Here is a 72,089-nt window from a genome sequence, read left to right on the forward strand (position 1 = left end):
TTTGGAATATTGGGAATATTTTAGACAATCATATTTCTATCAGTAGGAAATTGGAGTTACACAACAACCCAATAATGAGTTAGATTTTCTGCCCTACTATTAAAGTTATTTATTGTCTCAGTTGATTTCTTTGTGAGTCTCTTGGGTTTTCCATCAGACTGTTTCAGTTTTCTGTAGACCAACCTAATTCAATGGAACTGCATAAGTAGATTGGACAGTGAGTGATGAATTCTTCACCAATCCATGGAATACAGCATAAATCCACAAAAATTACTAGTTTCCCTTTGCTAATCAGCCAGTAGACTCACACTTACTTCTTAAACAAAGGCATTTTACTCAAACGGCATAGCAAAAACAGTAGTTACAAAGCATTTCTCCCAGGAAAGCCTGGAGTACAGTCTCCCACAAATACACACAGAATCTGGAGTGGATGGAGGGAGATTAATCCTGCACGATTTTAAATTTAATTGTAATGGAACACATATGTAGAGAACACATGTAACCAAAGCAACTCATAATCTTGAAACTAGAGGGCCTTGACGTACTTTCTTTCTCCAGAGGGTCCTCCTGATCACTGTGAGGAATGGTTTTGAAAGGTGAGAGTGGCTCTGCTGCTGGAGCTAGGTCAGACCAGGCACTCAAGCACTGGGCAGCTGCTGAGTGAGGCCGGATGGACTGCCCAGATTCCAGGCTATTGCTGATGGACTGGGCTGGGCAAGCTCTGAGGTCTGTCTCCTCTAGTCAAGAAGAGGGAGAAATCCAACCTCTCCTATTGGTCAGTCGTTCAAAGCCAATGCCCTTAGTAAGACACTCACCTTGGCTTATGGTGATCAGTCCCAATTCAGTCAATTACACTTTCCAGACTCCTTTTGGAGTCTCATGCAGACAAGGAGCTAGGTGCAGAGGTAGAAATATAGTCTGTACTCCAGATAGCCTTATTTGTCTTTTTACATTTAAGGCTTCCTAATGTATGGAATATTTACGTTGTACCTAAAGCTTTCCACTTTAGTCAGTCAGTTACATTTCAATGTCTCTGTCTTTTTTTTGCCCATTAAAACCTGAGACTTTTGTTGAAGTCTCAGTAGGGCATCTTATTTCAGAAAGATAACCGTAAAATGATTTTAACTGAAATAAAAAGAATAAAATTAGAGTGAGATTCTATGAACATGGCTAGGCCATGCAAATATAGGAAAGAAAACAATGTATAGATGTAATGTAATACCAATCAAAACAGCAATGGATATTCCATTGACTAGATAAACATCATTGCAAAATTTGTATCAAAGAAAAAACAGTCAAGCAGTGAGAGGAATTAAGAAGAGGGAAAAAATTGAGTGAAAAGGGTACTTGTACTGATAGATTTCAAATTGTACAACAAAACAGTTATTAAATTAACATCAGCTACCAGAAACAAAAGTACCTTGAGTAATTTATATCATTCAAAACTAGAACCAAATACATACAATAGACTTCGTATGATGGGATAGAGGGGAGATTAAAATGAGTGGATTTCTGGGCCTGAAATTTCATTCTTTTAGGAGCTCCAGAGAAGAAATTCCCCTCTACCAATGCAGGTTAATGATTATTCTGCGATTTATAATCTTAGAATGGGGCACAGAGAGAAAGCAACTTGCCTGGGGTCACATGGCCAGAATGTGTCAGAAGGTCTTGGTCCCAGGTCTTTCTAACTCCAAGTCTAGGCTTTATACTCTGGCATTCAATAAATCAAAGATCACAAAGGACTGGTAAAGCAATCTGTCAAATAATAAAAACTATTGGGACTATTGGGTTGGAATAAGGCATTAGATTCAAATTTCACATCATGAAGTATAATGAATTACAAACAGATTCATAGACCTCACTGGGTGCCCCCAGTTCCCAGGTAGAATTCTCTCTTCACGCTTGCCTCAGTTGCTACAGTTTTGTAAGAGGGACAATCAACTGTCTGAGTATTCGGAAGCATCCATAGTTATGCCTCCATGACTGGATTCCCAAGGGACTCCATCAGACTATTGCCTGGGGCCTTCTTCTTAGGCTCATTTAGGGTCTAGCGTTCACTACTCTTCCCATGTCCTTTCTTACTTCCGGGCTAAGTCGTCTATCATGATCAGATCAGCCAAGTAAGATATTAAGACCAATTGAAATCATTCCTGACTGGCCTGATGCTAACTAACAGCCCAGTCAGGGAGTGGCATTGGTGAAAACAGGAAGAAGGAGCATTTTTCATGTATCCCTGAGCCATTTCTGGGGTCCTGTTACTTCATACAAAATTCCTTCATGTGTCCCTGGAGACTGTCTCTTCTAAAAGGAAAGTTTTAAGGAGTTTTGAAACTTAAAGCAAGTTATAAGAAAATTGAGGAAGAAGGAATTGTTTTGGAGACTATAATATTTTAGTAAAACCAGCTCCAGCTTCAGAAAGCAAAAAGCTAAGGAAAGGTCTTGAAGAGGACCATGACATCAGGGAGATGATGACATGACTTGCAATTGACTTTGTTTTGATATGAACTACCCTTTTGAGCTTCCAGGTTCAACAGGGATTTTTGAGGGGTAAGAATTATTCAGCTCATGCTTTCAATTCTTCTGATTCTCTGGCATAGTGGGAAAGAATAACTACTTCAGACTTCAGAGTCCCAGTGGTTGACATTTAGAATATATTGCAATCCATCTCCTAAAGAGTCTTTCCAGAAATTGTTTCAGTTCTAAACAGTCTTGAGAACACTGAAGCTTCTTGCTTCAGGTCTGGAATTCTTAGCATTTGAATGTGATGCCATTGATAGCCGTATTGCTCTATACATTCTCTTTCTATCATCCTTGCTGACCATCACCCAACCTTCTTTCTTTTCCCACTCACCCCCCCCCCACTTAATTTCCTAGGCCCATTGTTTAAACTTCTCTTGTACTAGTATAATGTATCAATCAGAGTCTTTGCTTGGTAACATCACTGTGCTGTGAACTCAACCACAGCCTTCGGGAAATCATAACCCAGAGAATCTCTCCCCATGACGGAGATGTTATTGGCCCTAATCATTGTGGGAAATGAAGTCCTAGTGATATGCTTACAAAATGTGATGTATATTTTAAAACAAATAATAACATCAATGGTAAATTTACTCTGTATCCAAGAAGGGAAAATTTGTAAGTTACCCCCCCCCCAAAAAAAAGGATTTCGTTACAAGAAACATTTGTCCCTGTTGAACCTGGAAGCTCAAAAGGGTAGTTCATATCAAAACAAAGTCAATTGCAAGTCATGTCATCATCTCCCTGATGTCATGGTCCTCTTTGAGAATGAAGGCGAAATACGACAACATAAATAGATTGAATTTTAGGCTTTTATTTAGAAATGTACTCTATATTTGGTGCTTCTTTGGGAGCAACTCCCATAATTGCAGTTTCTAATTTTCTCATGTCTTCTTATATCCTCGTTCCAAATGGTCCCTAAGCAGAAATGCCAAGACCTTATGAGAAAGTCTATTTCTGCGGTATTCTCCTGGCTGCATTGTATACCCGTCTTCAAAACCTTTCCAACCCACTAGATTAGACCCACAAGTTTGGATCAATTCCTAAACTTCTGGGGGCTGGTCCAAACCTCCAAACCACTATCCTCTGGAGCTCCTTTTATGAAGCTCACTTTGCTAGGTTTGGTAGAATGGTCTCTTTGTAGGCAGCCCCTAGACTTGCTTCACCATAAACCCCTTCAACCAGGCTGTCATTTTTGTGGCTACCAGGGCCTGAAAAGTGTTTTCTTCTGAGTGAATTTCTCAGTTCTTCTGAACTTTCCTAGGTCACTCTCTATTTTCACAGGTCTGTTCTAAAATTGCATATGCAAAAGAAACAAAATAAAGCTTTATCTATCTCTATTAATTTTTTCTCCTGTTAAGACATTTTCCACTTCATCAAGTAAAATGTGCAGGGTATTTGAGGAGTTGGAATACAGATTGAACCTACCACTCAGGACCAAGCTTATTGACTAAACCTGGGTCAGTATTCTACCTCTGACACCTCCTAGTTGGGCAAGTCACTTAAACTTTCTGTACCTCAGTTTTCCAATCTGTTAAAAAAAAAAAGAAAGCAATAATAAGACCTATATTACAGGATTATTATGAAGATCAAATGAGATAAGATATGTAAGGGTTTTGCAAACCTTAAAGCAGCCTTATAGCAATCCATCAATAAGCATTTATTAAATACCCATTATGTGCTAGTTAGGATAAGCTAGGTGGCAAAGTGGATAGAGCATTGGGCTTGGAATTAGGAAGACTAATTCATCTTCCTGAGTTCAAATCTGGTCTTAGCCACTTACTAGCTGTGTGACCCTGGACAAGTCATTTTACCTTGTTTACTTCAGTTCCTCACCTGTGAAAATGAGCTGGAGAAGGAAATGGCAAACCACTCTAATATCTTTGCCAAGGAAACCCCAAAATGGGGTCGTGAAGCATTGGACAGGACTGACATGACTGAACAACAACAATAAAACATATACTGGTTACTGTGCTATATGCCAGCGATACAAAGATGAAATCATCCCCCTTCTTGAGGAGCTGAGATTGTATGGGCTGGGAGTGGGGAGACATGTCTATTTCAGTATGTCCAAAATGCATACACGCTAACTGGGGGAAGAGGGCAGTAGCAGCTTAGGGGACAAGAAAAGTCTTCATGAAGTTGAAATTGGTGTTTGAGCTGAATTGTGGACACAATAAGAGATTTTAAGAGGCAGAGAAGAATGCAGAAAGAGTAGTAATATGCAATATGGTTGGAAAGGTAGTTTGGAGCCAGGCTGTGAAAAGCTTTGAAAGCCAAACAGGAGGTTTTTGTTTTGTTTTGTTTTCGTGATTCTAAAAGTATAGAGAGAGAATCATTAGAGGTTTTTGCAAGATAAAGGTCAGTTATTGTCAGTATTCTTATTTGACTGTCTTTTGGTGAAGTATAAGGAGAAACAAGAAGATCTCCTACTCTTAAAAAAATTCTGTACCTCTACTGAAAATTTCCCTTTTACTTAGCTATATTTCCAAAAATGCTACCAAATTAAAGACTCATAAGTGGTATAGTAGTTATGTATACTTTAGTATGAATTAGTTTGAGCAGAACAGAAGCCTAGAGTTTTAGAGGTTGGAGAAACCTTAGAAATAACAGAGTCCAAACCCTTAATTTTACAGGTAGGGAAACTGAGGGTTGGAGACATAAAGTAATAAGCCCAACGTTATACAATGGTCAAGCTGTTACTAGAACTTGAGTCTCGATTTCAAATCTTAACCAAACTTAAGACCTAAAATAATCAATCAATCAAAGAGTATTTATTCATGGCTTTCTACATATTGTCGGCACTGAGCTAAGCTCTAAAAAACAACTATCATAGAGCACTGGTCCTGGAGTCAGGAGGACCTGAGTTCAAATCCGGCCACAGACACATAAAGCTCACTAGCTGTGTGACTCTGGGCAAGTCACTTAATCCCAATTGCCTTACCAAAAAAAAAAAGAACAATCATTCTAAAGCAATTTAGCGAGTATTTACTGAGCACTTACAGGCAAAGCCCTGTAGTAAATACAGAGATAAATAAGATGTCATTATTGCCCCATGAATCTATAGTCTATAAGAAGAAATGAGAGGGGCACAAACAATATGAATGCAAGTTGAAATATGAAGATTCTATATGAGGGGTAGAGAGCACAATAGTGTTCAAAGGTAGAAGACAGGACCTCTGGCTGGACAATCAGAAAAAAATGACCTTTAGATTTTGCCTTGAAGGATGAATGGAGCTGGACAGAAAGAGATGCTTAAAGTTGGATTTCGGGAAGGAGTAGATGACACATACTGTGAGTAAAGACACACAGGCAGGAAAACTAGAATACGGGCGTGGAAAGGCAAGTCATCTGCTCTAGCTAGGGTAAAGGACATCTGGATGAAAGTAATAGGAAATACAGCTGGAAACATATGCAGGGAACCAAATCATAAATGGTCCTGAATGTCAAAGTAAGGAGCTTTCCTTTATCTTGTGAGTAATCTGGAATCACTGGAAATTTTTAAACAGTAGACAATATGACCAGGACTATGATTATTGCTTTGGATGTATTAGAAGTAGAGGAGAGACTGGAGTCAAGGGTATTAATTTGAAAACTAGTGTAATAAAAATTAACAATAATAATATTAATAAATGCCCTTAAGGAATCGACGTTCTTTTGAAGAGATAGAAAATGTATACAAATAAGGAAATATAAGGTGATTTGAGGAGGAAGAAAAGCTTCCTAGAGGAAGAAGCACCAAAACTCAGCATCGAAGGAACTTAAGAACCTTAGGAGGCAAAAGTAAAGGAAATACAAGGTACATTGAGGAAGAAAGACAAAAGCAAGGAAATGCCAAGCAAGCTAAAACACTGCTGCCACCATTTCTCTGACTCTGATGAGGAAGACTAGGACCCTGAGCCCAAGAATCCTGGGAATAACTTCTATACTCTGTACCCCCCCAACGCATCAAATTTTTACATTTTACCTTGCATTCATACTATTTGTGACTCTCTTGTTTCTTCTTATAGTGCCCCAAACCACACTCCTTACTTCTAGCCTGCCCCCTAATGTAATCAAAGAGAAACAGCCCACCATTCTTGCCATCCCCAGCACCAACTGAACAAGAGCCCAAAAGGCCCTAACAATAGCATCACTGCCATCCTCTCCACAGACCACTGTGCAACCCTTGCTGTCTCCCTCAACTGACAACCAAATTCCATCAATGCGCCAAGCAAGCTCCAGCCCCCTTGAAGTAGCAAGGCACACTAATGGGAAATAGGAGGAAGAAAGTGACAAGTAGTACAAACACAGCTACCACTCCCTTTCCCCAGGTCACAGTGGAGATAGCCCAGGACTAAGGATCTAAGAGTTCTGAGAGTAGCAGTCTCCCCTCTTCCAGATATGTTTTATCAGTAAAAATACATTAGAGAAGATGTATTACCATCTTCTTCATTGCTGTAGTACACTAAAGTCCGTAGGACCTTCCCGTCTGACTTGAAGATGAAACCTCCTATGTGCATATATTGTCACACCCATTACGATGTGAGTGCCTTGAGAGCAGATGTTATTTTGCTTTTTTATTCATATCCTCAAGACGTTGTACGTGAGTGCTTAATGGATAACTAAGAACTGCAGTCAGGGGTAAGGGAAAGGAAGGGGAAATACTTCTGAAACAGAAAGGAAAACAAAGAAGACAGGCTAAGACACACAACACTTTTGCTTTAGAGAAGAGAGAAGTAGACGGAGTTCATTTGTTTTATGGGGGCGGGAAGATGACCGGAAGAGGAAGGAGAAGTAGAAATGGCACTAATTGCTCGATTGAGACAACATCTGTAAAGTGCTTACACAATGCCTGGCACATAATAAACACTTAATAAATGTTTTTATCCTCCCTCACTCCCCAGGAAGTTGGAAAGAGCACAAAAAGAGAGGTAGGAGGGTAATAAAGCAAAATGTTGTCAACAGGGCTGGCTCTGCTATAAATAGTGTAACGCTGGAGCCTGGTCCTCCGAGTTTGCATAGCATATTCTGCCTATTGCCAGACATCACGGGTGATATCTTGAAGCAGACTCACTGAGGTCCAATGACAAGACAAAAATCAAGGCGACTGGCACATGGCCAGGGATACAGTGAACAACTTCAGTGTCTTTGATGTCTGACCAAGCTCTAAGCGCCCCACAGCATCTGCTTCAGCTGCCTTCGTAGTCCTAGAAAGAAATTGTTCTCATCCACCCATTCTGCAGGGGGAAGTCTTCACATGCTTGGAGTAGATATCCCTCAATTCCCTGACAGGTTTGAGGCTTGTCAGCTACCCTCAACCTAGTGGCCATCTCCACCATGGCCCTCGACCCTCCACTATGGCCCATCCACCATGATGGTCTTACTTGAGTGTGGCTGCTGCACATGCTACAGCTTCTTCAAGCTACAGGGTGAGAGTTGGGTGAAGGTGGACAACAAAGGTGGATGAGCAGCCCTCACACCAAAGGTGCTAGTACGCTCTGAACGCCCTATGTACCCTGTTGCCTGCCATGGTAGAATGGCATGGTGATATGTAATGTAAGGCCCTGCTCCCAAGTTCGGAGCCTGCACAGGTATTTTGACTTCTCCTCATTGTGGGATGAAGCAGAGCCTTTCAGTTGGCTGCTGAACCAGAACTGAGAATGTATTCAAAAGGCACTAACTGGCCAGGGTATTTTCTCTTTCCTGCCTGGCTGGCATTCAAGCAGAAAAAACCGGGGGCCTCTGAGTGAGGGAAGTGCTATAGGCCTTGTATCTCCCAGAGCCTGGAAGTGGATAGTGCAAAGCCCTGCTGATGTTGAGAGAGGTCTGGGCAATGGCAGCAGCTACAGACCCCTGATGCCTAGCTCCCTTCTGATGCCAACATGTGTCTTGTTAATATGGGCCTCCATTCTCAGCCTCTTTGCATTTCTTTTCTTCCAGATTTTAGGTAAAAGAGTAGTGGAAATGCCCACGGCCTTGTGATCTACTAAGGGTCAGGATAGCAAGCACCAGAAATCCAGCAGCTAGAGTCCATGCCAGGGTTTGCAAGAGCCTCAGCACAGGTGAAACAGCAGCTGAGATCTAATCCAGTAGCAGGAAGCAGCAGCGACTTGTTCATCATCCACACCACATTCAGAAGCGAACTTTGTGGACAAATGCTTTGTAGAAATGACTTGAGATTCAATCTATTCTCCTTGCAGTCTGACCAGGTACTGGAAAGAAAGGTTTGCCCCTGTGTTCTTGTTCTACCTTCTCAGTGGATGTCTCTTTGTAAAATCTAATTGATGTTAATTGGTTAAATGACACTGGGGTATTAATTACTGGTGATTATTACTGGGGAGAAAACATTGGAATGGGAGTTCAAGCTGACAGGATTAGAGAAAGACCTCTGACCCTCAGTAGTACCCCTAAAGCCCCAAGTGGTATGTAGTCTTGCTCAGCGACCTGACTCAATTGTAAAAGTAGAAGTTGGGATAAAGATATCAGTTTCTATATTATGTAAATACTATACAAATGTTAACTATCACTATTTGTTATTGTTATCATGAACTATAATAGCAAAATATGTTATTAGAATTTTATCCCCATTACATAAAATGTTATTAGAATTTTATCCCCATTATATAAAATATTACTTTTAATGTATTTAAAGGGAAAAGTAGGGGGACAACAGTGGTCACTGCTTGTGTCTTGGTATCCCAGAAATGTGTCTGACCTACTTTAGTAAAGCACTAAACCCTACTGGTATCTCTCTGCGTTTCTTGTACAATGATGAAATCTTCTTATAAGTGCCTAGAAGGAACATAGCACATTTCAACCATCTGATTTCCTCCAAATATTTATGACTATAGGAGGCAAGGTAATTCCTAATCACTTAGGTCTATGAGAGTCCTTATGGGCTGTCTTGAGGGGCCCGGTGAAATCCTCATTGAGAAGCAATAACATTCTTGCTTTAGAGAGTGAAAGAAATGACAAGAGACCCAAGGAGAGCCCCAAAAAGAAATGGAAAGCTTTGGAAAGGGAGGCCCAAGCCTCAGGCTCATGTTGTACCTACTTTCTGAACTGCTTGCCCTTTTGTGAAACTGAAAGAATTATGGCCAGAAGCAAAGCCAAGTCTGCTCCAGTACAGGCAGGTCTGAGTAGATGGAATGAATGAACTCACGAGGGATTTTCTCAGATTTGGCACTTGAGAAAGGAAGGGAAGCTGGAAAAAAATTAGAAATTTAAATGGTATCTGATGAAATCCCTTTTGATTCCACAGCCATTAACCCCGGGTTGGCTCATTCTTCTAAATCTTTAACTGTCTCTCAAGTATGTTATCTGCTTAGGTCGAGAAATTATTGATTCTTTCTTTCATGCAGGTAGTACACACATCTCCCTAAAATATAAAGCAGCAGTCTGTGCTACACAAGATATGTAGCAGAGTGACTTGCACATAGTAGGCACTCAAGGTTTGCATGATAGAATTAAACTGAATCAAACCAACTAAATCTGAAGTTGGGGGAGGGAACATGTTCCCTACAAATGGTGCATTAGGCAGGAGAAATGAGTATATCAACACATCCATGGAGAATCTGCTGCAAAATTTCCGAAATGTAGAATCAACTGTTCTTAAATGGGAATCAAACATGGTGAATTTTTCCAGGATTTTTTAGGAAAGGGGACAAAAATCCTGAACTGCTTTCCTGTTAGGATGGGCTGGTTAAACATCTGAGATAAGATGGCCAACTCATGTCTGTAGACCTAGGTGCATCAATTTAAAAGCTTCATATGAAAGCTTTAAAGTAAACATTTTAAAAAATGAATGGAAAGGTATTTATTAAGCACCTACTATGTGCTAGTCACTGTGCTAAGCACTGGGGATACAAATACAGTCAAGAAAGACAGTCCCTCTTCCCCTCAAGGAGCATATATTCTAATAATATGTAGAAGAGTGGTGCCCTGGAAGGAATGTTCTAAAAAGGGAAGCCAGAAAGACTTGTGATTACAATTGATTAAGACGTAATTAAGGGTTGATTTGATTATTGTTCTCAGTTTAAAAAAAAAAAGGAATCATTTTTATGTTGTAATTAAGAGTAGTATATCACAACATTGATTTATAAAAGGCATATCAATCACTAATAGAGGAAAGATTTTTCAAAGCCACATGTTAGTTAACATTTTGAAAGAATATATTACAAGCCTTTATTGGTACTATAAGATAGGCTATCATAGTGGCTAGAGTGCTAGGCTAGTACTGGATCACAAATGCGTCACAATCTATATTGGTAGTATGTGCTGGTGGAGGGAGTTACCACACTTAGTTACCCATACTGACAAAAAAGCACAAAATGCTTCATGTATTTATATATTAAAAATATTGGTGATGTCTGGCTTCCACCCTTGGTCACACTGGCCACCCTTGGGCTGAGACAATTAATAGTTTATAATATCACTAAACATGAAATAACCAAAGCATTGAAAACTCAAAAGATATGTTGCATTTTTTTTTTGCATAGGATTTAAATGAAATAGGAACCACAGTATGCATTCTCCCCACCAATTGGATGGAACTTTTGTCTTTAGTTCAGAGAGGAGTACCAAGTCAAACTCAATATGATTGAGTGGAATTCAACCTCAGATGAGTATTATAAGGTTTCAAGCCCCATAGTAGGCTAGAAAATTTGCCATGCCTGGAATTTATGCAGTTCTTTTCTTCTGAGAAAGTCAGTGTTTTGTCTGATATTAAATAGAATTATTCCCTTCTTGCACCAGAGCATATGAGAATATCTTGGCATCTTAGTTTCTCCATTTGTAATTTTGTACTTTTCTTCACATTCAAAGATGAAACTCTTTCCCCATCACCACTTTGTTGTTATTTTCAGTAGTGGATACTGAGTCTTTTTATTGAAGCATAAAGTTTGGAGATTTTACTAGGTTAGAGCCTGTGGCTATGGAAGAACATAAAACAAATTGACTTGCCACAGATTCATTAGTACCATGATCTGATAGACAGATGAATATATTGAAACAAAAGCATCCCTTGGAATCAGACAATATTAGCACTGGAATGGACTTGAAGGGTATATTCTATAAGTTACCTCATGTGAGTCTTATTCTAACTTTAGAGTTATTTCAGCTATTTTGTGAGGCATACACTGAAAGACCTTCAGCAAAAAGCAGGAGAGGAAACAGCTCAAGACCTATATACATACAACTATACAAAACTGAATTTAGAGTTAGACAGAACTTGAGTGGTCCAACCAATACCCAAAAAAGGAATCTCTATTATAATATAATTGATGAGTACTCACATATAGTCTTGAATATCTCCAGAGAGAGAACCTACTACCTCTTGTTTCATTCTTTAAGTTAATAAAATAAGCCTTAAATAATTGGAGGGATAGTCATCATCCATGACTAGGCTGTGTCCATATCGTAAAAATGACAGTGCCACCTAAATTAATTTATTGATGTAGTGTTATGCCAATCAAATTATTAAGGGGTTACTTTATAGAGTCAGACAAAAGAATATAGAAATTCATTTGAAGGGGAAAAAATGGCATCTCAAGGGAAATGACAAGGGAGAATATAGGAATGAAGAGGGAATAGCACTTCCAGACTTCAAATGATTTTTATAAAGTAGTAATTGTCAAAGCTATTTGGTCCTGGTTAAAAAATAGGCAAACATAGAAGAGAAAGGGGCAGTATGGTATAGTGGATAGAGAGATGGCTTTGGAATCAAGAAGACCTTTCAGTCTCTGACACCTTCTGACTCTGTGACCCTGGGCAACTGACTCTCTGTTTCTCCATGCCCTATAAAACTATAAGCTGCAAATCAGTTGCTGACCTCTAGTAATAGAGGAAATTTCCTCATTAGGAATTCCCTTCACCAATGAAATCACAGTTCTGGATGGGAAAAAAAAAAGATCAGTGGAACAGCCTAGATAAGCAAGATCCAGTAACAACAGAACACAACAACCCAAAGAACACACACATCCAAGAACATTAAGCTACTTGGGGAAGAACTCCAAATTCTTCAAGAGCTAATAGAAAACTGGAAAGTAGTTTGGAAAAAATATATTTGGACCATCACCTTACACCATATATCATTATTCCCAAATGAATGAGTGACCCAGGTATAAAAGGTCACATCAAACAAGAAAAAAAAAAGAGAGGAAAACAAATGGAAGTACCCAACACAATTACGTCTAAGAAGACATTTCTTAACCAAATTATAGAAGAGACAATAAGAGATAAAAGAGAAAATTTGGATGACATGAAATTGAAAAGTTTGTGAAAAAACAAAATCAATGCAGCTAGTATAAGCTAGGATAATCAATGCAGCTAGACCATGATAGGATTAGGAATATAGGTTAAGCTAATTCTTTTCCTGGAAGGCAAGGAAGCTGTCAAAAACTTGATTGGCTCAAGGGGGCTAAGTCTCTAGTTTTATAGTCTTGGACACAGCTTTCTGATGGCCTCAGGTCATGTCAGTGTGGCTTCCTTGTCCTGTAAAGCCATAAAACACCTACTCACACTGAATCTTAGACCCATCAGACTTGATGGATGTCCCAAGGCTATGTGAGTCATCACACCCTGCTCTGCTGATTAGACATCTGTTTCTTTATGTAGAGGCAGCTACCCCAGCTAAGTGCTATATCTTCGTTGGTTATCCTTTCTATGCTATAGCTATCATTATTATTATTTAACTATTTTAATTATTAAATTAAATTTAGCTACTTTATTTAACTATTATTAACTATTTAATGACCTATGAATATCCCATTTCATTCCAATATAAGACCCACACTACAAATGATCAGGCCTGTGTGGGACAGCGAACCCAACCCAAATTAAACTCAGAGACTTCTCAAGGTGGAAAGTAAAGTTTACCTTTATTACAATCTCTCGAGGTGGCTGTCTGCTCCTTCGATACACGCGGAGAGAGAGGGAGACGGAGTAACAGGGGCCACCTTATGAAAGCAAATCTCCCCCTCACCACGCAAACAAGCCTCCACCCACCACTATTCCTTACCCCCTTAACTGGGGGTGGGCTTACATTCTAAGCTCAAAAGTTTCTTCCTATCCTCTTAACTGGAAGGTGGGGCTTACATTCCAGGCCCAAAATTCAAAGACAAGGAAAAAGGCAGGAAGCTCAGGTTGGGGGTGGGGCAGGGCTTATTCTTTCTGTTAAGTGCTTAAAAACAGGGTCTGAGTGGAGGAGGATTTTGAAAGTAGTAATCAAGAATTATTTGACCCTTTGAGGAGCCTTCAGTTCTGAGAGTCCATTTCTCATACTACCTTCTGAACTCATTACCTTAATTACACTGAGAAGTCTTCACTGGGACATCCCATTCAGGCCCAGCCCACAATAGAAGAGAAACTATTGAGCAGAGGAAAAAAAATCATTGCATCAAATATTTCTGATAAAAGTCTTGTACACAAATCTGATGTGTAGGGAATTAACACACACACACAAATAAGAATAAAAGCCATTCCTCAAGTAGAAAAGTAGTCAAAGGATATAAACAAACAATTCTCAAACCATATGAAAGATTGCTACAAAGCACTAATAAGAGAAATTCAAATTGAAACAACCCTTAAGTTTAACTTCACACCTAGTGTTGGAAATAACCTTTCATGCCCAAATAGGCACCAAAATTAGACAGACTTAAGATGAGTGAAGCAGTGAAACCTTTAATACACTTCCTGCGGGAAGGGGGTGTGGAACTTTAGATGACCACACACACACACACACACACACACACACACACACACACACACACACACCCCCCAGAAGTGAGAGCAAACCTTATATTCCTATTCCGGCTGCAAGTCCCTCCTTGCTGACTTTCACTGGAAGAAGTCAGCACAGGTCATAGACTTCCTGAAATGCCCACTATATGTTCCCCTTGGTATGCTTCTTCCTTCCTTCTTCATACATAAAATGGCATGTTAACCCTGCCTGCCCAGAGGTGGAGAAGCTAGTATTCATAAGCATGCCCACTCTAAGTAAAGCTTAACCTACGTCCTATTTCCAGCCTCTTTAATCAATCAGTTTCACCCAATTTTAGTTGGTTCTTGAAGCTCCTGACCCGGAGCTACTTTTCTCTCAATTTCCTTAAATGGAAATATAATAGTTCCTTACTTCTCACACCTAGCAAATTGTTAAAGGTGACAAAAGCTGGAAATAGTCAGTATTGGAGGGACTACAGGAAAGGAGACACAGAGCTTGTGGAGTTGTGAATTAGTCCAGCCATTCTGGAAAACTTGGCAATTATGTACCCCAAAGTGCCTAAAATGCCTATATTCTTTACCCTAGAGCAGAGGTTCCCAAACTTATTTGGCTTACCGCCCTCTTTAAAAAAAAATTACTTAGTACCCCCCTGGAAATCTGCATTCTTTAACCTTTAAATTGTTTTTAAAAATTTGCATCATTTCAAAAATATACAAAATATTTTTAAATGACACCTATTAAATTTAATAATTTATTGTAAATTTGTGGGTATTTTCCTGCATTGAAATTTTGATGATGCAATATTGCATCATGTAACCATGTAGTATCATATTGTAAACAAGTCATTACATGCAGCTTCATGCTCAAAGGCCAACATTGCTTGTTAAGACCTGTTGGCAGACTTGACCACCAATCAATTATAATATGCATTTTGTGTGTTTATTTGGAAAATAATGTAATCACTACAACTGTAACTCTGTTACACAACAGATGAAACACGTACAAATGGTTTTTCAAAATTCTCTTCTCTTCTTTCCTTATGCTTCCACCTCCCCTTTATTTTTATTCAATGCCCTCCCCAATTGCACCAGAGGCTACTACCACTCGCCTAGATTGTTTCAGTGCCCCCACACCCCAGGAGGCAGTATCACCTACTTCGGGAACTTATGCTCCAGAGCTTCTACATTTAAGTTTGTACGGAAAGGTCCCATATAAACCGAACTATCCATATCAATACTTTTTGGGGCACCAAAGAACTGGAAATAAAACAGGTGCCCAGTAGAGCCTGGGAATAGCTAAACAAATCATGAATCAAAGTTCCACCCACAATTAGCTGTAGGATGAGGAAAAAAGAGCACTATCTGTGCCTCTACCTCCCATACAAGGAGTTAGTGATAGAGAACTCTACTTACCACGCAGCAAAGTGACAGCATGAGCTGGAAGTCAGATGGTCTCTTTAAAGACCTCCTCTGGCTCAGTAGTCAATGAGAGAATTACTTCATTATTTTAGTGCTCCATATCCAGAAGAGATTAAGTACACGAGTTCCGGAATCAACCAGACATAGTGCTTGATGAAGTCAAGGATCATGATTGCCGGGATAAAGGCTCCCTACTCAACCAAAACTGTTGCAAAAACAGGAAAGTAGTTTGACAAAAATTACATTGTATACCATAATAAGCCCCAAATGGATCCATAACTTACACATGAAAGGTCATATTATAAACAAATTAGTAAAGCAGGGAAGGAGACAGACAATTTCGATTATATAAAACTGAAGAGTCTTTGCATAAAGTCATTGAAATTAAAATTAAAAAGGAAGAAGGTAGTTGGGGGGGTATTTTATAGGCGACTTTTCGGATAATGACCTAGTATCTAAGATCTGTTGGGAACTTATTCAAATAGATAGATATAGATATAGATATAGATATAGATATAGATATAGATATAGATATAGATATAGATATAGATATAGATATAGATATAGATATAGATATAGACATAGACATAGACATAGATATAGATATAGATATAGATATAGATATAGATATAGATATAGATATAGATATAGATATAGACAGAGGCAGATAGATATATAAAAGCCATTCCATAATAGACAAATGATCAAAAGCTATGAATAGGCAATTCTTAAATAAAAAAATGCAAGTTTTCAACAACAAATCACTAAAAATAAGACAAATAGAATGAGAAGATAGGACAAATGCAATCATCTTACATCCATCAGATTGGCAAAGATAACAAAAAAGGAAAATGACAATTGGTGGAGAGATTATAGAAATCAAGGCATACTAATGCAATGTTGGTGGTTCTATAAATTGGTTCATATATTCTGAAAAGTAATTTGTAACTATACTCAAAAAAGTTATGCACATTAAAATGTGCATAACTTTTTTTTTAACCTAGGGTTACCACTATTAGGCTTATGCCACCTAAAAGAGATCAAAGAAAGAGGGAAATGGCTCATATGTACAAAAGTATTTATGGTAGCACTTTTTCTCACAGTAAATGTAAGGTAAACTGCCTTTTTCAGACCCTTTTCATAAGTAGCAATAAATGACAAAAAGAGCAAAAAAGCATTTTTGTGCAAAGGAAGAGATTTATATTGATTCTCAAAAACTGTGGAATATTTAAAGTGATACAGATAAGCCTTTTGACATGAGTAGGAAAAGAACTTTGTTTTAATATATATTTCTAAACTGTATGTATGAAGATATACAGTTTTTAGAAGGGATTTGGATAGTTTTGGAGAGAAAATGGTGTGTAGTATAGATTTGAGGACTTTGATCTCTTTGTTAACAATGGGTAATGACATTTTTGCATGAGAACAATTCAATGTTATAAAGAAGAAAATTATCTTTTGTTTATTAAGAAACTAAAGAAATATTGAGTGTTAAAAAAAATGTCAAGGGCACCAAGGAAATGGAGACTTAGGAGCTGAGGCATGACAGATATGCCCTCTAATTTGCATATTTGTCCTCTAATTTACATATACATGTTTTATGACCTAAGAAAGCAAAACTTTAAAAAAAAATAGCAAATCCTTTACACACTTGGAGACTGAAGCATGATTTTAAAAAAAGACTAGCATTTTCACATGGGAAATTTGGGAAGTTGCAATGTTCAAGGTAAAGGGCGAGTCCCTTCAAGCTAAGAGGTTCTTACTTCAGCCACTGAACACAGTGAGAGAAGACAAGACCTTTCACAGCAGCAGCAGGAAAGTGAAGATCTAGCTGGACTCTATCATCTGCCCTACCCCTGTACCCTAAGAATCATTGAGCCCTTTTCATTTGCCATGAAATTTAACCATTCTATGTGGGTTTCCTCCTCTAATTAGGAAGTTCCTTGAGAGCATAGATTATCTTGCTCTTCTAATTGGATCCCCAGTGATTGGCATATAGAAAATACTTTTTAAAAAAGGCTTTTCCCTCCCATTCCAAGGAAAGCATGAGAAAGCTTAGACCATGTTTTAATGTATCAGTCTAATAACTCCATCAAACAAGTACATGAAGTTAGTTTTCAAGTTCTTTTAGGGTACTGAGGTTTAGTTCACCTGGACCTAGTGACTTGAATTCACTGAGGGCTACCATGTGATTTTCTCACTTATCTTGGGTTTCAAGTACCCACTAGCCATTTTTGTTCTAACCTTTCTAAAGTCCTTGATGGAAAAACAGAAGCAAAATAAAGGTCACATGGTTCTTCCTTACTTTGACATCCATTATCATTGTTTGATCCATCCTGAGCTATGGTACCAGCCCTTCCTTCATTTTTCTCTGGGTCCCAGTATAGCTAAAGGAACCATTTTTTTGGTCTTCATTAGTATCAACCACAACCTTTAGCTCATTCTTAATTTTATCATCTATTATTAAAGGTCTATGCCACTCTTTTATTCTCTTACCTGTTACTTGTCCTTGCATCTATCTTCTCTGTGTCTTTCTAAAATCTATTTGGCAATGAGTTCTCTGTAACCTATAATTCTCTCTATGGACAGTTCCCCTCTTCTCTATAAGAATTGTTTGTTCCAGTTGCCAGAATTTCATTCTTGAGGGCATCAAATCCCTAGTGGGATAACTTTTCTTATGCAATTTTAGGCCATAGGTTCCTATCTATCCTTTCTCCAAACTCTGAAATTCATTCTTTACACGTCTAGATTGCATGTCAAACTGTTTTAGGTCTCTACCTCCTTAATTATCATGAATTCTAATGTAGAATGGTCTCTTCCTTCCAAGGTCACCATTGAAGTAGAGTGCAAAGAACATGGCTTTGGAGTCAGATAACTTGAGTTTACTTCCTGTCTCTGATCTGTGACATTGGAAGAGTCACTTGACCTTTCTAGACCTTAGTGTCTTCAACTGCAAAAGGAGGTTGGCCTAGGTGGCCTCTGAGACCCCATCCAGGTCTGGAGCTATGATCTCATGATCTCTGCTATAGCAGCTAGTCCTTTCTTATTGGTCAGATTCTGAGTAGGTGTCTTTTGGCTTCCTACACATTTTGAGAAATGAAATGATTGATTATTCAAGCAATTCAAGAATTTATCAGCTGCTCTACTTTTAACAGGGAGCCCTCCAACTGATTGCAGACAGTTAACCCTTATTACCAGATTATTATACCTCCATGACAATTTTGTGATCTATTTTCTTGCTCACTGCCCATTTTCCTCTCTCTCACAGTGATCTGTGGTATACAAAGGCACGGAAATAAGAATGGAAATTATGTATGCCAGAGACATTTAGAGGTCTAGTCTTCTATAAATATGTATATACCTATCACAATGCCTTGCACATCCTAGTTGATAATAAATGTTTGTGGAACTGAATTTAAATATAATCAACCATCCCTTTTTTATGTGGGAATTGAGGGATAGCACCAAGTTCCATGTAAACCAGTAATATTTTTCAAGCATTCACCATGTGAATTTGTATTACAGCAAACCAGGTTTTATCTCCAGTACATAAAAATACATGTAACTATATGTTAAAATAGGATTTTATGTTAAAATTATCTTTTCCTGGATCTCAATTGACTATTGTTTACTAACTCAATCCCTCTAATTAAATCATATAAATATTTGCTTAATAACTACTATACACCTACACCACGATAGACACTACTCATCATAAAAGAGAAATAGCAACTCTGCCCATTAGGAACTTCTGTTCTAGCTGGAGAGAAAACAATTCTGAGACATGATATAAAACATGTGCAATGCCACGGTATCATTGAGAGAGACAATACACAAAAACATTGGAGGAATTCAAAACAAAGGAAAGTTTATCAGGGGAAAGCCTCATGAAGGAGCTGAGTATTGAGTTGTGTGTTTGAAGCTAGAAGAGTTAACCAATCAGGACGTCAACGTTTGTGAGTTTTTTGTTGTTGTTTGTGTTTTTGAGGGAAGGTAATGGGATCTTTACTGCTGTATAGGACTACACACAGTATAGCACATGTTAGAACAAGCCAAAAATTGTCAGAAAATTCTAGTATTAAGACGAAAAAGCAAAATAAAACAGATGAAGTCATTAGCAAGCATTTCAAGAAGTTCCAAGCAGCTAATAGGAACCACTCCACCTACTGGCTAGAGGAGTTCTTGGGCTGCCCACGAATCTCTTTGTGTTGCTGCTCTACCATTATTTCACTATGTGTGTGTCCTTGTCCAAGTGCCAGTGCACGTATGTGCCTGTCTAAGCAACACGGGACTAAGCTTCCCTATGTTAGTGTTAGAGAGTGTGTGTGGTCGGTCAGCTTGCCATCCCACCATAAATCATGGTGCTATGGGAAAGATTGAGAGCAACTTACAAACCGTCCTCTCAGAAGGCTCTTCTTCCTTACCAAATTCCTCCTCCAGATTTACTTCTCTGAATGTTCCTCATTTCTTTTCCTACCCTTTCTGTTTATCCCTCAACTTGGATGTGTACTTGTTAAGCACCCCAATGAACAGTTGGCTTTGCTGTATTTCTGTTTCATCCTAGACCTCACTGCCTGCATAGGACAGGTGGCACCTAACTCTGTGAGTGTATGTTTACATGTGCATGTGCATGTCTTATACTATACTCTCTAGTGGCACACGTAGCCAGGGCTGATGCCAATCATAGCAATTTTCTCTAAGGATGGGAAACTGGGAGATCAGCTGGTGTCATTCAATGGTGCATTGCTAGCCTTGATCCAATCACAGTTTTTACCATCACTCCTTTCCCAGTTTTGGTTTACAGCAGCATGTAAATTCTAGACTAGGATAAGCCATAACCCCAGAGAATAACGACTCCCATGAATGGGGCAGAGATTGGACCTGTGATTTCATAGGATCAGTGATCTACAGCTGGAAGGGACCTTGGAGGCTATTTAGTCCAACTATCTCATTTTACAGATGAAGAAACTGAGACCCAGGAAAGCTAAATGACTTGCCTAAGGTCACACAAGTAGTGAATGGAAGAAGTAGAGTTTGAATCTAGGTCTTCTTGACTACACAGTTATTGTATCTTATGGGGAACTCACTCTAATGATTCAGGTCAGCACTTTCCTTTGCAAATGAAAGACTTGGAGAGTTACCTAGAGTAGGAGCCATAAGATGACTTAATCAGGGTCACAAAGCTAATAGGACTCAGAAGCAGGATTTGAACCCAGGTGTTTCTGGTTCCCCACTGGCTCTTTTTCCACTAAACCATACTGAATCTCTGCCAATCAATAACACCACAATGACAAAGGGGATGACACTGCAAGTACTGCCCCCTACTGCACTTCCCACCATGAACCAATTCCGTTGACACTCACCACATGTTCTGCCCACCTCTGGACATGTGCTCATTCTTACTCGGCCAAGCTCAATCATTCACTAAGCTGTGGGCCCACTTACTTCCCTTCTATCTCCAACCCTGGATATCCTCCGGCCATGCAAAGACTGCAGAGGACTCAGACCTCAGACACCAGATATTTACATTTGCCAGGGGCTGATCGTTCTGGCTGCCAAACGCCAGGATCATTTGGTGGGAACCATCACTGAGGACCCAATAAGTTCTCAAGATTACTGACCAACCAGGGGGCACTAGCCTCCATGCATTACCTTAATTGTCAACCATCACACTCCCTAACAAGCTTCACTTGAGGGGGCCCACTGAAACCTTCAGTAATCTGTACCCAAAGGCTTAAAATATACTCTCATATTGCCTGGAATATGAGCACATACCTACATACCTGCATACACACACACACACACACACACACACACACACACACACACACACACACACACATCCCTTAACTAATCATGCTCTCTACTTTCACAGTCACTCAAACCAAACACTAACTCTCCATTCTACACTATCACAAACACCTAAAGGCTGGCTTCCAACCATGGAATCTTCAATAATGACAAGCATCAGAAGAACCTCTCATAGACTGAAGGGTAATACACTACAATACCTAATTGCCAGCCCCCTTCCCCTTAATGCACACATAGCTTCCCCCTCATCAAAGACTTATCTCCACCACATTGAGAAGCCACCTAGTATAGACAAATCTCCACATATGCCAACTTTCTCTCTATTTTTCTAGCAGTCCAAACAGTACACAGTAGAGCTCTGGCCCTGGAGTCAGAAGGACCTGAGTTCAAATCTGACCTCAGACACTTGACACTTACTAGCTGTGTGACTCTGGGCAAGTCACTTAACCCCAATTGCCTTGCGCACACACACAACAAAAGTAATGAGAACATCCAAGGGGAGCGTTTTCCTACCTGTGTAACCATGTGAATCCCTTTCTCCTTCCAGCCATGACAGTTTCCGTTCTCCCTACCATAATGACACCTAGAAGGTAAAGGATAGAGATGAACTCTGTCATTTCATTGGCATAAGGAAATCTTAGATGATGAAACTCCCTCTACCAGTGCAGATTGGTGGCATTTTCTTGGAAACTAGGGAGCAGTGAGAGTTGAGGTGACTTGCCCAGAGTTGTAAGCCCATGTATGTCAGAGGGAGTTCTGATGCCAGGTTTCTAGCCACCATGCAACACTGCCTCTCCCAGAGAGCAGGGACTTTGTCTAAATACCTCAATACCTAAATACTGTGCTCAGTCAGCGATTCTGGGTGGAGATGCTGATGGTTATGGTGTATGGTCATAAGCACGCTAAGATTTCTGGTTGAAAGATGGACATAGGGCCTTTTCCCCCTCCTTTGTGGTGCTTTTTCTGCTTGTTCTCTTTATAGAGTACTTGGGCATTCAGCTCTTTTTAAATCCGGAGATTCTGCATATTCCTCTTCTGGGAGAACTCACAGAAAACATTTGCAAATGGAAAACACTTTGCCTTGTGTGTTTTTTCTCCCTTTCAGGCACATGAATAAACAGAATGTTCTAACACACTCCATATCTCTCTCTCAGCCCATTGCCTTGCCCAATATTTGTCTGTAACAATTTTGCTGCATCTATTTTTTTTCTCCCCAAAGAAATAAGTTTCTTCACATTTCAGAGGCACAAATTGTTGCTTCCACTTTTCAAAGGAGGTTTGGTGTTTCCAGATTTAGAAACATACTCCCAGTTGCCAAGCTCTGTCACACACTGCCTTGGATTAACAAGAAATGTTCCTTTTCTTGGGCAAATGGGGGGAAAGCATAAATGATCTAAAAGGCTTTCAACTTGGAGAGAAATTTCCTTTAGGGAAGATGCTTATGAGAAAACCTAGTGGAATGATGCAGGGACAGAGAATAAAGTGCAAATACCAAATGAGTTGTGTGATTTTGAGTGAATCAAATTCCTTGTCTGTAAAGTGAGGAGAATAGTCTCTATCTCTTTAAAGATAGAAAGAGACAGTAGATCTGAAAGTGCTTGGAAAGTAATAGATAAATTAGGCTTGATGGCAGAAACCTGTAATCAATCCCTGCTATTGGAAAGGCTGAGGTTGGTGGATCCCTTGAGGTCAAGAAGGCTTAACAATCCCTGAGCTGCAGTAGGGCTAAAGCTGACCAGGTGCCCACCAAGTCTGGCTCCAATATGATAAGCCCCTGGGAGTGGGGGTGGGAGGTGAGACCAGGCTACCTAAGAGGGGTAAACTGGCCCCCATCATTAACAGAGAAGGTCATGCTTTGGTGCTGATCAGAAGTAAGATATGGCTCATGAGTAGTCACTGCCCTTCTAATCTGGGCAAGACAGGGAGATGGTCTCAAAAAAAAAAGTGAATAACTGCTCAGTAGATAAGTCAAAGGATGTGAAGAAATACTTTTAAAAGAGATGTAAATTCAACAAAATAAATGTAAAAATACCTCAAATGACTAATAGTAAGAGAAATGCACATTAAAAGGACATTGAGGCTTCATCCTACATGCAGAAAATTGGCAAAAATGACTCCCCCCAAAAAAGTGGAAACAGTCAGTTTTGGAGGAGCTGTGGAAAGACAGGTACACTAATACATTATTGTTGAAGCTATACATTGGTCCAGCCATTCTGGAAAACAGTTGATATTTCTGTGAGAAAACTGATTAAATTATTATGCCCTTTGACCTCTTCTACCAAAGGAAGTCAATATATGAAAATGATACCAAAAGCAAGGAAAAGAATATATTTAGTCTTCCCAAAAAAATTATAATTTCTTACAGAATGCACTTGTGAAAAGTTCAACTCTTCCATGGAAAGACTACTGGCTCTGGAGTGACAAGATGTGAGTTCAAATTCTACCCTTAATGTTTTCTATTTATGTGACTTTGGGCAAGACACTTTTTCAGTCTCAGTTTTTTCACTGATAAAATGGGGACGATAATACCATCTACTTCCCAGGATTATTGTGAGGATAAAATGAGACAGTATCTGTAAAGCATTTCCTGTTGTTCAGTCATTCAGTTGTATCTGATTTTAGTTGACCCCATGGATGATAGCACACCAGGCACTTCTATCCTTCACTGTCTCCTGAAATCTGTCCAAGCTCATGCTTGTTGCTTCCATGACACTGTCCATTTCACCTTCTGCCATCCCCTTTTCCTCTTGCCCTTAATCTTTCTCAACATCAGGGTCCAATGAGTTCTATCTTCTCATTAGGTGGCCAAAGTATTTAAGATTTAGCTTCAGTATTTGTCCTTCCAAAGAGTAGTGTGAATTCATTTCTGTAAGTATTGACCAATTTGATCTTGCTATCTAAGGGACTCTCAAAAATCTCTAGCACCACCATTTGAAAGCATCAGTTCCGTGGTGCTCAGCTTTCCTTATATCCCAGCTCTTACAGCCATACATTGCTACTGGAAAAAAACCATAGCTTTGACTCTACGGACCTTTGTCAGCAAGGTGATGTCTATGCTTTTGAGTATGCTATCCAGATTTGCCATAGCTTTCCTTCCAAGGAATAAACACCTTTTAATTTCATGGCTGCAATTACCATTTGCAGTGATCTTTGAGACCAAGAATGTAAAATTTGCTTCTCTTTCTTCTCCCTCTAGTTGCTGGAAAGTAATGGCATCAGTTGCCAAGATTTTAGGGGTTTTTTATGTTAAGCTTCAAGCCAATTTTTACACTCTCCTCTTTCACTCTCATCAAGAGGCTTCTTAATTCTTCTTCATGTTCTGCCATCAGAGGGGTATCATCTCCATATCTGAGATTTTTTAGATTTCTCCTGGCAGCCTTAATTCTAGCTTTGGATTCATCCAGCCTGGCATTTCACATACTATACTCTGCTATAAGTTAAATAAATAAGGTGACAATCTATGGCCTTGTCATCCTCCTTTTCCAATCTTAAACCAATCAGTTGTTCCTTGTTTGGTTCTAACTGTTGCTTCTTGGCCCACACTAGAACCACATTTGGTTCTAACCATTGCTTTTTGGCCCAAATACAGGTTCCTTAGGAGACAAGTAAGATGATCTGCTACTCCTATCTCTTTAAGGACTTGCCACGTTTGGATGTGACCCACACAGTTAAAGACTTTAGTGTAGTCAATGAAGCGGAAATAAATGGTCTTTTTTTTTCTTCTGGAACTCCCTTGCTTTCTTCATAATCCAGCGAATGGTGGCAATTTGGTCTCTAGTTCCTCTGTCTCTTCAAAAACCAGCCTGCTCTTCTGGTAATTCTCAGTTCACGCATTGCTAAAGCCTAGCTTGCAGAATCTTAAGCATAACCTGCTGGTGTGTGAAATGAGTGCAACTGTCCAATAATTTGAACATTCCTTGGCATTGCCCCACTTTAGGATTAGAACGTAAACTGATTTTTTCCAATCCAGTGGCCACTGTTGCGTTTTCCAAATTTGCCAGAATACTGAGTACAACACTTTAACAGCATCATCTTTTAGGGTTTTAAATAGTTCAATGGAATTCCATCACCTCCACCAGCCTTATTGTTAGTAATGCTTCCAGAGGCCTACTTGACTTTACTCTCCAGGATGTCTGGCTCTAGATCAGTAACCACACCATCCTGGTTATTGGTGATGTTGAGATCCTTGTTTTATAGTTCTACATATTCTTGCCACCTCTTCCTAATCCTAATTCTGCTTCTGTTAAATCCCTACCATTTTTGTCTTTTATTATGTCCACTTTTTTGCATGAAGCATTCCCTTGATATCTCTAATTTTCTTGAAGAGACCTCCTGTCTTTCCCATTCTGTTATTTTTTTCTATGTCTTTGCATTACTCCTTTAAGAAAACCTTATTGTCTCTCCTTTCTATTCTCTTAACAAACCCTGAAGTGCTTTAGAATGCTAGCTATTACTGCTATTACTGCTACTACTACTACTACTACTACTACTAATTACTACTACTACTACAACCACAACTACAACTACTACTACTACGTGATGTTGACCTCAAGGAGGTAAGAGGTAAGCCAGTCCTAAATTAATTTATAAGTAAGCAAAGTTTTTGGTTTTAGTCTTTTCTTTTTCTGTGTCTACCTCCTACTTCAAGACAACAAGAATTTAAAGGCCAGATACCATGTGTGTGCTAAGTTTTGCGGTTACAAAAATACAACCAAAATAATCTTTCTCTTAGAAGAGCTTAGATTCTACTTCCTAACATCCCCTATCTCTATATGCTCAGTGTCTCCACGTTTACTTCTGTCCAGCTTTTCAGTTCCTCCCTTCTATCTATATTACAAGTCCCACCCAAAGCCTGACCTCGACCTGTAGTGCCCAGGTTTCAACATTATTTTTCTTCACTCCACACCTTATTCTTCTTCCTCTCTCTGTTGCTGCTCACCTATTCTGCTCCACCTGGACTGGCACACTCTATGGTGGACCTGAGACCTGTACTTTCACACCCAGTCTTCTAGTACCCATGCCACTAATCTTTTATTTTTTTATTTAAAAATGCTTTTCCTCCTCCACTCCTACTACTAACCTACCTAACTTCCTTTAAATCCCAGCTAAAATCCTACCTTCTTCAACCCCTCTTAATTCTAGTGCCTTCCCTCTGTTAATTGTTTCCTATTTATCTTGTATACAGCTTGCTTTGTATATATTTGTTTGCATGCTGTCTCCCCTATATAATATGTCCTATTGTATAATATATCATATTATATAATAAGGGAACCAGTAAGCTTTAGGAAAGTTGACTTCTTCCTCTTTGGATCTCCCATACTAGAGCACAACTCAGTGGACTGATGACTGAGCATGTGCAAACTAGCCCACTCTATCTATTGGCTGGACCTAGACACCAGACTTTAGCTTTCCTTCCCATCTGGACATTCATCTAGCCAAGCTCTTTTTTTTTCTTTTCTTTTTTTAAAGGCAGGCCTCTCGTAAGGATGATTGGAAATACTACCTTGGTTAAAGCTGGAAGAGAACAGGATTTGTTCAGCTATAGAACATAAAGACCAGCCAAACAAGTAGTCAGCACAAAAGTAGTTTTGTGTGATACAATTCCCAAATGGACCAAGGAATAATAATGAAAAAGTGTTAAGTACTTACTATGTGCCAGGCAGATGCTTGCTATGAAACAAGTAATCTCACTCCCCTTTTCATCTCACTAGAACAAAACCCAATGCCCTGGTCACTTCTCTCTTTTATGTATTATTTTCCCTTATTTGAATGTAAGCTCTTTGAGGACAGAGATTGTCTCTCGTATTTGTAGTATTTGTATCTCCAGCAATTGTATAGTGCCTGGCACTTAAAAGGTAAAAACTCACCAAATTTTCCCTAATAAATCAACAGTCTTTTTAAAAAATCATATGACTGTATTCAAATATTTATTATCTCTATTTTTTAAATTTTTACCTCTTTTAGTCTTGAAATAGCCACATGCAAATGAGCTAAGAGACCAAAATGCCCCAAAGTTCCTTAAGTACTAGGGCTGTTTCTCATCATTTTGTGTCTTGAGTCTTTATAGTCACATTTTCCCAGTTTTTAAATAAATAAAAGGTATTTTTCTGTTTCTTTGAGCCATTTAACTGTTAATGTAGGAATAAGGCATCATCTTTCACAAGATGATTTAAGTCTTGATCTTTATAGCATAGTGAAATTTTGTTTAAAAAAACTGCTGAAATCTCATTTGAAAACTTTCTTCATACTCATATTTTAGCTATTTTTATTAAATCACATTATCTTCCTACTCCTTATAGGCATCAAAAGGTTTGTCTATGAAAAAAGCAATATTTTATATCCTTTACCAGTTGATACAATTCTTTTTCTTTACATGAGAGTACTTTTCTGCCCTTTTCATAAAAGTGCTCCGTATAAAAAGATGGTACCTTATATTTCATGAAAAGAAGGTAGTCACTTGTCATATTTATATTGTCATATATATTCCTAATAAGTCCTAGGATTAATTATGGGTTAGCCACAGTAACACTTTATATATCCAGATATAGCACTCAGGGCCCTTTGATATGGCCCACTTTTCAGCTATAACCAGTTGGAATAGTTGTCTTTTCAAATCCATATGTCACAATTGTGACCCTACCAATATTTCTTTGAATAGATCAAAGCAGATAACCATGGATTCAAAGCAAAATGCATTTCATGAAACAAAATATTAAAAATAGTAATAAATAAAACAAAAACAGATAATTGAAGTGGGTGTTAATTTCCATGTGTTCTCTAGAGAACACTTTCTCAGTATGAAACTGAATGATTGTTGAACTCCCCTACCACCACACACACATGCACACACCCATTAACAGTTCTTGAAATCAGCAGTTTTTAAGACGGAACTAGACAACATACTGGTGCTCAAGACACAGACATGTTCTTCACATTTCTCCCTGGCTAACTCCTATGTTTCTCTATACCTACCTCTTACCCTGCAAGGCACTTTCTACTCAGTCTCTTACAAAGAAGTTAGTTTTCTAGCAATTATGTGTACCTGAAATACAGCTAAGAACCAGAAAGGAAACAAAAATGTTCATCTAGAAGCCAAAATAGATATTGCGAAGTCTGCATTGTTAAGCTTATGCACTTTTTTCTGACAAGAACCAACTCCCCTTCAGAACCACACTGAGACTACTTTCCTTCATTTTACATAAAATTCAAATAAGCTTGGTGATCTAAAATTTTAAGCTACTCAGAATATTAGAAGCAGTTCATTGGAAGGGAGAGAAAGGCTTCTAGAGGCAGGCTCTTGACAGCACTGAAAAACGACAGCTGAAAGTTGGACAATCAAGGAGACAGAAAAACTATCCAGAACTAACACATATATAAATATAAAGGCACAGAACTCAGGGCCATTTAGTACAGGGGCAAATAACCTTGGACCTCAGCAAGCCTAGAGGGTTTCAATTATTGAATTACAGCAAAATGTACTGATATAAATTCATAATACTAGTTCAAAGTTATCAACAAAAGGTTAAATTGTGTTAAGACTGCTAAAGAAGTTAGGGAAGTATTTTAGAAATCTTATCTAAAATTATTTTAAATGTGATTAGAGGTATAATTCTCAGCTACTCAAAGAAATGAAACAAAACAAAACCCATCCAGAATGACTTAGTCTGCAAGAATTCTGAATAAATGAAGTTTTACTACATTCCCTTTTCCTTCTGAAGACTGAACAGTGAAAGCTCCTTCCTCAGACCTCAGACTCTCAAACCATTTTGTCAATGCCTCTCTCAAACACTTCTCTTGTGTTTTAAATCTGTTTGTCACAAGACCCATGAAACTTATTAAAAAAAAAGATGCATTTGTGATACATATTACAGTGATTAGACATGAATTTCTATTATCTGTTACATTTGTTATGTTTATAATTCATCTGTAGTATTTATTGTATTTATATTTACTAACATAATAATAGAAGCTGACATTTATATTGTGTTTTAAGTTTTGCAGAGTCCAACCTATGAACATTCTCTTTACTGATCCTCACAACAATGCTGTGAGGTAGTTATTTATTTGCTATACTTGTATACTTCAGAGACTGTGGTAATTCATGCTTCAAAGTCATATAATTTCAATGCAAAAATATTGGTGTTAAAAAGATGGGATTTTGTTTCATGGCAAAGCACAGGCTTATTAAAAGCAATAATCAATTTCTAAAATGCAATCCAAAGACACTCTTTTTCAACTCAGAGCCTATTCAATTGTCCATCTATGGGGTCTGACCAAGATAAATGCACTGATAAACTAACTCCTTAGATTGTCCATTAATTGCATATCTAGTCTAGACAATGGGCATTTTTCATCCACTTGGTTTTTCCTATGTGGTTAGGCTAAAAACTTCTGAGTGATCATGGTTCTGATTTGGGGAGACATAAAGTTCCAGATCTCAAAGCAATAATATATTATTTGCAAGCTAGAACATCTGGAAGACCTCTTCATCTAGAGGGAATACATCTAATATTTGGACTCTGTGCTGGACATCCTCCTTGACAGTGTTAGAGGGCAATTCGAAGAGTTATACAACAAAGTTATTTCTATTACTACATCTTTCAAGGAATCTTTTGCAGGTCACCCAAAGGGCAATGGATAGATACACGGTAGGCATTTAGTAGGCTCTAAATGAAGAAGTGTTTAGAAGACATGATATAAAAGATATCATCACAAAACAGGAAAATGATGAATGTTACAGAAGATGTGGGAAAATTGGAACACTAATGCATTGTTGGTGGAGTTGTGAACTGATCCAACCATTCTGGAGAATAATTTGGAACTATGCCCAAAGGGCTATAAAACTGTGCATACCCTTTGATCCAGCAATACCACTACAAGGTCTGTATCCCAAAGAGATCATACAAAAGGGAAAAGGACTCATATGTACAAAAATATTTATAGCAGTTCTTTTTGTGGTGGCAAAGAATTGGAAATTGAGGGAATGCCCTTCAATTGGGGAATGGCTGAACAAGTTGTGGTACATGAATGTAATGGAATATGATTGTGCTATAAAAAATGACAAGCTGGCAGATTTCAGAAAAACCTGGAAAGACTTACATGAACTGATGCTGAGTGAAGCAAACAGAACCAGGAGAACTTGTACATAGTAACAACACTGTACAATGACCAGCTCGGATAGACTTAGCTCTTCTTAGCAACACAATGATCTCAGACAATTCCAAAGGACCCATAACAGAAAATGCTGTCCACATCCAGAGAAAGAACTATGGAGTCTGAATGCAGATCAAAGCATACTAATTTCTCTTTTTTTTCTTTCTTGTGGTTTTTCTCTTTTGTTCTGATTCTTCTTTCACAATATGACTAATGTGGAAATATGTTTAATATGATTTTACATGTATAGCTTATAATAGATTACATGCCGTCTTGGGAAGGAGGGAGTGGAGGGAGGTTGGAACTCAAAATCTCGTAAAAGTGAATATTGAAAATTATCTTTGCATGTAACTGGAAGAAATAAACTACTATTAAGTGGGGGGGGGGAAGATTTCATCAAAGAGATGTGTAACCAAAAAAGGAAGTGGGCTGGCTATATAGCAAAAGTGAAGGAGAGCTAATGGATAGTTACCATATGACCACAATGTGCTAGTAGACACTATAGCAGATAAAGGAGAAATTTATTTTATTTTATTTTTTCAATTCACACAAAAATTTTTTTTCCTTCCCACCTTCCCCCATTGGGGAAGAAAAGTAAAAACAAACCCCTTATAAGAATTATGCATAATTAAGAAAAACAAGTTCCTTCATCAACCATGTCCAGAGATATATGTCACAAATAAAAAAGAAATAGTAACCTTTCCCTCAGGGAACTTATAGTCCAGATGAAGGGAAAAAGATATATCAAACCATTTTGAAATCATATTTATATACATGCATAATACTGTAGTACAGAGAGATAATATGTACACAAAAATGTTGGGGGATTCAAAGTAAAAGAAATTTTTTCAGGGGGTATTGAACTGGGCCTTCTACATTTATGATGTTATCATAGTTAACCAGGCAACCAGGATTGTCAATAGATTTTTTTTGTTTTGTTTTGCTTTGGTCCTTTGCTACCATATAGGGCCACACACAGTACAACACAATTGGTCAGTCGTTTCAGTCATGTCTAACTCTTTGTGATCTCACTTGAGGTTTTTCCTGGTAAAGATACTGGAATGGTTTGCTATTTCCTTCTCCAGCTCCTTTTTCAGATGAGGAAATGAGGCAAAAGGTTAAGGGACTTGTCCAGGGTCACACAGCTAAGAAGTGTCTGAGGCCAGATTTGAAAGGTCTTCCTGTCTCCAAGGCTCACACTTAATCTTTGCCCCCACCTAGTTACAGCAATACAATGTAACAAAAAGGGGGGGGGCATCAGATAATTATGGAATTAAAGTAAAAAAAAAACAGAGAAAGCATTTAGGCAACAATTCATGAAGCTCCTCCCCTATGGATCTATTTTATCATTCCTTTTAGGATGACCATCCATCTCTCTCCTTTTGGGAAGAGCCCCCAACCAGTTTCATAGTTCCTAATGTTTAGTAATCATTTGCCTTTTCCTCCTCCTCTGTGGGATAGTCTTCTGTCTTCCTGCTCCCAACACCTATCAAGATTCACCATTGCCTCTTCAGATCCTTTTTCTTCTGGATTTCTGGGCTGAAGCTTTTCTGTGTTCCTTGAACCCCTTCCCCTTCCCTTCCAGGAGGGAGACCTGCCTCCATTTGGGGCATAAACAGGTCATTCCAAATGCCATCCTTTTCTCTATACTTGGAAATGAGTTCTCATTGCATGTCTCCCTTGCTAGCAGCTCTCCTTGCAGAACCGCTGGAGCAAACTGCCCAGGGGCAATTGCAGATGCAATTGCCATTATCTTCACATCTTGGCAGCATTTTTAGCACCTCTTCAGCTTCATGACACCCACACCCAACTTCCCTTCCTTTCTCTCTCTTCTTACTGGTTTTCACCAATTTGTTTTACGTAACTTGGCCCAACAACCACCTTTTCCTTCTCGTTTGGCTCAAGTCTTTCTCTTCTGGGTTATTCCATCTCTCCTACTTCCTCTCAGGCCTTTCGTCTTGAAGCTTTCTCCTCTTTTAGACTGAGTCCTTCTTCAGACTGAGACCTTTTGCTTTAGAGGGCATCTTTCTACTTCAGGTCCTCCCTAAGTCTTTCCAAGTTCAATCTCTGACATTCTTCACAATTCCAATATCTTCCATATCATTTCATAATGGTTTCTCATTATGCTCAAGTACATCTGTCCCTTCAAAAGCTGGAAGTAGAAGTCAAATGATACAGAAACTAACAAGATTATTTCTAAAAATAATCCTAGTCCTTTTTATTTTACTTTTGGAAAGTTTTAGCCCTTTAACTACCTTAATATTTCTTCTTCGTAAGTAAAATGAGAGGTCTAATCAGGCATGAATCTGGTGCTATTAATGTCTAGCTCTTCACTGTTTGGGCACATTTCCTTCAGGAAATGGCTTCAAACTTGCCAAGATTACTGGGAGACGTAGGTCACATAAAAATTGGCTGTTAATTTCCAAGATCTCTGAAAATGTTTTCCATCACCTCAATTCAATTAAAATAATTTATTAAGCACCCATTCTGTATCAGGGACTATGCTACACACTGAGGAATGGGGAGGGGGGAGGAACAAAGAGAAAAATAAAACAGTTCCTGCACTAATTGGGGAGATCATAATAGGCTTCCTCTCCGTAGTGGATGGCATTTGAGCTGATCTTTGAAGGAACCTAGGGATTCTGTGAAGTAGAGGTCAGGATAGAATGCATGACAGCCAATGGGGATAGTCTGTACAGAAGCACAGGGATGGGGAATGTAATATCATGTACAGGTCCAGTTTGGCCAAAATGAAGAAGGTGTGAAGGACGGTGATGTATCATAGGAACAAAGTGCTTTCGATACTCAAGTGTGGGAGATCAGGTCAAAAGCTATGACATCGTGATGGTTTATAATTACCACTATTTCTCTTTCAAAATGTTTATAAGCCAGATCTTTAATAGTGCTGCTTAGAATTTTACCAGCAAAAGAAGGTAATGCCCAGATGAGTGGGCATGGTTTTCAGACTCTATTCTTTTCCCTTTTAGGAAAATTTGCCCTTCTGTGGTCCCATAGTACCTTGCCCACCTCCAAGGTGTCTTGAAGATCTTTGACAGTGGCCTAGCAATCATCTCTTCCAGTTCTTTCAGTGACCCAGTATATAGTTAGATACTGTGTATATCTAGATGGCAGCTAGATTCTGTCTGACCATCTGCTGACCATTTTTGTTCTATCCTTCCTAATCCAAAGATCATTCTTCTTAGAAGATACAACATAATAAGGCATTGTTCTTGAAGAGCTAAGTTTTCTCACTGTCATACTTCATAATTATCCAATAAACTCTGAGTATCTATCCTAAGTTTTGTTGGATCCTCCTCTTGTCTCCAACAAAGCTCTTTAAAAAAAAAAACACCTCCAACTAGGCAAGTCACTTAACCCCAATTGCCTCACCAAAACACACAGACAAAAAAAAACACTTCCAAAACCATATTAGTCATTGCCAACCTTAACTCATCCTGGGATTTAGTCTTCTTAAGATTATTCCTAAACAAATGAATGAATGCATGCATGAATGCATAAAAAAAAAAATTATCAAGCACATATTACATTCCTGGCATTGTGCTAAGTATTGGAGATACAAATAGAATCAAGTAAGATAGTCCCTGCCCCAAAAGAGCTTACAATTAATTATTCTTCTCCAGACTGTATTTGACTCATTTTCTCAGAATTTTCTCTTCCTTGCCATGGAAACCTCTTCACTCTGGAAGCTCACTCCATCCCTGGACTACTTCTTCTTTACCCGTCTAGCCCTGCAGCCTCTCTCTGTTTGCTTGGTTCATCCCAGAACCTTCTATTTAAAGAGAAGGCCTAGTCATCTATGCCTTCAGTCCTCTCCAGACTGCACTCCTGACTACCCACATTATCAAAAACATGCCCCTGCACTAGGTACCTTCATTTCCCCCTGCCCCTCAACCCATTTTCAGCTTTCTTTTATTATCATCCCCGACTAGAATATAAATTCTTTGAGGACAGGGACTATCTTGCTTTCTGCTCATAGTTATCTATCTACTAATAAATTAATAAATGCTTCTTGACTTGACTTAAAAGTGACTTTGACCCATACAGTATCTTTACTATAGATGCTGGGGATAAAAATATAAGCGAGTAAGAATCCCTACCCTCAGGAGTGCAGCCTTGTTGACTTGACACATATAGTATGGAGTTTGGAAAGCATGGTATTCAGGGAACAATGACAGAGATGTGTTACAATGGTCTGATTCTGGGCCAGATAAGGCGAAAATTCACCTTCTAGAACTATGCTAATCTTTCATTTTCTTTCTCAATTATTTATCCTTGTCTCCCCATGTCTTTTCAAAATTTGTGTTAGTCTCTGAGTTCACTGTACCTCTGTACTATTCTCTTTAGCCAACTATCTCTTTTCTTCCTCATTCGAATATTTGTGTCTTTAGAGTTTCATTTTTGAGAGTTTCACATCTTTCATGCATCAGCCTTTCCCATAAAATGTTAAGCCATTTGATATTCACCCTTTCCTTGAAATCTGCTCCCCCAAAATCAAGAGTACACATTACAGTACGCCTGGAATTCCTTCCCGTTTCTGTCATCAGCTCTAAGATGGAATGGCAACTTGATCCCAACGTTTTGTCAATCCTACTTCGGCAACCTTGTTCTTCTTTTGTGTTCAGAATAGCAATTTCCTCTTGTTTCCTCCACCTTTTGAAAGATGATATAACTATTAGTGCAATACATGAATGCATTAGTTGCTCTGCTTTTGGCCTAAAGAGAATTTCAACAGGGCTTCTTTATAATTGAAGTCCTCCATTACCACAATATTATGTTCCCATGCCAAATGTGTGATGTTTCCCAAACTCATTGCATAATTTCTCCCTCAGTGCAGGTAGTCTGTAATAAGCCCTATAATCATGTAGGTTCTCTTTCTCCTGTTGATCCCTACCACCTTCACTCCTGACTCTCTCATTTTCTTCCCTGTTCCCCAGTAGCCTTCTCATTCTGGAGGATGTCTTCACCTAGGGGAATGCTAACGCCAGCTTGAGCTGGCTCCCAAAAGCCAATTGTTCAATTTTTACTGTGAGTATTTATGCCTCAGAAATTGGCAAATGCATCACATGGCAATTCAGGGCTTGACTTATTGTTTTGTTGGCTGTCTAGAATTAAGAAAGTGATGGAAAAAATGTGAATAGTGCAGTTTAAAAGTGTATCATGCATACATTGTGTGATGTATAAATTTTCTCCACAGAGAGCCAGTTGTTCAACGCTTAACAGCATACCCTGTGGCCTTCTTATTCTGGAACATTTAGTGGCACGATGAAAATAGCATTGGACATGGCATCAGAAAGAAGAGTTCAAATCTGGCCTCGGACACTTGATGGCTGTATGACTCTGGACAAGTTACTTAAGTTCCCTTAGCCTCAGTTTCCTCATTTGCAAATTGAGGATAATAAAGGCAGAAACATCACAGGGTTGCTATGAGGATGAAATGAGACAATATTTATAAAGTACTTTACAAACCTTAAAGCTCAATATAAATGCTAGTTATTATTATTATTATTATTATTATTATTATTATTATTGTCATAGTTATCATCATCATCATCATCATCCCTCTGCCCCTAGGGCCTCTTCCTCAAATCAATGAGTTCTTCTTATAACTTTCATTTTGAGGAAGTGCCCAGGTCTGTCATGCTCACTCCTACACTTCTCTTCTGGTCCCACTTTTGACTCTCTGGACATTTCTACCATGCTCCTGCATGGATCCCTTCTCTCTCCCCACTCTCTTTCCCCCTCTACTTTTCAGCCTTCTTTTATGTTTTATCTTCCTTCATTAGAATGTAAGCTCCTTAAGGGCAGGGACTATCTTTCTTTTTGATTGTATTATATTTCCAGCATTTAGCACACTGCCTGGCACATAGTAAGCACTTCATAAATTCTTATTGACTTGACCCATGCTTTTTCTCTACCATGCTTCTTCTGTTGAGTGTCTGAAATTCCTCAAATGAGAACATCTTATTTAATGTACAATTCTACTTCACTCACTTTTATTTATTCTGTTCCCTTTTAGTAATGTATATCCTTTCAGAGCTATGTTCTAGCCATAAGTCTCATCCTTCCAAATTTCAGCGATATCTACAAGTTCAGATTTGCCTTGTGTGAGAATCTCTAGGTCACCCTAATTATTACCTAGACATTATGTATTTAAATATAAATATCTGAGTACATGACTTTTATTGCAATTTCTGTTGTTAAATATTATCTCTTGAATTACTGGTCCTCACATGCCATTTTTCCTCTTAAGTTTTACCTATTACTCTTTATGTAACCAAATTCATTATATCAATGTAGACGATTTCTTCCCTTTTCTTTATTTCTCAGTTTCTAGTACTCTTATCAGATTTGAAGGAATCCATAGAAACATGCTTTTACCTGTCCTTGTTCAACTCTTAGGCAAGAGCCTGTCATTCCTATATTCAGAGTCATAATCCAGAAAACTATATCCCCTTCTTAGACCACCTCTTCTTAGCCACTTGTTTCCTCTCCACTTCTACCTTTCTCTTCTGAATTTCCTGTATTCAATCAGTAATAGTGATGAAAACACAACCTGTGCCCTAAGACAAGGATGGGGAACCTGTGGCTTGGAGGCCACAGGTAGGTAGCCCTCTGGGTCTTTAAGTGAGGCCCTTTGACTGAATCCAAACTTCATAGAACAAACCACCTTAATAAAAGGATTTGTTCAGTAAAACTTGGACTCAGTCAAAAGGCCACACCCAAGGACCTAGAAGGCCACATGTGGCCTCAAGGCCACAGGTTCCCCACACCTGCTAAGGTGCTCAATTTTTTAATTTAATATTTCCAAATCATTAGTGATGGTTTCTAGGTTTTTGCTAGTGGTTTCCTTTGACTTCTCATGAATCATTAGAAGTGGATAACAGTTGTCAAGTTTTACAAGTTCTGAGAATCTCCATCATATCTCATGTGCCACTAGGAGATCATAGATCTCTATTGTTTAGGTCATGCTGGCAAACAATTGTCTCACTATTCCTCCAATAAGAGATGCCAGCTGCAATTCCTCATCTCTTCCTCCTCTAACCTTTCATCAAATTACTCCCATCACCTGATGACACCTTAGTCCACATCATCATTCCATCAAGCACAGGGATCCATATCCTTTCTTGTTTGGTTGGGGTTTTTTAAATTTTTTTTTAAGTTTAGCAAGGCAATTGAGGTTAAGTGACTTGCCCAGAGTCACACAGCTAAGTGTCAAGTGTTTAGTCTGAGACCAGATTTGAACTCAGGTCCTCCTGACTCCACAGCCGGTGCTCTATCTACTGTGCCACCTAGCTGCCCCCATATCTTTTCTTTATAGAAAAAGACTAATACCTATTACTTAGTCCCAAATGTTCAGTGCTTCTTTTATTTCCCTTCCATCTCTGGAATACTCTTTCACCCTCCAATCTCCCAACACAGATTAGAATTCTTATCTCCTTCACATATTTTTCCTTTGTTCTTTGAAATAATTCTCCCTTTTGTTTTAAAAGAAAATTATATTCTCCCTACAAATAATTTCAACTTACTTTGAATATATATACATATGTATAAATTATATGGCATGGCGTTGAGTACGATCCAGGTGACTAGACCATGTTTGCTGCCTCAGGATCAGCCTAGCTAAATTTTAAGAGTAGGCTGGCCATAGGGTGGTGAATTCTCTGGTTTTGACAACCCATGAAACAAAAATTATCTTTATCATATGAATTCCTTTTCTACTATAATTTTCACAGAGTGGTGGAAATAGGAGCAGGAAGTACTAAGAATTACACAATTTTTAGACTATCTAGAAATATTAGCTAGTAGATAATACTCTAAAATAGAGATCGGTATCCAATGACCAAAAAATTAATATACTATTAGAAGAAATGAACCACATACGTGTTGATATTCTTTCTAAAAGGGAAACCAAAAGGTATAAGGAAGTAGCTGTTAAACAAAATCTTGGCTTGTAGGTTCTCTTTGGAGAGTCAAATAAAGAAGTTGGCAGAGTCAGTTTGATTCTATGCCAAACAGCAATAAGAAACAATTTCATGAGAAATTTGGTCATCTGGCCTTTGCGGTGCTAATGATGGACAAAAGTAAAAAGACCATTAAGACGGCACTTGCTGCTTATATAACGTCTGCAGCAAAGTATAAAAAAGTTGAGAAATTCTATGAAGAGTTCAACAAGATCCTCTAAATCGAGTCATTACAGACCTTAGTACTTCAATGAGAAGGTGTACATAAGACATAGCAGGGCAAAAATATATATATTAGAAAAGATTATTCTGAATTTGAAACTATATAGATATGATAATGGCTGAAGACTTGTAGACAACAGTAGTTTAGCATTTATATACAATGAATTCTTCCACCCCAAAGATAATTGGAAGATAATAGACTTGGCTAAAACTAAACAATATAATAAAAAAAAAAAGAAATTAACTGTATCTCAACAGGAGGGCAAGTATTGGTTATTGATGTGTACATAATTTCCAAATTAGCTGTCTTTGTATAGTCAGATAGTTGATTAGTTGGAGCAAAGGTCAAAAATAGCAAATTAGAAGAAAGAATAAGAATGAGGAGAGACTAAGAAGTTACAACAGCTCCAACATGGCCTATTCAAAAAAACAGCTGTTGGTCTTGAAAATGGGAAATAGGACTTCTGGTTAAAGATGGAGGCATGAAGGATTCTAAAATCCAGGTCCCTAAGGCACACCTATTAACAAGGAAGAAAATGTCCAAATGAAAATTTTAGACCAGATAAAAATGCCACTGAATTTCTCCAATCTCATACAAGGAGATGGGACCAGAAGCAAGGACTACTGGGGGTGTGTGTGTGGGGAGGGGGGGGAGAGGTGAAGACTATTAGTATGCAGAACTGCTGAAGAAAGCTACTTGTCAGTGATTACAGCTCCAATTGTCCCTATCCTTGCCTCCTTTCATATATTAAGATCATATAAGACTGCTTGAGAGTATAACTATAGAAATAACCATGGTCAACTATATCAAACATAGCATAAAACTCTCAGACATGCTCACCAAATATATTCACCACCACCAATAATGGAGAGTATTCTGAACAAAATTCAAATCATAGGGGCAGCTAGGTGGTGCAGTGGATACAGAACCAGCCCTGAAGTCAGGAGGACCTGAATTCAAATCCAGCCTCATACCAAACACTTGACACTTACTAGCTGTGTGACCCTGGGCAAGTCACTTAACCCCAATTGCCTAAAAAAAAAAATTCAAATCATTCCTTGTAAGTATTGACTTTTTCCAGATGCTGTTGCTTTTAGATGGTATTGTGCTGATTATACCAAGCCTCAGAATATCATAGGGTCTACTCAGTAGGATCTAGAACTACTCCTAAAAGATTACTTTAAAAATCCACATAAGAGGGGCAGCTAGGTGGCGCAATGGATAGTGCACTGGCCCTGAAGTCAGAAGGAGCTGAGTTCAAATACCGCCTCAGACCAGACACTTGACACTTACTAGCTGTGTGACCCTGGGCAAGTCACTTAACCCCAATTGTCTTAAAAAATCCACATAGGAAAAACAGAATAATGAAAAATGTCTATCACCCAGGCTACAGCAAATGTTTGGATGGACAGTCCATTTGCACATATATTTTCTGCAGGCATTGAAGACAATGAACTAGTCCTACAGTGAAAAAGAGAAAAAGATTGAGCTACATCACATCTGGGAAATTGCACAGTGCTCCCCACAATACAAAGTTGTTCCCTGATATAAAAACCCATTTAAAAAAAAACAACTGATATTCTTCTGCTGGAGGAAGGAGGAGAGCAAACAGAAGAAAAATGGAAAAGATCTAACCACCTTTTTTCACCTTCAAGGACAGTAGAGCCCTCACACTTGGATTCTAACATGAGACTCCCAGATGAGGCTATAGAGGGGGGAGTAAAGGCGCTAAAGAGAACAAAGATGTGAAAAGCCTCTTGATTAGACCAGGTAAGTATATATAGGTGAAATCTGTGCTAGAAGCAACATAACTGGGAAGGAATTGAGGGCTTGATTCACAATGTGTCTAAAAGACAGGAAGCTATTAATGCCTGGGGGGAAAAAATTGAACTTTATTAATACTGAAAAAGGTGACCTCAAGAACATCAGCAGATACTGATCCATATATCTACTCTCCCATCTACATAAAACTTTTATGACAATCATCTACACATGCATCGAGAGTACCAGTGATGAGGATATTAGGAGGAAGCAAGCAGGCTTTAACAAGCAACATTATGTAGTAGATCCCATCTTTTACCCTAACGACTGAAAGATGCAGAGACTACAAAGTCCCCCTGTGCTTATTGTTTTTTTATTTTAAAAAGCATTTGATCCAGTAGCACAAAATTACTTAAGATTCCTTGAAAGAAATAATAGAAACAACCTTGTTCAATGACTCTCTGATCATAAATATTAGATGAGACATAAAACAAAGAGGCCTACACTTGTCAAAGGGGCTCATCACTGTTATGGAAGAGGCTTGTTGCAAAGTCTAAATGCAGATGACATTTTGCTGGTTGCATTAAGCCCCAGGATGTTTCAGAACATCCAGAAGAGATTCATAACCGCTCAAAAGAATTCGGCATAACAATTCACAGAAGAAACAGCAAATGTATGAAGAATGTCTCTCGAAAGCCCAGATTATGATGTGTAGTTAGATAAATGACATAGGGAATTTGTCTATCATTATACACATGCACGTATGTGCACATATGCATTGTACATGGATATACGTGCATCCATATACATGCATATATATAAATGTGTGTATGTACATATACATATATATATAATCTCAGACAAAGAATTGGACAAGAATTAAACAAGAATGAATGTCTCAATACAAAAGCATTTAATGCTATTAATACTATACACTGTGGCAAGCAGTGTATATATGAATACATAAAGAACAATCCCTGCCCTCAAGTAGCTTACATTCCAATGGAGGACAACAAATGAGAAGAGGAAGCCAGGGAGGGGCACTGTATTTGTTGATGGTGCTAGGGTGCAATAGATTGACATACTCTTTCCTGGAATAAAGGCAGAGAGATATGATCATGGCTCGTGGTTCCAGAATGGGGGTAGGTGGGGTAAGGGAAGGAATGGAAAGGAGGAGAGAGGCTGTTCAAGGCAGCCGGGTGGTTAGTAAGGAGAAGATGGCTAGAGAATGGAGAGTGAAATGAAGCACAGTGGTTGGGGCTTTCCTGAAATTGTGGCCTAGGAGAGACATCAAGCCATCAACCAAGACTGTAAAATTCTTGGGTGGAGATTTCTCTAGGAAGTCTAGAGAATAAGGAGGAGAGGGGTAGGCTCAATTTCTTTCAGGAAATTACAAAGTTTCTTCAATGACCCCAAACTTTTACCAGAAAAAGAACTCCATATTTCTTTTTAATACAGTTTGCCCATGTTTTTAATACAGCTCTGAGTCACTGAACACTACAGTCTCTGAAGAATTAAGAATAAGGATGACAAAAGGTCAAAGGAGAAACACCAGTTAAGTGTGGATCAACTGCAGCATAAAACAAATAAGGACCTTCAAAGAAGAGCCACAGTAGACGTGATTGAAGAAACAGATGATTAATAAGGCAGCTAGGGGTGCCATAGTGCATAGAGTGCTGGGCCTGAAGTCAGGAAGACTCAACTTCCTGAGTTCAGATCTGGCCCCAGATACTTAATAGCTGTGTGTCCCTGGACAAGTCGATTGACCCTGTTTGCCTTAGTTCCTCTTCCACAAAATGAGCTGGAGAAGGAAATGGCAAGCCACTTCAGTACTTTTGCCAAGAAAATCCCAAATGAGGTCACAAAAAGTTGGACAGGACTAAAATAACCGAACAACCACAGGAATGATTGATAAAGAAGATAGGCTCATCATTTGGCAAGTGTGAGCGAGTCTTTGTGCTCAATCTGTGCGCTCCATTAGTATCTTTGAGATTTCAGGACAAAATGAGAAAAGCCCCAGCACGTTGATTGAACTCCCTGTGTTAGAAACTTATGGAAGGCTATGGACAAGAATTACAAAGAATGAGCCTTCATGGATGGGTTATGATCTTCAGGGTTGGGGAAAACATCTACCTTCACAAGAACACAAATCCATTGGAGTATTCTATTGGCTTTGCTGAAGATCATGACACACTGTAATCTTAAAGAATTAAAATTGCAGGTGACTTGAAAAGCAATAGGGAGAGCCAGTTATCTCTCCCATGTCACAAGGGTTAGGAGTGTGACACCCCGGTGAGCAGGAAAATCCCTGTAAAAAATTTTGGGCCCTCTCTTTGTACCCAAGAAGAAGTCTGAATTATTATGGTACTAAAATATAAAATATGTTGATGTTATACAGTACTATACATATATTATATGCATTTCTGAGTTTCTAAACTTTTTCTGTGTTGTTTGCTAGCCTTCACATATCATCTGCAACTTCTGTAAAACTCCCCTAAAATTCCCATTTTAATTTCTTATGCTGACCTGCAATATAATCAAAACTGCGATGGGGAAAGTTGCAATATGGAAAGGATAATTATACAAGGTAGTTATTAAGTAAGCTAAAATATATTACTAACAATGACCTAGGTAGTGGGAGCAATCATATACAAGTTAGGCTAGTTTTTCCTTAAAAGGTATAGAGACCATCCTTGAAGGGGCAGCTAGGTGGCACAGTGGATAGAGCTCCAGCCTTGGAGTCAGGAGGACCCGCAGTCCAAATCTGGCCTCAGACACTTGACACTTACTAGCTGTGTGACCCTGGGCAAGTCACTTAACCCCGATTGCCTCAGCAAGAGAGAGAGAGAGAGAGAAACTATCCTTGAGACTTGATTGGCTTAGGGGACTAAAGGTTCAGGCTTCCTACTCTACTTATACTACTCTACTCTACTAAATAGCCACGAAGGAGCTCCAGGTACCCACTCATTTGTGACTGGTGGAAGACAGTGAGCAACTCAGACAAGAGATCTTCCCTCACTTGAATCAATTCAAGCTATTCTCAGTAAATAATCTTGTTAAATATTCCTCTGCTGTGGCTAAGTAAATCTACCTTTGTTAACTATTTAAGGATCTACAAGTATCTCATTTTAATCCAATATTGTACTTAAACTATCAAGAGACTGACCTGAGTCAGACCCAACCCAGAACAGCTTGCATGTAAGAAGAGGCTCTATAAAGGAGATTTTCAAGGAAACACAGAGATAGGGATTGAATCTAAGATATCATTGGTATAGGAAATTCACAGTTGAGGAAACCAATGCAGGTTAGCACCTGCTAAAGCTTCAAAGTCTTGTAGAATTTCCTAGAGCATTAAATAATTAAATCATAAGCTTCTTGAGGTAGAAGTGATCTTTCTTTTTTGTAAAAATTTTATTCTTTTTAAACTTAAATACAAAACGAGAAAACAAAAAAAAATTGCCATGTACACAGCAGAACATAAGAGAGGATTCAATAGAAAACAATAAATTTCCATTTCAAGAAAACCTATATAATAAATATCACACATTGTTTTCCAGGCTACCCAGCTTTTCTTTGCTTCCTTGTAGGTTTTCTTTTGTTCTCTGATGTGCGCTTTTTACTTCATTTTTCCCCTCCCTCCTCCCACCCCATTAGCCTACCCTAAAGAAGGCTACAATTCAACACATATATGTATATATGGTGGTTGGTTCCCTTCTCCCATTGGGGAATTCATCTTGGTGCCTCCTGTTTGGGAAGGGGTTTAGAATGGTCAACCTTCATTCCCCTCCTGACTCTGCTTCTGATTATCTGGACTTCAACACTTTGCTAGGTACCTTCTTCTTTCATATGTTGCCTTCCTCCAATAGAATGGAAGCTCCTTTGGGACTATCTTTCTTTTAGCTTAAATTTATATCCCCTGTGCTTAATGCCTGGCCTATGGTAAGTACTTTGCCTTACCTTGCAGGAGATATCATGAAGTAAAAGGGAAGGACCTGAGGGCTGCCTCTTTCTGACCCCTACCCTTAGGCCATGTGGCCCTGAGAAAAATACCTGATAAATGATAAATGTTGGAGAAGATGTGGGAAAATTGGAACACTAATGCATTGTTGGTGGAGTTGTGAAATGATCCAACCATTTTGGAGAGCAATTTGAAACTATGCCCAAAGGGCTATAAAAATGTGCACACCCAGCAATACCACTTCTAAGGCTGTATCCCAAAGAGATCATAAAAATGGGAAAAGGACCCATATATACAAAAATATTTATAGCAGCTCTTTCTGTGGTGGCAAAGAATTGGAAATTGAGGGGATGGATGCCTATCAATTGGGGAATGGCTGGACAAGTTGTAGTATATGAATGTAATGGAATACTATTGTGCTATAAGAAATGATGAGCAAGCAGACTTCAGAAAAACCTGGAAAGACTTGTATGGACTGATGTTGAGTGAAGTGAGCAGAACCAGGAGAACTTTGTACACAGTAACAGCCATGTTGTGCAATGACTAACTTTGATAGACTTAGCCCTCCTCATCAATGCAATGATCTAAGACATCTCTAAAAGTCTCAAGATGGAAAATGCTATCCACATCCAAAGAAAGAATGACAGAGTTTGAATGCAGATCAAAGCATACTATTTGCTCTTTTTTTTTTCCTTCTGTTTTGTTTTGCTTTCTCTTTCTTGTGGTTCTTCCTATTGGTTCTAATTCTTCCTTACAACACAACTAATGTGAAAATATGTTTAATAGGAATGTATAGGTAAAGCCTATGTCAGATTGTTTGCCATCTTGGGGAGGGAAGGGGGAGGGAGGGGAAGAAAAATTTAAAACTCAAAAGCTTATGGAAGTGATTGTTGATAAATCAAAATAAATTAATAAAAAATTTTAAAAAGAAAAAAAGAAAAATACCTGAGGTTTTGGCTTTTTCCTTAGTTATTTTCTGTTCTAGGTATAGGGAGCAAAATCCCATCCAGCCAAGGGAATACAAACAATGGGTATCCCAGGAGCCCAGGAATTCAGATGGGGTATCGAAGCCAGTCTAGCTGTGATGCTCTGAGCATCAAAGTCCAAAGGATGCTATTCTAGAGGGGCTTTGTACTTAAGCTGGTTGGACTGGCGTTATATAGGAACTGAGCTAAACTGAGAGCCTAATCTTCCTCCACCCCAGAAACCAAGGTGGTATAATAATAATAATAGTAATGACAGTAACTAACATTCGTATAGCACTTACTATGTGTCAGGCATTGTGCTAAGCTCTTTATAATTACTATATCATTGGATTCTCACAATAACCCTGGGAGATCTGTGCTATTATTATCCCCATTTTACAGATGTCTGAGGCCATATTTGAACTCAAATCTTTTTGACTGCAGGCCTGTGGCAGTACCCTTTTTAGCTGTCCCTCTTTAGAGAGGATTATGTTCCATGGTATTGGGGAAAATATTTGCATGTTTGTTTTAGCTATATCTTTGAAGTCAATGTCCTTTGCAAGATCTGATTTAATGTTAAACATTTAAATGAAACTAGTAAATAAGGTATTAGTTACCGGGTTCCTAAAAGGGGAGATACAGTCAGTGGGGGCTCAAGCCAATGAATGACGGAGGAAAAAAGACTTCCTAACTGCATCAGAGAACGGGAGAATCCTGAAGGTGTAGGGATAATGTAATGGCCCCAAAGAACAAAACCAGAGAAACCATGTTACAACAAGATAAGGCTTAATTCACTTAGTCCCTCAGGAAAGAAGCTCTCTTCATCCTTTCTCTCTAAACCTTGTTCAATCTTTCTCAGGAAAGAAGTTCTATTAATCCTTTACCTCTGGTCTCAAATAGTCTCTTTTTAGCCACCCCAATTAACATTCTTTTTTTAGAATGATTGTTATCTCACAAGATTCTATTCCTTTTTAAAGGCATAGTAACATCGCCATAGTCCTTGCGGAGGGACTATTAAATATTGGGTTACGTATGTAAATACATATTGGTGAAAAGAGTGGATAGAGAGCTGGCCTGAGAATCAGGAAGACCTGGGTTCAAATTCTATTTCTGACTGGCCGTGTAATCCTAGGTAAGTCACTTAACGGTTGTGAACATATCTTATTTCCCTGGTTCAATTGTAAACTTAAGGGCAGATACAATTGTTTGTAGCCTGCACTTAAAAGAAATATTTGGTAAAGTGTTAAAAGGTCATAAACCGTCAGATATGATTGATGCGTTGTTTAGTTTTGGTGAACTGCTTGTTTTTTCCTCCTTATTTTTTCTACTTTGTTAAAAGGGACGGCTTGCTGAGCTAGAGAGGAGAAAATGATATATTCAAAAAGTGAAGATGATAGAACACATTAAAAAATTAAAATAAAATATAGAATAAATATAAACGTATCTATCAATTTTTATAAAGAAGGATAACAGATGATTCCAAGCAGTATCATCTCATAAAGCTTAAGGGTGTAGTGAACCGTAAAATTCAATCAACAAGCATTTATGAAGCACCTACTGTGGTCTAGGCACAGTACTAAGCACTGGGGATACAGTGACCCAATGAAAGGGAAAAGACAGTCCCTGCTTTCAAGAGTTCATTCACAGTCTAAAATAATTTTTAAAAAGCTCAGCAAGATATTCAAGTAAGCAAAGTCATCCCAAGGGCATTCAAGGGGTGAAGAAAAGAAAAGAACTACAAATGGAAGAAAAATGGAAATGATTTGCAAAAAGGATTTCAGCAAACTTTTGCTTTTCCATTAAGGATAGTGGAACCATCCTACTTGGATGCTCACACCACAGTCCCTGAGGTACTTATCAAAGAGATAAGAAATAGAGATCTGTGCTAGAGATGATGCATTTATAAGGGCATCGAGGGAGCAATATACAAGATATCTGAAGGAAGGAAGATACCAAAGTCATGGAAAAATACTGATCCTTATTAATCACCCAAAAAGGGGAGACCAAAGAACATACGTAACTACCCACCTGTATGCCTATTTTCCTATCTGTACAAAATCTCTATGAAGGTCATTTACACATGAATTGAATGTAAAACTGAAGGTATAATGTGGAGATCTGTAGGAAACAAGTAGGTTTTTGTCGACAGTATTGAAACATGGATCACATCATTACTTTCTCACAAATAACTAAAAGATACAGAGAACACAAAATCCTATCATGTCTATTGTTTGTTGATTACAAAAAAGTATTAGATTTGGTAGAACAAAGCCCTGCCTTACAGGCCCTTTTATAGTAAGATGTCCTTAGAATATATAACAACAGAAATAACACTGTTTAATGACTCTGATGATAAACATCAGGTGAGACATAAAACAGAGAGGTACATGTTCATAGTGTTGAACATTTTTTAGCATTCACCACTGTGATGCAGGAGATTTGGCACAAAGCCCAGGTCAAGGAGAAATTCCCTATAGATGGTGAGGTCCTCCAAATAATACTGTTTACAGTCACATTGTGTTAATTACATCAAGTCCCAAAACACTGCAGAGTCTCCTGAAAGGGATCTGTAATCACTCAAGGCAATTCAGTCTGTCCATCCACATAGGGAAAGTGTTAGAAGGACTCTCTGAGTTCCAGAGACTCCTGGGCCACTTCTGGCTTTGGAGATCCAAACAATAATGGTTTTTTGTTTTGTTTTGCAGAATCATAGAATTTGAGAATTGGAAGGGATCTCAGCAGCCATCTAGTTCAGCTTTATTATTAATAAAGGTTTATCTAGCACCTACCAGCCACCATACTAAATATGAATCTTCACAACAATCCTGAAAGGTAAGTGCTATCATTGCCCCCCTTTTAGAGATGAGGAAACTGAGGCCAACAGAGGTTGTGACTCACCCAAGGTCACTAGGGGAAGCTAGTAAGGCTCTGAGAATTTGATCTTGTGTGGTCCTGACTCCAGCCTGGTGCTCTATCCATTGTACTTCCTAGCTGTCTCATACACGAACGGAATCTCCACTACGCCATACCCAACAGGTGGTCATCTTCGGAATAGCCCAGCACTTCCACAGGCAGCCCAATGCACTTTGGACAGTTCTAATTAGTAGGAAATGTTCCTTGATATCAAGCCTCACTTTTCTCTGAGTAACTTCCATACATTAGTGCTGCCCTCTGGGGCCAAATGGAACAAATGAATATACATGAAAGGAGTAATTTTGGGGTCCAGATCTGGGATTTCATTGGTGTAGGGAATTACCAGGGAAGGAAATCTCTCTACCAACTGTTTTGCAATTTAAAGTCTTAGAGAGTTGCCTATGGCACTAAGAGATCAAATGATTTGCCTGAGGTCTCATGGCCGATTAGTGTCAGAGGAGGGAGAGAAAGAGGGAGAGGGAGAGAAGAGAGAGAGAGAGAGAGAGAGAGAGAGAGAGAGAGAGAGAGAGAGAGTGTGAGAGAGAGAATATGGTTTGAATTTTTTTAACTTTTTAATTTCGCATAAATGCTTTTCTAGTTTTTTTCCTGGGCAAATATACTAATTATGGAAAGAAAAAAAGGCTTTTTTTTTAGGACCTTTACAATAGCTGTCTAATCTGGTGAACCCATTCAAATATTCTTGCCCCATAGTTGAACAGTAATACTTTTAAATTTCAAGCCCACTTTTAGCTTGAGGTCCAGGGCAAACAGCTGTTTTGAGACCAAGGTCTCCCTCTTATGGGCTTTGAACAAGCTCTGGGAGACCTATCTCATAGTTTCACCTCTTTCCAGGTAATGGGAACTGGAAAGGGGAAGGAAATGGTTTTCCAAGACCCATTTTGAGTTAAGGTGGAGTAGGCCTGAGAGGAGAAAGGGAAGTAGCAGTAGCTCCTCCTATTGGCAGGGGACTACTGAAACTTCTTTCCATGCAAAGACTCCAAAGCTGATCCGTTCCTCCACTTGACAGCAAATATGCTTGGGTTGGCAGTGCAAAAAAAAAAAATTATTTTCATTTGCATGAATGTCTTCCCATTTATGTCTAATTACCATGCAGCACAATAACGATTACACATATCATTAAATATGTGTCACATTTACTTGCTTATAAATTTTATTTAACCTCCACCCAGCTACTCTGTTCACATATGTTCCATCTTCATAGTTTGTTGTTCAAATAGCCTGGCCTTACCTTCTCAAGTTAAATAAATTAGCATGCTTCTTTATCAGCACACACAGATCTAAATAAAGGTACTGTGGGGCTGCCCACATATAATCACTATAATTAGGTTATATTGTCATCCCAGATGTGTCAGCATCAGGGTAGGATTACATTCTTTTGTTGTATTAGGGGTTTGGCTACTAAGATTTATGTCAGGCTAAAATTCTGTGGGCCAGTCACTTTTTTAAACCTAGTAACCAGGATTAAAGGCACTGTGGCCAGAATCCCTGTTGGTAAAATGAGTAAAATATAGCTTCATCTTTGCTCATGGAAATATGTAGTCAATTAGGCTATAATGTGGTCCAGACTCCTTTTGATATTTTCAAATGAAAACATTCCAAGTTATTTATTTCCCTATGGTTGTTCCTAAGCACTCCCAGTAGCTGCTGTTTTTAATAATGCTCTTAAAGAGTGTGCGGTATTCTTGGTAGAAAGAGGGGTAGTAGAATTCTACAGGGTTGCCATGGGTCTTCCAGTTCTGTTATCACCCTGAGTATAATTATTTGATCTCACATTTGGTTAAGTCCAAAGCTTTCACATACCCATTTCTTTCATTCACACTACTCCTGGCCCTTTTTAGCACATCTGGAGGGAGTACAAAACCCAGGTAAGGGTAAGACCTTTTGTTAAGGGTGCCTTGTCCTAGACATGCTTTTACATGCATAGGAGGAAGGACCTGCCATTCATTTAATTGCTGAATACTTCCTTTGCGCAGAAGCAATAAATACTAGGGATTCCAAAAGGCTATAGTACAGAGGGAGTACTTTTCGGAAATGAGAGGTAAAAGATAGAGATGGGAAATGGAGTGTCCTGTGTGGGCTATTCAATAAAGTATTTATAGTATTGAGTATTTATTGATAGTATTTATTGTTTGACTGATATACAATAGGATTTATTGTATATGCAATAGTATTTATTGACTGACTGATATGTTGCCATAGAATTGTTTTCATGTAATTTTTGCATTTGCATCTTTTCTAACCAGCTAGGTTCTAACTCTAGGGTAGAAATCCTTTTTTCTTTTATATTGTCCAAAGAACGCATCATAGGCTTCTGGCAACATGGGCTCCTGGGGCAAAGTCTGCTAGGCATATGGCCCTATGGGTAACTTGTTGCAAGGAGCTACCTGCTTCGCCAGGGCTTTGAAGTTCTAAAAGTCAATCAACCAAACCTTCTTTTCCTACTTCATTTTATTGCAAACCAGACTGAGCACCACAGATTATAATGTCCTGATTTGTAGAGCTGCTGTCCCTGAGTAAAAGAAGTAGAATCTCAAAACCCCAATATCAGCTGTACCTCAGATCATAGATCTAGGGAAGAAAGGGAGAGGAAGAGACAGTGGAGAGAGAGGACAGAGAAAAAGGTAATTGTCAGAATGATGACTCTTGCTTTCCTGTCTTCTCATTCTCATGTGTTTGCATTGGAATGAGTTGGCTTCCAAAATTTGGCTGGGTAGCTTTCTTTCTCTCCCCTCCCCCCCATCCCTTCTGCTACTCTTCAGGATCCATGGTTAAGGAGTCATCCCACACACAATCCCACAGACTGGAGTCCAGCTCTGTACCCAGTGGTCCCAATCAAGGCTAATGGGAGGAAGACCTTGCTGTGCTTCAGAGATGAGAGGGCTCTTGAGTGCCACAGCATGTTTCCCTAAAGACCCAAATCTTTCTCTTGTCTCAGACCCAGAACTACCCAACAGAGCTATATTTACAAAGTCCTGAATTGCCTAGGCAACTGGGACAGCCAAATCAGTCTCCATTTTCTTACATGCTTTATGGTCTGGCAGCTGAGACATGAATATAAATACATACATATGTACTTTTTTCCCTCTTCATTTTGGCAGATGAACCCGGACCTGCCTGGTTTCCATATCTGAGAATAGAATATCATCGGTGCTACTTCATGCAATGGAAAGAGCATTGGATTTGTAATCAAAGGTCCTGGGTTTGAATTCCACTTCTGTCTCTGCTATTTACTTGCTAGATGACCTTTAGCAAATCATTTTACCTCTCTGGGCCTTGGTTTTCTCATCCCTAAAATGAAGGCATTGGACCAGATGACCATTAACTTCCTTTCCAGCTCTCAATCTATGATTTAGTGATTGACCCAGGCTGTTCTCACTGCTGTATGATGGTATTTCTTTTGGTATTGGTATGAATTGTTCACTACATTTGAATGTCTCCTGTTTTCTCTTTTTCCTCAATGAAATACACACACTTTTATATAGATACACTATAGCTTTCAATACTTTAAGTGCTTCCTTCTAACTTGAACCCTCTACCATCTTTAAAAGTTGCTGTGGTAGAAAAAATCATCCTTTGGTGATCTAGATTAAACTTCACTCCAGCCAATCCCCTGGGGGTTTATGTTTGATACGTTAGAACTAAATGAGACATAGGTCATTCAACAGTTAACAAACGGTGATTTACCTGCCATAGCAGAAGGATTTTCAACGAGGATAGGCACTTAGGATACCAAGTTGACTGAGCTAAGAGAAGTTCCCTTGGTCAAGTTGCCCATTGTGATTGGCCAAACATCAGAATGCCTGGAACTCCTCACAGGGGTTTGATCCTCAGGAGAACAGCAAGTGATCTCAATAGCCTACAGGGGTGGGCAATCTGCAGCCTCAAGGCTGCCTGTGACCCTCTAGGTGATCAAGTGCGACCCTTTGACTGAATCCAAACTTCACAGAAGGCCTCAGGTTCCCCACCCCTAGAAGCCATTTGGTAGTCTCCTGAGCCAATCAAGTCTCAAGGACTGCTCAATACCTTTTAAGGAAAAACTTAATACATTTGCTTGGGGGTGAGGGTTAGGACATTGCTCCTATCATGCTAGGTGACCAAACTCTTCACACTTAGATGGTACTCGATATACATTATCTCATCTGGACCTCACAACAATTCTTTATACAAACCTCATTCTGAGTATTTACCATGTAACCAAGTAGTATGGTGGATATAAAAAAAAAAAAAAGGCATAGTCCCTTACCCTCAATGTTCTCAGAGTCTAGTTGGAGAGAAAAGACCAACATACATGAAATATAGAACCATGTAAAACAGAATATAATTAAATGCTAAATTAAAACTAATATTATGTTCTAATTTACATCTCAGACTATGATGGCTAGGAATCTTTAGTCCAACTCCTCATATTACTTGGATGACATTGCAGCATACATTACCATGCCTGGAGTCAGGAAGGCCTGAGTTCAAATCCTGCTTCAGACACTAGCTCTGTGACCCTGGGCAAGTCATTTAACCTCTATTTGCCTGTTTCTTCATCTGTAGAATAGAGATAATAATAGCACCTACCTCCCAGGGTTGTTGTGAGGATCAAACGAGATAATAATTGTAAAGTGCTTAGCACCATGTCTGCATATAATAAGTACTATATAAATGTTGGCTATTATTATCATTATTATTATTATTATCCTTTCTCATTGAACAACTGGCTCATCTCCTTTTCTGGTTATCTATCTCATTGATAGTATCTTTTCAGAGCTTCTAATCAAAATTCATTGTTGGTAATATGGAGCAGGCCACTCAGAAACATCATACATCTCTCCATTAACCTTTGTGTGAATCTCACTTTTGAATCTTCAGAGACTGGTATTTCATGATTTGCAGTCATGTAAGATCAATACAACTATACTGGTATGAGAAGGATAGATATTGGGTTCAGAGAGATAATTGAGGTTATTGAAAGCACTGTATTATCATTGTCCAGCCATTCAGTTGTATCCAACTCTTTGTGACCCCATGGACCATAGCTGACAGGCCCTTCTATTATCCACAATCTCTCAAAGTCTGTCCAAATTCAAGTTCATTGTTTCCACGATACTATCTATCCATCTTATCCTCTGCCTTCCCCTTTTCCTTCTGACTTCAATGTTTCCTGACATCAAGCTCCTTTCTAATAAGTCCCGTCTTCTCATTATATGGCCAAAGTATTTAAAATTCAGCTTCAATATTTGGCGTTCCAGTGAATAGTTTGAATCAATTTATTTAAGAAATGACTGATTTGATCTCCTTGTTGTTCAAGGGAATCTCAAAAGTCTTCTCTAGCACCACAATTCAAAAGTGTTGATTCTGCAGATCTCAGCTTTCCTTATAGGCCAATTCTCATAGCATACATCTCTACTGGTAAAACCATAACCTTGAATATATGGACTTTTGTTGGCAAGGTGATATCTCTGCTTCTTAATATGCTGTCTAGATTTGCCATACCTTTCCTTCCAAGGAGCAAGCGTCTTTCAGTTTCATGGTTACAGTCACCATCTGCAGTGATCTTTGAACCCATGAATATAAAATCTGACACTGCTTCCCTTTCTTCTCCCTCTATTTGCCAGGAAATGATGGGACCAGTTACCAAGATCTTAGTTTTTTTGGATGCTAATGTTCAAGCCAGCTTTTACACTCTCCTTTTTCACTCTCATGAAGAGGCTTCTTAACTTTACTTTCTGCCATTAGAGTGGTATCATCTGCATATCTGAGATTGGGGGGTTTGCATTTTTTTTTTCAGTGAGGCAATTGGGGTTAAGTGACTTGCCCAGGGTCACACAGCTAGTTTAAGTGTCAACTGTCCAGATTTGAACTCAGGTCCTCCTGACTCCAAGGCCAGATCTCTATCCATTGCACTATCTAGCTGTCCCGAGATTGTTAATATTTCTCCCAGCAACCTGAATTCCATCTTTTGATTCATCCAGCCTGGCATTTCACATGATGTACTCTGCATATAAGTTAAATAAATAAGGTGATAATACATAGCCTTGTCATACTCTTTTTCCAATCTTAAACCAATCAGTTCCATTTTTGGTTCTACCTGTTGTTTCTTGGCCCACATACAGGTTCCTTAGGAGATAAGTAAGATGATCTAGTATTCTTTGAGGACTTTCCACATTTGATTACGATCCACACAGTGAAAAGCTTTAGTGTAGTCAATGAAGCAGAAGTAAATGTTGTTTTTCTGGAACTCCCTTTCTTTCTCCATAACACAGTGAATATTGGCAATTTGGTCTCTAGTTCCTCTGCCTCTTCGAAAACCAACTTGCTCTTCTGGTAATTCTCAGCTCACGTATTGCTAAAACCCAGCTTGCAGAATCTTAAGCATAACCATGCTAGTAGGTGAGATAAGCACAATTGCTCAGTAATTTGAACATTCCTTGGCATTGCCCTTCTTTAGGACCAGAATATAAACTGATCTTTTTCAATCCAGTGGCCACTGTTGTGTTTTCCAAATTTGCTGGCATACTGAGTTCAGCACTTTAACAGCATCATCTTTTAGGGTTTTAAACAATTCAGTAAAATTCCATCACCTCCACTAGCCTTATGGTTAGCAATGCTTCCTAAGGCCCACTTGGCTTCATTCTTCAGGATGTCTTATTGGTGATGTTAAGTTCTTTGCCACTTCTTCTTGACGTCTTCTGCTTCTGTTAAAACTCTACCATTTTTTGTCTGTTATCATGCTCATTTTTGCATGAAGCATTCCTTTCATAGCTCTCTTTTTCTTGAAGTGATCTCTCAGTCTATTGTTTTCTTCTATTTCTTTGCATTGCTCCTTTGTTTGTTTGTTTGTTTTGCTAGGCAATGGGGTTAAGTGACTTGCCCAGGGTCACACAGCTAGTGTTATGTATCTGAGGCCAGATTTGAATTCAGGTCCTCTTGACTCCAGGACCTGTGTTCTACCCACTGTGCCACCTAGCTGCCCCATTGCATCGCTCCTTTGAGAAAGCCTTCTTATCTCTCCTTGCTATTCTCTGGAATTCTGTGTTCAGTGGGGTATATTTTTCCTTTTCTCCTTTACCTTGTCCTTTTCTTCTTTCCTCAGCTATTTGTAAAGCCTCATCAGAAAGCCATTTTGCTTTCTTGCTTTTCTTTTGAATTATTTTTTTTTATTGCTGCCTCCTGTACAATACTGCAAACCTCTGTTCATAATTCTTTGGGCACTCTACCAGATCTAATCTCTTTACTCTATTTGTCACCTCTATTTCATATTCATAAGAAATGTCATTTACGTCATACATATAGAGTCTGGTGGTTTTTCACTACTTTCTTCAATTTATATCTGAATTTTGTAATAAGAAGCTCATGATCTGATCCACAGTCAGCTCCAGGTCTGATTTTAACTAACTATATAGAGCTTCTCTACCTTTGGCTGCAAGGTATATAATCAACCTGATTTCTATATTGACCTGTAAGAAAGTAGGGAAAACCATCCGACCATATAGGTATGACCTGAACAACAGGGAAAGCACCTTAGAATTTCCCAAATAGAAGCTGTTTCACTTTCTCTTCATCTTACTCAACTCTGAATCTAATCCATTGTCTATAAAGAACATCTGTCCAGTTTACAGGTACTGATGGACCAGATGTGTTAGTTCTCTAGTCAATCCCATATCATAGTGTGGATACCAGGTATTCTTTATCCGTTTGGATTTCCCTGTGTGAAATAAATTATCTTCTCAACCTCCTGAAAATACACCATAGTTGGCCAGTCTACAAGGGAAGATTGCTCCACAATGCAAGCTTTTTAAAAAAAAAAGTTATCTAAAATTCATCTTTCCCTGTGAATTTGAATCTAGTTAATCAATAAACAAGCACTCGTTAAGTGCTTACTATATGTCAGGCATTCTGCTAAGCACTAGGGACACACAAAAAGGCACAAACACAGGCTTTCTCATCAAGAAACATTCTAATGGGGGAGAAAATGTGCAAATAACTGTACAATACAAGATACATACTGTGTAAATGAAAAATATTCACAAAAAGAAGGCACTAGCTGGGGTGGGGTAAATAAACTGAGAAAAACCTCCTTCAGAAAGTAGAATTTGAGCTTACTCTTGAAGGAAGCCAATAAAGCCCGGAGGTGAAGATGAAGAGGAAGAGCATTCCAGGTGTGGAGGACAGTCACTCAAGGCATGGTGTCAGGAAATGGATCGTCTAGCAAGGAAAGTAAGTGGGTCAGTATGGCTGTATTGTAGAGGGCATGGAGGGCTGTATTGTAGAGGGCATGGAGGGAAGTGAATTGTAAAAAGACTGGAAAGGTAGGAAAGGGTCAGATTGTAAAGGGCTTTAAATGCCAAAGGAAATTTTATATTTGATCCTGGAGATAAAAAAGAGTCACCTTAGTTTATTGAGTAGTGGGGTAACATGGTCAGATATGTATTATAGGAAAATCACTTTGGCAGCTGAGTGAGTGGGCAGCCTTGAGGCAGGTACACCAACCAGAAGAATTATATTACAATATTATATTATATTACGGAATTATATTACAATAATACAGGCCACGAGTGATGAGGGCCCACACCAGAATGGTGGCTGTGCTAGACGAGAGAAGGGGAGGTTAGGGGAGATGTAGTAAAGGTAGAAATAACAAGATTTGACAAGATTGGATATGTGAAATAAATGAGAGTGAAGAGTCAGTGATATAACAGGGGTGAGGATTGTGATTCCCTGGAAATAATAAGAAATTGGGGAAAGGGAAGGGGGAAAATCTTTTTTTTGTTGTTGTTCTTTATATAATTGAAATGTTCATATCTGTTGATAGTTGTTAAGTTCATAATAGAAAATTATTTTTTAAGGCATACATTAAAATTATGGTCACAATAATGGCAACTGAGTCAAGAAAAAGTTTTAGTTGATATTATATATTTGTGTATGCCTTTGTCTCCCTATTATTTGATCATGGACATTTAATAATGATAATAATTATTATAATAGCATATATGTATATAGCCTTACTATGCCCAAATAGCTGCCCCTTTCAGAACTGGGTCAAAGTCATCTGGTCAAACGTCCTTGTTTTTACAGATAGGGAACCTGAGACCTTTTGACCAGATCCCCAGTATAAAGGCTATGTTTTTCCCATTATACTGCACTGCCTCTCCAGGTTAGACGTTCCTTGAAGGTAGGGACCATGTTACCTTTACATACACCATGACAGGTGGTTTGTGAGTTTTCAAGAGGTTCAGAAACACCTTCTAGCAGATAAGGGTTAGTGAATGGGCTGTTTCAATATTCTTGTCGTGTGTGTGTGTGTGTGTGTGTGTGTGTGTGTGTGTGTGTGCGCGCGAGTATGAATGTATGTATGTATATTTTCAGAGTGCATTCCCCATCTCCATACGCACTTAAAAACAAAAAAGGAATACAAATTATGGCCACACCGACAGATAGCTAGCCAGGAAACAATTCCACACGATTTCTCTTCCTTCCTTCCTTCTTTTTTCGTCCCCTTCTTCTTCCACCCTCCTCCCTCTCTCTTTCCTTCCCTCTTTTCTTCTTCCCTTCCCTTTTTTCTCAGGTCCCTTCCTTCTGCAGAGGGGTGTCAAGGGCAGGGGGCGGGGGTGAGTGTGTGCATGGGGTGGGGGAGCAGGAGGCAGGACAGTGGAGCTGGGGGTGCTGCCTGGGACAGCGGACTGCGCAGAGGGAAGTTTGAGGCGCCCTGCGCGGCTCGGGGATGCTCAGTCCCCGCAGTTCCCGCTCCGCTCTCGGAAGCTCCCCAGCATTCTGGTTCGCAGCTAGGCTCCCACGCTGCAAGGGGCGTGGGGGAAGGAAGTCCGGGGCCTTCGGTCCAGAGCCTTGGCCCATTGTCCTCTGGCCGTGGTCGTGTGACAGAGCCCCGGGCGCCAGGACAAAGGGGGTAGGCATTTCCCCAGCCGAGCCGGAGCCCGGGTGGAAATGGAAAGGTCGCTGGCTGAGTGGAGGCACTCCCTTCCACGTGGTGGCTGGCGGGGCTGGGGAAGAGGGAGGGGGCTCCTTTGTCTAGCCAGGGCCTTGACGTCCTCCCTCCCTCCCTTCTCCCCTCCCTCTCTTCCTCCTAGGATCTCTGGGCTGGGCCTCAGCCTTCAGCTTCTTGGACCCTCGGAGAATCCTCCGCACTCATTATGTTTCTAGGAGCGCCTAGGCTAAAGGCTGGGAGGGTCGTGCGGGCTGCACAGCCCTAGGGCAGGAGGCTTCTCCTCCCCCTCCCCCCCCCCCTCCTCCTCCCTCCCTCCTCCCCTCCTCCCTCCTCCCCCCTCCCCTCCTCCCCTCCTCCCCTCCTCCCCCCGACTGCTGATTCCACATCATGGCAGAGACACCTAGTGGCCACAAGCCAGCAAAGACCAGACACTAGTCCCCACTGGCCTGGGCCCTTGGCCGGAGCGGATGGAACCACAAGGTCCCAGCCGCTTCCTCTGCAACTTGCGCGTAGTTTCCACGTTTCTAACATTCCCTTTATTTCCCTCTGATATCCTTCTGTCCTACAACACTTGTGGTAGGTACTTTAACACAGTCGTTCGCTGGCCTGTATTGTTCACTCATGGCTCCCCCACTCCCCATTGGGTTTGGCCTTGGTTGCTTATTTGCATCCACGGAGAGCGTGTAGAGAATGCTCTAACCATTTTCTTTTGTCTTGTTTTGTTGTAACTTGGAACATTATGTGGCTTGTTTAAGGTCATAAAAAGATCTAGTAAGAAGATCATAGATGTAGAGCTGAAAGTTCAGGACCTCAAAGGCCATCTTTCAGGGGATTCCCGAAGTTAGATGGGAAAAAAATTTGCATCTTCAGTTTCACTAACCTTTGGTTTCCTTTGTAATCCTATTGTAATCTATAATTTTTTTTATTTAAAAGCGTGATTCTGAGAAGGCAGTCCACCAGACAGTTTACCAAACTGGCGATAGATACATAAAAAAGAGTAAGAACCTTTATTTTTGCATGAACCTCTCATTTTACAGATGAATTAGCGGTGACACCAGTATTATAACCCAGGGTTCCTGACTGCAAATCCAACATTCTTTTTGACTTTGTAACTTCACAGTATCCTGAGGAACATTAGCAATTCAATTCAGTTCTGTAAAGAGCACCTAGAGCCTGTACAGGATTCTGGAGAAACAGACAAAAATGACAACCGTGCTTGCATCTCAAGAAACTGACGTTCCACTGATTAATATACATTATCTCAGCACTACACCCCCTTGTTGGTGCAGTAAGTAGAGTGCTGGGTCATAGTCAGTCTCATAGAGCTGAGTTAAAAACTGGCCTCAGACAACTTACTTAAGCTGTGTGACCCTGGGATAGTCATTTAAATTCTGTTTCCTCAATTGAAAAATGGGGATAATAGCATCTGTCTCTGAGGGTTATTGTTAGGACCAAATGAGATAATATCGTGAAGCCCCTTAGCGCAGTGCCTGGCTTAATAACTATTTGTTTCCTTCCTTTGCAAACCTTAAAGAAACCTTAAAGCCCTAGGTAAATACTGATTATTGTACCCATTTTACCAGTAAGGAAACTGAGGCTCAGGCAGATGTAATGGCTTGTTTATGGCTACAGAGTGTTGAAGGCAGGATTTGAAGCCAGATCTTTGTGATTCCAAGTATAGAATGCTATGCTGATTACATGGCAGCCACTCAGTGAAGACTTGCTGATTTACTGGTTTTATGTATTATTATTTATTATTTTATGGTCACTTACACACCTTCAATCTGTATTGTTTCCACCACAGTTATAGACTTTCACCAAATCCTACTCTGGGTGGCAAATATACCAATCCCTGCAGGGCACCTACGTGTTCTGTTTTCACTGAATGTTTTTGTGCTCTGGACCCTCATGGCTATAATTAATCAAACCCCACAATGACCCTGCAGCAGGCATTTTTATTCCCTATTTATGAGTCATTTGGTGTACCACACTGAGGAAAAGAAGCTAGTTTGAATCAGGCAAAAGGGTAGGTGTTGGCAGAGTGGGTCGGGGTAGAGGGACAGAGAGTGTCTTCTTGGCAGTACAAAACATTAAGGCTGATCAGCAGAAGATAGCTATCTGTTGGCTAATTATTTATTTTTTTGCCCATAGCAGTCACCTATAGGCAGGAATGCCCCACTCTGGGGGAGCTGATTGCAAAATTTTCATTGTGAGCATTTCTACCTCAGAAATGGACAAATGCTACAAATCAGAGCATGATTTATTGTTTTGCTAATTGTCTAGACTTAAAGTGATGGAGAAAATGTTAATGACGAAGATTAAACTTAAAAGTGTGTCATTGAGTATATACAAATATGTGTGTGCTATAGATGTAATGTATTCTTGAGAGCTGTTTGTTAAATGTTTATGAACAGCCCCTGCATGCATGGTATAATTTGAGAAGCTGTGGAAAGGCCTCCATTTTCCAAATATGTCTGCCCTGATTAATCTACCTGAGTGTCTGAAATTCTACCTTTAAAGAATCTTCTTTGGGATTAAGCTTTATCTTTTCCAAGTGACAAACATTTTCTAATCAATTTCTTTAAATAAGTTAAATTTACCAACTGCCACTCTTTGACTGTGGAATATGGTCTGTTTTCAAGGAATGGAAGGGTTATGAAGGTTGGAGTAGAAGATTAGAAGGTAGGGGAAGACAACAGAAAATGGTGAGCTATGAGTGTCTTTGACAAACCCTTTATAATTCAGCTCCTTTATAATTTTGCCCTCTTATCAACCTATCTCTGCAGCTCCCCCTGTACCCTTGTGGGGAGGAGGATGTTTTAAAATTACAAAATATTATATCTTATAAACGTATTATACATACTTAAAATTCTTTTCCTATGACTAAACAAGAAAAAAATCCACAAAAAAAGTAATTGCATATTCTTTTCTTTGGTATTCTGCCTACATGTTAATTCAATCTCTAGTCGTGACTTAGAAAAAGAGGAAGCATAAGAAATGGAATGGTTATCTTCAAAACCTTGGACATATCTTTCTATCCTTCTATCCACCACCTTTGGGCAGCTAGGTAGTACAGTGGATAGAGCCCTGGGTCTGGAGTCAGGAAGATCTGAGTTCAAATCCACCCTCAGACATTTATTGTGTGACCCTGGGCAAGCCACTTAATCCTGTTTGCCTCAGTTTCCTCATCTGTAAAATGAGCTGGAGAAGGAAATGGCAAACCACTCCAGTATGTTTGTGAAGAAAACCTCAAATGGGGTCGTGAAGAGTCATTCACAACTGAACAAGAAGAAGAAACCTATAATACAGTTGTTTGGGACAGGGAGTAGGTATTTTTGTAGGAGAGAATTGAGGGTGGGTAACTGGGCACATCAAACATATTTTACTACTTTCTTTTTTTCTGCTAAACTTTCCTCTTCTTGGTTATGGGCTTGATCCTCCTGGAAATATATATGTATACACACACACACACACACACACACACACACACATACACATATATTTGGCGGGGGGGAGGGGAAGTGGTGAATTCAGGTCTATGATTCCATCATCGTAGGGAATTGTAGGGAACTCCCAATGTGGAAATACCCTCCACCTTGCAGCAGCAGTTGTGACATGTCCATAGTTATACAGCTTGTATGTGTCAGAGACAGCATTTGAATCCAAGTTTTCCCGACTCCAAGGCCAGCCCTCTAACCTTAGACCAAGTCTACCCTGTCTCTAGATATATACACGTAAACCCTTAAGCATTTGACTGTCCCAAAGAATCTACAGTCACTTTGTCTAACTATTTAAATGCAGTCTCTCTGTCTATCCAATTAAGGATGAGGTCTCATTGAACAAGCTGTTGGATGGAAGAAATGGAAAGTAATCAAACTTCAGGCTTCTCCACCATATCATTCAATTCAATTCAATTAACATTTGTTAAATATTTGCTATGTGTAAGGTACTATACTAGGCAGCTGGGGAGACAATGACCACCCAGGGAAAATATGTATGGTCAGAAAAACAGATGGGCATATGGTGTGAGCTAGGGATAACAGATCATAGAATGAGTGTTCCATTGGTACCTTTAAGATATAAAAAGACCTACAGCAAGGTTTCCAGTATATTAAGTGGATTGTCTTAGGAGATTTGAACATCACAGCAGCACTATGAATATTTAAGTTGTCTATTTCTCTGAATCGGGACCTTTAAGAGGGCCCGGTTATCGCTCACCCACTGGCTCTGTTCCCTACATTAAGTTAACCCAGATTCTGATTTTGGTCTAGATGTATTTGTGAGACCTCCAATTTTGATCACCTACTATCTACTCCTTTGTCTTTGAGCTAACAATCAATAGCATCTACGCAAGAAATATCTTAGTTTCATCAGATTAGACAAAATGGAAGTTAAAAAAAAAAGTAAGTACACAGTTCCTTTCCACAACAAAATTTCATCCTCCTTATCTCATACTTTAAAGTTGAGAAACAGAAAGCTCAGGTGCTTAAGCAAACTTCTTCTTTTCTGTGAGTTCAGTGAGTTGATGGTTTTGTCACTCATACCATCTATACCCCTGGGCACTGGAATTCTTGGTCAACACTTTGATGTTGCCAGGATCCTCATCCCTGGCTGACCATGATGCTCCTCCTCAGTTTAGCTAGACGGAATCACATTCACTCTGCGCCTCATGGCTGCTGGCTTCTTTGATGGTAGAAGAAGAAATTTCTTTACCAGTCATAGAAGCCAGTGAAGACATGGAGAGTAACCCTTCCAGGAGCCACAATTCCTGCATTTCTATGACCTTCACCTTGAAAATCCTTCACCCAGAGACCTCCATGGGGCATGCATAGGAACCTATGAAACAATCTTGTACTAGTTAGCCTCAAAATGAAGTAGTCCACTGGGAAAAGCAAGCAAGTTGTGAATCATCAGTCACAAGCCTATTATTCAGTGAACAAGAATTGCATAGGATAAGAAGGCATAGACGGGTTAGGATCTCCACTGATGGAAACTCACATGGGTAAAATCCATTGAGATACCAAGAGGCATTCTAAGACATGCTATTCTAGCTAGACTAATCTACTCATTAGCTTCCAATGCACTGATCCCTCCAGCCCACAGTGATCTCTCACTACTCCAAATTCTTATTATCGGAATCAGTCACATAGCACTTAATCATATACTACTTTGTGACCATTCCCATATTGTTATCATGTACTATATTTAAATTTTCGAGTATATGAGTCTCGTTTCCTCAACTATATTGTAAGCTAATTGAGGATTAGATGTATATCGTCCCTTATCAACTCACTATCCCACTATCCACAGCAGCTTTTTCAAACCTTTTTATCCCTCCTCAAACCTCCTATAGCTCTTCTGCCTTCACCTTTCCCCACATTAGCTGAGAAACTTGCCTTGTATTTTTCGAAAAATAATGAGGCCATCATTCACTGTGAACTATCTCTTCTTCTCTCTTCCTTGTCTCATATCACTCAGATGTCTTATGCCACTATCTCCTCTTCTACTCATGTATAACTCAAAGAAGTGGCCCTATTCCTTACCAAGGCAAACACTTCTACCTGCACAAGCAATTAATTCCATTCAATTCTGTCTCTTCTAACCTCTTGCATTATCTTCAGTCTCTCTGTGTCTACTGGCTCTTCCCTACTGCCTAGAAACATGTCCATGTCTCCTCCATCCTCAAAAAACCCTCTTTTGATCCTTCCATCCCTGCTAACTATCATCCTGTATTTCCTCTACCCTTTGTGGTTAACCTTCTTGAGAAAGCCAACTATAATAGGGACCTTTACTTTCTCTCTTTTCACTCTTTTTACCCTCTATAAGCCAGCTTCCAGCCTTATCACTTCACCAAACTACTCCTTTCAAAATTGCAAATTACCTTCTAATTGCCAGATTCAGTGGCCTTTACTCAATTCTCATTCTTCTTGACTTCTCTGTAGCCTTTGATGCTGTTAATCACCCTTTTCTCATTGATTATTTCTTCTCTAAGTTTTTAGGACACTCCTTTCTCCTGGTTCTCCTCCTATCTTAAAGGAGACTATTGTTTCTCAGTCTCTTTTGGTAGATCCTCATCTAGGTCATGCCCACAAATCATAGGTGTCCCACAGGCTCTGACCTGGGCCCTCTTCTCTTCTCCCTCCATACTCCTTTATGTGGTGATCTCATCAGTTCCCATGGATTTATTTATCATCTCTATGCTGATGATTCTCAAATCTACCTATCCTGCCCTAGCCTCTCTGCTGATTTCCAGTCTCACATCTCCAACCTTGAAATGGATGTCTAGTAGCCATGTGGAAGAGCATTCCAGGCATGAGAAACAAGCAATGAAAAGTTGGGAGTCAAAAGATGGAGTGTCATGTGAGAGGAATAGCAACTAGGTCAGTGTTGCTGTATCACAGAGCATGTGGAGGGGTGTAAAGTATAAAGGAAGGAAGGGGACAGATTGTTTCATTTAAAAATGAAACAAAAGATTTTATATTTGATCCTGGAGGAGATAGAGAACTATTAGCATTTATTGAAAGGTAACACATTCAGAGCTTTAGAATGAGCACTTTTGGCAGGTGAGTGAAGGATGGGGTTGGAGTGGGGAAACTTGACGCAGACAGAGCTACTAGTTGCAGTTGTAATAATCCAGGCCTGAAGTGATGAGGATCTGCATTAGAGGGGTGGCAGTGTCAGAGGAGAGAAGGGGAAAGATTCAGAAATGTTGCAATGGTAAAATCAACAGATCTCGGCAACAGATTGGATGTAGGGAGTGAGAGATATTGAGGAGTCCGGGACAACTACTAGATTGTAAGCTTGAGGGACCAGGAGGATTGAGCCACTGGTATGGCCCTCTATGGTAATAGGGAGGGTAGGATTTGGAGAGGGTTTAGGGGAAAAGATAAAGAGTTCTGTTTTGGATATATTGAATTTAAGATGTCTACTGGACATCAAGTTCAAGGTGTCTAGGCATTTGGAGATGGGACACTGGAGGTCAGCAGAGATGTTAAGGCAGAAAATGGGTAGATTTGAGAATCATCAGCATAGAAATGGTAATTAAACCCATGAGAGCTGATGAGATCACCAAGTGAAGTAGAACAGAGGGAGAAGTGTAGAGGTTCCAGTATAGAACCCAGTGCCTATCATATATGCTAGGTACTCTACTAGGTGCCAAATCTTACCATCACCAAAATTACCTTGCATTTTACTTTGTCTATATTTTGTATTTATTAATGTGTGTGTGTGTGTGTGTGTGTGTGTGTGTGTGTGTGTGTGTGTGTGTGTGTGTGCTGCGTGTCCAACCATGTCACCTCCCTATTCAATAAACTGCAGTGGCTCCCTATTGCCTTCAAGATCAAATACAGAATTCTCTAGTTGGCGTTCAAAGTCCTTCATAATCTAGCCCTCACCACCTTTCCAGTCTTCTTACACTGCACTCCCCAACACGTACTCTTTGATCCAGTTATACTGCTTCCTTACCATTTCTCATACAAGACACTCCATCTCTCATCTCTGAACAGTTTCTCTGGATGTTCCAGGTGTCCAGAATATTCTCCTTCGGGGGCAGCTAGGTGGCATAGTGGATAGAGCACTGGCCCTGAATTCAGGAGGACCTGAGTTCAAATCTGGCCTCAGACACATAACACTTACTAGCTGTGTGACCCTGGGTAAGTCACCTAACCCCATTGCCTAACCAAAAAAAAAAAAGAAGCCAGAATATTCTCCCTCCTCAGCCTTACCTACTGGTTTTCCTGGCTTTACATCCCAAATAAAATCCCATCTTCTACAGCAGAGGTGTCAAACAGGGGGCCATCTGCCATGTGGGGTCCACACTACCCTGTATGCTGGAAATAGATTAAGATATAGTTGGGAATATATTTAACAAAACAAATAAAAATAATAAAATGTAGATAAACTAATGTGATTTTCTGAGTCAATATGTGGCCCACAGATATCCTTACATGTGGATTAGTGGCCCCTGTCTTAGAATTTGACACCCGTATTCTACAGGAAACCTTTCCCAATCCTTCTTAATTCTAGGGCCTTCTCTCTTCTAATTGTTTCCTATATATCCTCTCTCTATGTAGCTTGTTTGCATTATCTGTTTGTTTGTGATTGGATTGTGAGCTCCTTAAAGGCAGGGATGGCATTTTGCCTCTTTTTGTGTTCCCAGAGCTTACTTAGCACAGTGCCTGGTATGTAGTAGGCACTTAATAAATGTTTATTGACTGACTGACTCTAATAGAATATAAGTTCCATGAGGACAGAGACTGTTTTATTTTCATCTTGGATCTTTGGCATCTAGTACAGTGCCTGGCATATGTGATAGCCACTTGTTGATTGTTCGGATTGATTGATTCTGCATCCCTCACGGTGCCTAGCATAATGTTCTTCATTTGTGTCTGACTCTTTGTGACCCCATGGATTGTGGAGTGGTTTGCCATTTCCTTCTCCAGTGGATTAAGACAAACAGAGGTTAAGTGATATGCCTGGGGTTACACAGCTAGCAAGTGTCTAAGGCTAGATTTGAATTCAGGTCTTCCTGACTCCAGGCTGTAACTGGGCCATCTAGCTACCTAGCATAATGCTCAATATATAAACTGGTTGAATGGGTTAATTTGGGCTAATGTTGAAGGTGGGCCTAACTCAGGCCTTTATCCTCCTAGTTCAAGTTGCTTCTGGGACTAAATGAGGTACTCAGAAGTCATCTAATAGTTAACTTAAAGAAGATTATTTAGCCATCACCTAGAAAGGATGCTCTGACACTTAGCTAAGGCAGACTTGGTCTAGCTATTCTACATATGGAAAAGCATCTGTGAGGTAGGGTGTGGGCAAGGGGTAATGTCTCCTTACCTCTGCACAACCTTGAAGTCTGAAGGACCTAGACATCCATGTATGTGGGTCTTTTTATGCTCATAGATGATGAGAAAGTCACCCAATATCATCAGAGGCTACCAAGAAGTTCAGTCAAAGGATTCTGAAAGACAGCTTTGTCACCCTTTAGGGAAAAACAAGCCTAACCCATGTTGGGGGGGGGGGAGGGAAGGACAAAAGAAACCCTCTCTCATCTAACATAGTATTATTCATATAGTAAGTATGTAGTAAATGTTTATTGGTTATAATTTAACTTTAAAATATCTCTTCTATTATAGTCTCTGAAATTCTGCTTCTAAACAGCAGACCCTTTGGGTTAAATCATCTTCCCTTGTTGGAGACAAGAAAGAGGAAATGGAAAATCAAACAGGGAAATAAGAGAGCACCAGAAACAAACTTGGCCTGCTTCCATTTTCTCCCAGGGGTTGAACTTGCTTGGGATGGTAGGACATTCAGGTCAGAGTTCTAGGATCATACAGGGGGGTGATTTAAAGCCAGAAGAAAGGTTAGTGGTCATCTAGTTCAACTCCGTTATTTTCCCAATGAAGACATAGATCTGCAGAAGTTAAGTGACTCTCCCAAGGTCACACAGGCACAGCCAGTATTTGAACCCAGATGTCCTTTGACTCCAGATCTAAGGCTTTTTCCATTACAGTCCTGTCAGGAAAGAAAACTGTTATTTTGCTCAAGTTGGACTTCCCATTTCTCTCTGACATTATTCTGGTGGTATTTCCTCTCCCTGCTCTCTGCCTTCCTCATCGAGCAAATTGGTTAGAAAGGAGGTGGAGGGTGGGAGGATGGGTTCATAGAGAGACCAGTGGGAAAATCAACTGAACAAAATTTGAATAATTATATAGATGAATTTGAAGAAAGGAAAAAAATCTCTTTTAAAGGGAGATTAATCTTATCCCAAAAAAAAAAAGGGTGGAGGGAGAGGGGCAGTTAGGTGGTGCAGTGGATAGAGTACCAGGCTTGGAGTCAGGAAGCTCTGAGTTCAAATTTGGCCTCAGACACTTACTAGCTGTGTGACTGTGGCCAAGTCACTCAACTCCTATTTGCCTCAGTTCTTCATCTATAAAATAGAGACACAAAGGCAAACCACTACAGTATTTTTGCCAGGAAACCCCCATGGACAAATGCCGTGGAATCCTGTCGAGCTAAACACAATTGAACTACAACAAAAACTTCACCCAAATTAAGCCATTCAACAAGTAAGTACAGAGAACTGAGCTTCATCTTATCTTCAAAATCCAAAGAGCATCAGGCTTTAAAAAAAAGGGGGGAAAGGAGGAAGGAAGAATGAGAGGAAATCAACATTTTCACCCTCTGTTCTAGCACTGTGCTAAGCAGTTTACGACCTAGTGAGGCAGGTACTATTGTTGTTCTCCATTTTATCATTGAGGAAACTGAGGCAGATAGCTGTCACACAACTAGTAGGCACAGGAAGCTGGATCATAACTCAAGGCTTCCTGACTCCATTGTACCTGGAGTCCACTGTACCTCCTAGCTGCCAGATTTCTTTATGAGACCTTTTAAAAACTGTCCCCTTTGCCCAATAAATAAACTGTTTTTCTTAAAAACAAATTTGCTCACCAGTATTTCTTAATGCTTTACACTCTAGTCAAAGCAGCTTCATAAACTTAACATTCTAATTGTACTTGAATGAGTGGTTTTTAAAAATGGATCTGTGATCTCTTGGGTGTGGTTTTAATGATGACAACCCACTTGTGGGTAACTGGTTTGTAACTAGTGTTCATTTTTTCCTGTGCTTTCCCATAAGGTCACCACCTGACAGCTAGGTTCCTTCCTCACCCTCTCTTGACATGACAATGCCAGCGAAGGTCCACAGGTTATCTCTTCTTCCCATGACCAAACCACCCTTTTTTTTTTTGCTCATCTTTTTTTTTCATGACATCCTGCTTTGTAGCACCACAATCCTCTCCATTGCCTTTTGGGCGATTCTCGACTCCAATTCTTCAGAGACTTTTGTGTTCTAAGACTTGTGACCACACAAAAATTGTATTTATCATGCAAAAATAAAATAAAAACCTATGAGCGACAATGATGTGCCATGAAAACATGTATCAACTGTATTTTAAAATGATTTTGACTAGCCTTCTTGTGGATCAGCAACACCTGATGAAAATAACTAATTTTCTAATTTAGTTTATGCATTTATCATTCTCACAGAAACTATGACACTTCTGACTCTACAATAATCAGCCAGGCAGAAATTATTTCTGCTAACTCAGAAATCAATCAGCTTTGTGTGAATTATAGTACCTCGGTTTCCCCTTTTTCTAAAATGGACTTGTCACCTTTGGAGTGTTTGTGAAGCATGAAGAGATAATGGTCTTCTGGTGCTTTGAAAACATGGAATACATTATAAATGCTAAATAATAATAACAATAATAACAGGTATCCTATAATCATAGGGATCCTTTAATAATACTCATCAAACATAATAGCATTACTAACCAGTTGAAACAAGACATGCTACATCTCCATCTCTTTAATCACTATTTTATGTCATGGGAAATTGGTGGAGAATTTCAGCATCATTCAGATTAGTTATTACGGCCTCGTAGAAAACAAAGCCCTTGAAAGCAATGCTTGAGAATCAGTGCTAGGTGGACTCCCTTTCAGCCCGATGATCATCACTTCTCACACTCCATGTATCTCTACAATGGTTGTCCCCATGCCCGGAATGCTCTCCCTTCTGACCTCCCTGTACACATTCTAGCATCCCTGGTTTCCTTCAGAACAGTTCCAAGTTCAGATCCCATCGTCTCCAACAAACTTTTCCTGTTCCTTCCCTACCTTCTTCCCTCTGGGATTACCTTCCATCTACTCTGGCTATGTCTTGTGTGCACATGGTTATTTCCTTTTGTCTCTCTCCTGTATCAGAATATGAGCTCCAGGAGGGCAGGGATGGACCTTTTCAGCCGTCGACAGTCAGCGTCTAGATAAGGCCTGGTAAATTTTTGTCGATTGACTGATTGATTTAGCCTCGTGTCATAGCTCATTCAGTGCCCATGTGACCTTCAATTATTTCGTAAATCCCTAGTGGGTGAGTAATAGCAAGAAAATCAGCTTGTGTAGGACCATAGTTTTGGAGAAAACGTCTTCTCGGCTGCTCCATCTGGTTTTACCACTAGATGGTGACAGTCAAGTTGGAAACGTCTGCCTGAGGTCCCTACTCCCTACCCCTCCCACCATCTTTTAAACAAAGAAAAGCTCTTCAGAGCGCCTGCTGGACTGGATTGTGTTCCTTGTTGGCATTTGGAAAGTCACTGGGGGCAGTGAACATGGAGGAGGCTGGGAAAGACTAGAGAATCACTTCACCCTCACCAGGGCTCACCTCCCAAATGTGCGAGGAATCCTGCAGCACGACAATTTGAATAAAGCTATGATGAACTCCTGGCTTAGCAGGCAATGTCACAATTAAGAGAGATCCCTCTCTTTCCACCACAGAGCCACTTGAGCCCCAGAGGGGCATTGGCCACACTCCTTTCCCCAGGTCAGGCTGGTTGGGAGCCAGTTGGACTTAGGGAGTTCCCAGGGCTAGTATGGGTGCTGGGAGGGCCCTCTTTGTCCAGGTGATCTAGCTTTGCTTCTCACCCCAGTTCTGGAATGCTTCCCAAGGCGGAGACTAGGGGTAGCACTCAAGCCTGAGGCAGAGCTGCTCCAAATCTGGCAGTCCAGGCTCCCCTTTCTTGTATCTCTCCCCCCCAACACACACACACACACACACACACACACACACACACACACACACACCCCAGCCCAGCACAACCAGGTGCATTCTGGATCTGGGGGTCCCTGAGACTAGCCATTCTATTATTTTCCCACCCAGTCACTGAACTTTGAATCTGTGTAGCAGGCACAAAAGCCTTTTTCCTTCATCTCAAATGTGCTCTTTTTGCCTGGGAAAGGTCGGTGCAATCCTTTCATTGTTTGAATTTTTTGTTCTGTTTTGTTTTGTTTTGTTTTTAATTTAAGGAACTACCACACCCCCATTTGTCTCTGGCTCGAGTAAACTTGCTTTGAAACAAAGAGCCTTAGGAAACACACAGAGATTCCCATCCGTGTGATACAAGGGGGTGGGGACTAGCTGGGCTGCTCCTCTCAGTGAACCAAACCGGAGAGATTGGACTTAAGCTGCGTTTGGAGGAATTGTCCTGGTCTGCTCCTACAGCAGCTCCTGATCCTTAGGTCCTCCTGCCTGGCCTCTACTCCTAGCCACAGGGGCTGTTCCGATTGAATCCTTTGCCTGAGCTGAGATCATTGACCTAGATGAGGGAGCATTAAAAGGCAAACAGAGTCTGTAGAATCACTGACCTTAACTTTTCTGGGGCTGCCTGATAGACAGTCCCTAGCCTAGGACTGCCCCCTGCTCTTGAATCTGACCTCATATTCCATTATAGCCGACTGTTATTCCTGATATCAGAGATTACCTATCTTGTTCCTTCCTTTGATTTTTCCCAGAAGAGAGTTTCACAGATGGTGAATGGAGCCAGATGGCCAAGGGATTATAGATGTAGAGCTGAAAGGAACTTAGTCTAACCCCCTCATTTAACAGATAAGGAAACTGAGGTCCAGAGAGCTTAAGTGACTTCCTAGGTCACAGAGCTACTGCCAGGCCTATAGTCAGGAAGACCCAATTTCAAATCTGGCCTCAGACACTGACTGGCTGTGTGACCCTGGGCAAGTCACTTAACCGCTGTTTGCCTCAGTTTTCTCATCTGTAAAATGGGGATTGTTGTGAGGCTCAAATGAGATAACTGTGAAGTAATTAGCACAGTACTTGGCACCTAGTAAGCACTGATGAATGTTAGCTCTTACTCCAAATCCAAAATATTTGCAATTCAGTAGG

General features: G+C 39.6%; 1 long non-coding RNA gene across 2 annotated transcripts; it reads left to right on the forward strand.

The window, feature by feature from the left end:
- The first annotated feature begins 8,444 nt into the window (after positions 1 to 8,444).
- Positions 8,445 to 51,825, forward strand: LOC144455595 (uncharacterized). Of its 2 annotated transcripts, none has more exons than XR_013484313.1 (3): positions 8,445 to 8,708; positions 48,195 to 48,321; positions 51,522 to 51,825. It is a non-coding gene; the product is annotated as an uncharacterized LOC144455595 (long non-coding RNA). The 2 variants fall into 2 exon arrangements; XR_013484314.1 differs by lacking the exon at positions 8,445 to 8,708 and adding an exon at positions 46,475 to 46,621.
- The last annotated feature ends 20,264 nt before the right edge of the window (positions 51,826 to 72,089 follow it).

The sequence above is a fragment of the Phascolarctos cinereus genome, unplaced genomic scaffold (assembly GCF_003287225.1).
Source record: "Phascolarctos cinereus isolate Bilbo 61053 unplaced genomic scaffold, phaCin_HiC Scaffold_2;HRSCAF=192, whole genome shotgun sequence".
NCBI classification, from domain to species: Eukaryota; Metazoa; Chordata; class Mammalia; order Diprotodontia; family Phascolarctidae; genus Phascolarctos; species Phascolarctos cinereus.